Below are 72089 nucleotides of genomic sequence, written 5' to 3'. Positions count from 1 at the left end.
AGTGTAAAGTTACCTAGAGAAGTTACCTAGAGCAGAAGCTAGTATCCCAGTGGTGACAATTCTGGGAGGCAGGAAGTCCAAATCCATCTACCTCACCCTTCCCCCACAACTGCAGAAGTTACTGAGCCTAGGGCGGTTTGCAGCTGCTGGGGACAGAGTGGGCAGAATGCATAGGACCTGGGTGACAATTCCAAACTTTGCCAAAAAGAATGGGCTACAAAGGTACCCAGGGGCACAGGACTGTCAGAATACTGTCAGTCTGTGAATTTCTGTCCTTCTCCTCCTTTTGCCAGGTGGGGAAAGGTGATTTAAGTTTTCCCTACAGTTCTCCTGCATTCTCTTCTCCTAATCTGATCTGGGAGGAGAGAGGTTTGTTTTAGCTGCTCTAACTTTTACTGCAGCTCTGGCTCGGTCAGAGACAGGACAATGGTGAAAGATCTCAATGATTGTAACTCAAGTAACTTCACCTAAGTGATCAGCAAGAGTGAGCTCCTGGAGGGATTTTACAGTCTCAGGAGTTCTGTCCCAAAATCCAACTAACCAATTTCCAAACTTTTAATGAATAATCAATCCCAGAATATGCTAAAATGTTTCAGCTCTATTTTTTCTTCAAGTTCGGCTGGCCAGGCCAAACATTGAAAAAGGAAATAGAGTCTCTGTTTCCCTAACTGCAGCCTTAGAATTCTCTGGCTACCTGCGTTTCAGATTTTACACGGTATAGACATTTCACAGCACACGCTCTCACACAGACAGTTAACAGACAATTAACAAAACAAATACAGAACAAATACAGACTGAGCTCAGAGTTCAAACAACAGAGAATTAGAAGCTTTCATGAGTTAGCTATTAGCACCCCTATGGTCTTTGGGGAAGCCTTGGCGTTCCTGATTTTTCTGACTCTCCATATCCTATCCCTTAGGAAGGGGGAAAGGGGAGATGGAGGAGGACTAGGACAGGTAAAGGAAGGCGAGGAGTAAGGATAAAATGCATTTATCCTCCCCATAATCAGAGCCTTCAAGGGAAGGAAGCAGGAATAGGGCAGAAGGCAAAAACAGAGCCCTTAAGGGAAAGAGGGAAAGGGGCGTGGGGGGGAGGAAGAGAGAGAGGCAACGGTAGCAGAACAGAGTTACCTCTCTCAGGATCAGAGCCCTTCCTGGGAGGCAGAAGGGGAGGGAAAAAGCAAAGTGCAGTTTTTCTCCCCAGGACCAGAGCCTCCAAGCGAAGGAAGAAAGGGAGTGGAGGAACGGTTGGACTTCTAATTCTAGTTTTTGACTGATCCATAGTTAATTTTCTAGATCAATCAGTGTTTCCAGGGGATCTATGTGCGTTTGACCGCAGATCTGTGTTTTACCACAGATTTGATCCCTGCCCCCAGAGCTAGCTTAAAGGGAATTTCCAGACTTCAACCAATTTTGTGGGAGTTCTTTTTGGAAGCTGGGAAGAGAGACAACTTACCCCACCTTGTCAAGGCCAAAATTCCAGGAAAAATTAATCCTATGGCGCCCAAAAGCGTTGGCAAGGTTGGGCTGCGTTGTCCCGTTTCCATCATTTCCATCCGAAAGTCACGGCACCATAACTGTTAAACCTGAAAATTTGGTTGAAGGAAACAACAGAGCTAGGTGATAGAAAAATCCATGTTGTTTATTATTTTCCCTTAAAGCATAGCGGAGCTAGCTTACTTGTACGTACAAGGAGTCAGAGTATAACTCTGGCTGCCTGAACAAAGCAATGAGAAAACTTATATACGTTATTTTAGCAGAGCTAGCAAGCCTGTATGACCTCATTTTTATGACCCCCATGTATGTTTAACCATGATACAAGAAGAGTATTTTCCTTAATGGAATAGATTGTAAATACAACAAATTAGATAGTTGTCAAAGTATCAATTGGATTTACAACCCCAGGATCTCTGTGTTTAATTGGCCATTAACATTCCACAACATAGTATATGCCCATAAAATATTAGGATAAGGAAAAGTCACATAATTCAAGATAGTGTCTGGGCTCAAGGTTTTCACCCTTAATGGCCATGGACAGAGCAAGAAATGCTCCATCTGGATTTGTTGATACAAGAGAACAAAGAGACTGTTAGGATCAGGCTTTTCTTCTGGTTAAGTAGTTCAGGCCCTGAGTCTTATTGAAATTACAAAAATGATATAAAATAGTATAATATTTTCCACACCTGTAATCAGAGCTTAAAACAATATTAAATTATAGTCCCATAAAATCTTAAATAGCAAATAAATATCCTTCACATGAGACTGCCCAAACTTCATTGAGCTAATAATTAACAAATCAAGCTACATAACATTTCCAGCTTCTAAATACTTCCTCACACTCTTTCCCAACTTGCTAAAACCATCTGAAACTGTGATACCTGAGTAGCCAGCTATTGCTAGAAAAACCCTGCCCCCAGCCCCTAACTGCAAACCCCAGTCTGCATAAGAAAAAAACAGACTGAGGTCCGAGTGTCCTGGGCCCCTAAGATATTTCCATGGAATGTAAGCTAATTACCAGGAAAGCCTAATGATCTTCCTTTATCTAACTGAGTTGGCTGGGAGACAACTTTATCTCTCCTCTCAACAAAACCCAGCTGGACCATCACTCAGTCTGCCTGTGGCCTTGAAGGATGAAAGCCTCAGCTCCAGATATTCTTTTGCATTATGTGACTGTTCCTAGCTCTTATCTCATGAGTCATGTTGTGGGATGTATGGCAAACTGGGCACAGAGATCCTGAGTTGTAATTCCAATTGACACTTTGTCAACTATCTGATATGTTGTATTTACAATCTATTAAGGAGTTTCCTTTGATCATGGTCATAAAAGGTACAGGCGTGCTGAGTCTGCAAAATGACATTTCAAGAGATAATTATGCACTGAATCCTGTATTCTCTATAAAAACTACCCTTGTCCTTTAAACGTGGTCATTTGTCCTGGGAATTTTCCCCGAATGACCGCCGGCTAATAAACTTCTCCATTCAAAACTTATACTCTGTGGCGTGTCTCACTCGCTTCTAGTACAACAAAACTATCATTCTCAGGACAGGGGAGGCTTAGCTAACTCCCATTTGTCCCCTAACTTTCTCATCTGCCTTTCGTATCCCCTCAAGCTTTTATTTACCTTTCCCAATCTTTCAAACCTATTACTCAGTGTCCCTTTATATTTCAACCATAACACAAAACAACTCATAAGTTAATACTTTTTAATGACATAACTGTATATACTGGAATCCCATTCCAGTTTGCTTAAACAAACAAAAGAGGTTAATGACTGACCTCACAAGTTGATGGATTTGTCCCTGTTAATTCCTTCTGGAGGAAAAAAGGAACGCTTCAGGAATTGAGTCTTATACACATTGTTAAGCTCTAACTCTCACTTAAAATCACAAAAACATTTTCCAAAATACTTCTAGAATTGTTTACCTAAACTGAAGAGGTCTCTGATTTAGTCACAGTAATTAATTACACTATTTGTGTCAATACCCAATTGTTCTTATATCACTTCACAACATCCAAGAACTCTATTTCACATAAATACAATATAACTTTAAAATCCCAGCCTTAGTCTATGGGATAATGATTCAATCCTACATCATAAAACTTCTCTTCCCTTTCTAATTATTCTCATTAACACTTTAGAAACCATATTTTCTTTCATTTGGCTATACGAGAGTACCAGTCATTTGATTAAAACAACAAGATTTCACATATTTGCATTTATACAATTTTCCATTTTTTTTTTCATAAAGCCAACTTCTTTCACAATGGTAACAGATTCTGGCAGATAACTTCCCTTTTGTCACTACCTGCTTATTTCTGATTAAAGAGATCTGCCACATCATCTCCCCCTGAGGGTGGGTTCTTTCCCATCAGATGGCAAGCTTCACTAATAAGAACTGCATCCTTAAGACCCACATCCTCCTCGAAACCCAGTCTTATCCTAAAAACATCACCTTTGCTGACTTTAAAAAACCAGGTTTGAGACCCCTACTGTTCTTTCTTTCAGTAAAAACTCAAATCCCAGTAATTGTTGCCCCTCCCCCTTCCTTCTTAAAGCAAAATAACCTTTAAACATTTGGATTCATTCAGATTCCCAAAGTGCCATCACCAATTAATCCATAAACCTCCTGATTAACATACATAAATATGTATCTTTAGATGATACAGGCTTGAAAATTACACTCCTATATTTTCAAAGTATCATAACAACTGAATTCTTTGTTATTATAGAATTTCTAGATATCACAAAATCCTTTAGTCAAAAAGATGTTGTAATGGGGATAACACTTAGTTTCTATACCCAATCAAGTTAGCTTTTATTACAATAACAAAGTTTACCAGGACCTTTAAAAACTTTGTCCATAGGAATCCCTCTACCCTGAAAACTTTCACAAGATTGAATATCTAAACGTCCTCAGTTCAGTTAACAACTTCAATTTCTTAATTAAGTACAATTCTTAATCTAACCTCTAGATTACAAGAGGAATTTTAATCACTAGTGGTAACGTTCTTAATTTCTAAGGCCCAATACTCTTAGCATTGTAAAAGAAAACATTACTCTTTATAAAACCATACTTTAACAGTTCACAAGAGAACCCGAAAGGCCTCTGCACAAATTCCTGACTTATAGCAAAAATAATTTCAATTGAACTTCCTTTTAAATAAAGACAAAACTTGGAAGTTTATAATTTCTTAGGTTACAGCAATTGTCTAATTTCTTGACCTAATACAACTTTAAGCCCTAAACATTATTATGTGTAAAGTTTGAACTACTCATTTCTGTGCAGGTAAGTACATTCTAAACCAAATATGACAGTTTAAAATTACCAAATTTTCATCACATCCTCTAAGAGCCCTCAATTCACATATATCAAACTCAGATTAAAATCGCATAACAGTCTTTTCAAATTACAAAATCTAAGAATTTTAGAAATATAATTTTAGAAGTACAAAAACAATAAATTTCAGATTGCAATTCCAGACTATCACATATAGGAATCATTGATCCTATTACTTCTGGTATTTCTATATTAATATATTAATATACATGCATAACATATATCAATACATTAATATCTTAAATACATTTTATTTATTTAACTGTATATTCTCAATCAGGTAACAAGTTTCTTTTAGCTTCAGCTTCCACAGTCTTTCAATGTGGAGGGTGGGGGGAGGGATGTGGCCAGGAGCAACATCCCCCCCACCTAAATTTCCCCATACAAGTTTTCTCTTTCTTTCCTAATTCTTGACCCAAAGTACCTCAGACATTTCAAGTGAATAATCAATTACATACTCTCCCAGCTTTATTATTTTAGAATCTAACCACCCCTTAATTCAGAGCCCATTTACCAATTTAGGTGAGCAAATTTCTAAACCTCTATGCACAGAGAATCTTCCATCTCGTCTTTAAACCACCAGATATATGCTCATAAAAACTTTCTCTCATGGAAAGTGCGTTCTCATGTTAATATCAGTATTATTAATTATTCACTTGTGACAACCACATATAACAGTTCCAAATTTTATCACATATAGAAATGATTCAACTTATTATTTTGGTATCCAAAAAACTACTTCAAAGGTTAACAATCACATGAAATCAGAGAGATAATAATGTTGTGTCTAAAATATAAACAACCATCATTATTATTTCCCTTTACAAATCAGGAAACAGGTCAAACAGAGATTAAAATACAGTTTGCAATTGGAACAAAAATGTGAAGTTACCTAGAGCAGAAGCTGGTATCCCAATGGTGACAATTCTGGGAGGCAGAAAGTCCAAATCCATCTACCTCGCCCTTCCCGCACGACCGCAGAAGTTACTGAGCCTAGGGCAGTTTGCAGCTGCTGAGGACAGAGTGGGCAAGATGCAAAGGACCTGGATGGCATTTCCAAGCTTTGCCAAAAAGGATGGGCTACGAAGGTACCCAGGGGCACAGGACTGACTGTTAGTCTGTGAATTTCTGTCCTTCTCCTCCTTTTTACCGGGTGGGGAAGGGTGATTTAAGTTTTCCCTACAGCTCTCCTGCCTTCTTCTAATCTGACCTGAGAGGAGAGGAGTTTGTTTTATCTGCTCTAACTTTTACTGCAGCCCTGAGACAGGACAACAATGGTGAAAAATCTCAATGAAGTAAACTTCACTCCTTGCTTACTCCTAAAAAACCTTTTGTACTAGAATCTAAGGGAAAAGATTCCCTCCTAACTGTGATCAGGGACAAAGACAAATGGCGAGAGTCCCATAGAAAACTTTAACAGAGGTTTTAGCCAGAAGGCATTCATTGGGAGGAGGTCTTTCAGCAAGAGGAGCTCCTGGAATGAATTTACAATTTCTGGAGTTCCCTCTCCCGGAATTCAACCAACCAATTTCCAAACTTTTTAACAATTAAAACCCAGAATCTGCCAAAATTTTAACCCTTTTTCCTTCCGTTGTAGCTCCAATTCGACCACAAATAGAACCACAAGGGGAGAAAAAATCTTTGTTTCCCTAGCTGCAGCCTGGAATCTCTGGCTGCCTGTGTTACAAGTTTTTTTTTCTTTTTTTTAAAACAAAACATAGACATTTTCACAATTTTGACACACAGACACAGACAAATCCAAAACGTACAGAACGTAGGACAAAATTTAAAACATAGAAGACACAGAACAGAACCAGATTGGGTGGATCAGATTGAAAGCTAAACCAGGTCCCCTTAGAGGAAAGAAAAAAATAAACCAGATTTTCCCTTCAGGGATATACAGAACAGATGCTTTCAATTTTCACACACCCCCCGCACTCTGAACACGCGTATTCCTGCGTCCAGGTAGCGTGACAACAGAGACCAGATGGCTAGCCCCAGAACAGAACAGAATCTTACCTCTAGAGGGTTTGAAACCAGATCTTCTCCGAAGGCCAAAAAGGGATGAGTCAGCAAAGAGCCCATTCTCCGAGACCATCTCCCCACATCAGAGTCCTAGGAAAAGAAATTCCCAGGAGCCGGCCCTCTGAAGTGAGAGAAGGTGGATCGGGGGCAGAGACTCCCTGTTGAGGTCCGGAATTCTGTGTGTCTCCAGGGCGGTGTTAAACCTGAAAATTTGGTTGAAGGAAACAACAGAGCTAGGTGATAGAAAAATCCATGTTGTTTATTATTTTCCCTTAAAGCATAGCGGAGCTAGCTTACTTGTACGTACAAGGAGTCAGAGCACAGGCTCTGGCTGCCTGAACAAAGCAATGAGAAAACTTATATACGTTATTTTAGCAGAGCTGGCAAGCCTGTATGACCTCATTTTTATGACCCCCATGTATGTTTAACCATGATACAAGAAGAGGATTTTCCTTAATGAAATAGATTGTAAATACAACAAATTAGATAGTTGTCAAAGTGTCAATTGGATTTGTAGCCCCAGGATCTCTGTGTTTAATTGGCCATTAACATTCCACCACATAGTATATGCCCATAAAATATTAAGATAAGCAAAAGTCACATAATTCAAGATAGTGTCTGGGCTCAAGGTTTTCACCCTTAATGACCATGGACAGAGCAAGAAATGCTCCATCTGGATTTGTTGATACAAGAGAACAAAGAGACTGTTAGGATCAGGCTTTTCTTCTGGTTAAGTAGTTCAGGCCCTGAGTCTTATTGAAATTACAAAAATGATATAAAATAGTATAATATTTTCCACAGCGGTAACACGGAATACCGCCTCATCTCGCTGGGGCCTCCAAAATGTTATACCAGAAGCGAGTGAGACACACCACAGTGTATAAGTTTTGAATGGAGAAGTTTATTAGCCGGCGGTCATTCGGGGAAATTCCCAAATCAAATGATCACGTTTGAAGCGAGAAGGTAGTTTATATAGACAATACAGGATTCAGTGCTTAATTATCTCTTGAAGTTTACATATGTTACTTTGCAGACTCAGCAAGCCTGTGTTATTTCACTTTTTATGACCATGATACAATAGAGGAACCTCCTGAATAGATTGTAAATACAACATATCAGATAGCTGACAAGGTGTCAATTGGAATTTTACAACCCAGGATCTCTGTCTCCAACTTTTGCCATAACTCTTGAAGCTAGGAAGGCTCAAGATATGGTAAAAGTCATATAATTCAAGATAATGTCTAGGGCCAAGGCTTCCATCCTTAATGGCCATGGACAGACCAAGAGATATTTTAGCTGTTGACATAAGATAGAGACATCTCTGAGCCCACTCTGCCAGACGAAGGTCGTTAGGCATTAGACTTTTTCCTGGTAATTAGCTCATATTCCTTAGAAGAGTTTTAGGGGCCCAGGCCCCTTGCTGAATGGCAGGAACTCAGTCTGTTTTTTATATGCAGTCTGGATTTTGCAATTAGGGGCTGGGGGCAGGGTTTTTTTTTAGCAATAGCTGGCTACTCAGGTATCACAGCCTGAGGCTATAAAACCTTCCATTATTGCTATGCCCAAATCTCTGTTACCCTTAACCTAGCCTTGCCCTCCATCTTCTGTTACCTCCAGGTAGCCTTCAGCTACTTCCCAACCTTAATCCCATTCTTTTCGTTCCTGGAGTCTGACCTCTAGTCACCCCAGTCCCATCAAGCTCCTCCTTAGACTCCTCCTCAAGATCCTCCCTAAATCTCTCCTCCCATCCCCCCAGAACCACCCCGAGCTCCCTCCCACCATCTTTCTGTATATAAGATCCATCTTGCCTCCATGAAGATGCTCAGATTCAATCTGGCCGGCTTGTCAACACAAGTGTCACAAATGCTCAGGTTCCTTAAGAGTCTACCCAATATGGCAAATCTTTAATAAATTTTGTTTTTCTTTGGCTGAAAGAAGGCTTGGGTCAAATTCATTCTGGCAGGACCCAATCTGTTGTGTCGGTACTTTGGGGTCCGAAGCATCCCTAAACCTCAAGAAGACAGGACTGAACACCAGAGGAACTACACTGAGCCAGGCACTATGCTAAGCACTTGAGATAGAAAAAGTGGCAAACAACAGTCCCTGCCCTCGGGGTGCTTAGAACATAAGGGGAGCCAACTTATAGATCTGTACAAAGTAAGTTATACACAGGATAAATAAGACATAATTAGTAGTTGAGACACTAGGATTAAGAGGGCTTGGAGAAGGTTTCTTCCGTAAGAGGGGATTTTTATCTCAGACTTAAGGAAAGCCAGGAAGATCAGTGGTCAGAGCAGAGGGTGGAGAGTGTTTCAAGGATGGGGAACAGCCAGAGAAAATGCTGGGAGCTGAGAGACAGAAGGTCTTGTCAGTGAAACGTCCAGGGGACCAGCGTAACTGGAGGAAGAAGAAATGTGGGGGAAAAGAAGGCTGGAAAGGTGGGGAAGGGTCAAGTTATGAAAGACTTTGAATGCCAAACAGAGCATGTTGTATTTGCTCCTGGAAACAATAGGGAGTCACTGGAGTTTATTGAGTGAAGGAGGGAGGTGACATGGTTAGATCTGCACTTTAGGAAAATGATTTTGGGGCTGGACTAGAAAATGGGGAGAGACTTGAGACAGGCAGAGTCTCCTTCCCCCAGGATCTATTGTAATAGCCCAGATGTCAGGTCATAGTGTTTTGTTGAAACTTTATTGAGAAACCTTAATGCGGAGTATAAAGGTTGAGGATCATTTAATACCATTTTATATCATTTTTGTAGCTTTCAGTAAGGGCCACTAGTGATTAACAATCCAGATTTGATTTGCTCATCCAAATAAGTTATGATCACTTGATTAGTAATTAATTAGTTCTGTTTCAAGTTTTAAATATATGATAATTGCTTGTGGTGTACTTATATTTCTAAATTTGTTATGTTATGCAACTTGGTTAACATTGCATTACCTATGCTTGTAGAAAAACAATTCCTTTCATAATCTAGATGTGTTATATTAGAATTGTACTTAATTAAGAAATTGAGGTTGTTAACTGAAACAAGGACTTTTGGAACCATCTAGTCATGGATTCTTATCAATCTTGTGTTTTCTGTGTAGAGAAATTTCTGTGGAGGAAGTTTTAAAGTCCTGGTAAACTTTGTTATTGTGATAAGGTTAATTTAATTGGGTAAACGAATAGAAACTAAGTGTCCTCTACATTACAACAGCTTTTAGACTAAGGAACTTTGTAATATCTAGGAATTCTGTATAAATACTTTGAGAATGAGGACATTTTCCACCAACTTAGTTAATGAATTCCAGTGTTTAAAGGTCTATTTTGCTTTAATGAGAAAGAAAGCGATTTCTATCATTTTAAAACCTTCCAAATAATTTTCTTCAGAAAAGTTTAGTGAGTATTCCTTTTAACATCAGGATAGATTTTAAACTGTTTTTAAAGAAGGGGAAATAATTCTAAGAAGGTTTTGAAAAATCTCTTGTGGAATTTTCAGGCCTACTCTGAATTTGTAGTCATTCCATGGCCTAAGCAAGAGTTAGAGCTTATTATATGTGTAAAAGATTTAATTCCTGAAGTCCCTTATTCTTCTAGAATGAGTATAATTAGGGAAGAATAAACAAACTTGTGAAACAAGGACAAATTCATCAACCTGTGAGGTTAGTCATTAACCTCTTTGCTTTGTTTAAGCTGGAATGGGATTCCAGTACAGACAGTTATGTCAGTAAAAATTACTAACTTATGAGCTACCCTGTCTTATGGTTGAAACATAAAGGAAGGCTGAATAATGGGTTTGAGAGATTTGGAAAGAAAAATAAAGGTTTGATTGGAAATATGAAAGGCAAATAAGAAGGTTTGGGGACAAACGGATGTTAGCTCTCCTGTCTCTGGAAAGTTGTTGGGATCTGCTTGCAGATGGTTTAAGTAAGTTGAGAGAGTACGATAAGAAAGTGTTTTAGAAGACAGAAAAGTAATGTAGCTTGATTTGATAATTATTAGCTCAATGAAATTTGGGACAGTCCTATCTGAAGGATATTTATTTGCTATTTAAGACTTTATGGGACTACAATTTAATATTGTTTTAAGCTCTGATTACAGGAATAGATCTCATGAAGCCAGTAGTAGAATGGCAGGCATTACTGGCTGAGAACTTCTAAAGAAATGTCTGTGCCTGGGAAAAGGTTTTGAAGATGACCTTGGACACAGCCTAGGTAGGATCCTCCTAATTCTATTTTCCAATTTCGCTATTTCCTTTCTGAAAAGGAAAAATCCCCCACCTCCTTACTCCTAAGCCCTGCTGTCAGCATCTAGTGACTATGTGATTGGCTGTCAGATATGACTCATGCCTGGAATCAAACAGAGCTAAGGAAGTTCTTTTCTTCTGTTAGGATATATGACATTGTCCCTCTTTTCTTTCATAGCAAATTTATATTATCAAGACGTTTTGTAAGCACAATGCTAAATCTATTAGGTAATAGATAGATATTGGAACATCTCTGAGTTACTATGATTTGGTGCATGGATATTGGAATATCTCTGAATTACTATGATTTGATGCAGGAATGAATAGCTTACAATTTTAAACAATTTTAACGTATGTTCATGGCCAAATAAAAATTAAAATAATATAGAGATAACATCCTCCAAAAGGAGGAAATGATTAGGCCAAGTAATAAGACAAAGATGTAATGTGATATATGTGTAATTTAAAAAAGGGGATAGCAAATTCTGAGAAAGGCAATAGGATCAGATTGATTCCTCTAAGAATTATATACAATGTGTGTGATTGGCTCCAAATTTATCTATCATGGAAATTCAAGTGATAAGTGTGTTTTGGTAATAAGATCTTAAATTTGGATTTTTGCACAAAAATTGCATAAGGTAGTGAAATTATATTTCCTTTATTAACTATTTGTCTGATAATTTCAAAAAAGGAGGATGAGCTAATTTTACAGTTGGACCTTCACATTTTAAAGGATTCTTATACCAGGTACAAGATTTAGGTAAGGATATAAACAACAAATAATAGACAAACTGAAATACTCTGAAGTCTCAAAAATGGAGAAATCAAATTTAAGTGATTGTACTAAGTTATATTAAGTAAGAATTACTTGGGAACTTCTAGATCTGAACTAGAGAGCAGAACTCTCTTTTACTGTCTAGGGACCAGATAACTACAATCAGGCAACTGGAATTCAAAAAAAGTGCTGCTTAAATGGACATTGGGAATAGGTAACTGGGATACAAGGAATTTAATGTTAGTTAACCTTGGTAATAATGATTGCATTACTTTGTATGGTTCATGTTTAAGTTTTCTTGGTTATCTAATGTGTAAATGTAAAACATGTGACATATAAATTTCCCCCTCTCAATACCAGTCTATTGTGAACATCTAAGTGGTTTGGTCTGTACCTGACTTAATGTAATTGTGCAATTTTGTGAATTGTGAGAAAAACTTTATTGTATTTGTTTAAACTCAGCCCTGTGTGGCTGGGACCTATGTTGTGCTGTTTTTCTCTCAGTTATCAAATCATATGTGTTCTGGGAGCTCCTGTCAGGTCTGACTACTCCCATAGCTGCCAACTTGTGGATATGGACTCCTTGATATTTCTGTCACATCTGAGGACTGCCCCTGCTTCCAAGTGGACATCTGAGCCCATGGGAGACCTTGCCCTGTTCCAGTTCCAAGGGGGCCTGAAGGGGACAGCATCAGACACAGATAGCTTTTTCCCAAGAGTCTGCATCAGACCTGCATGAAGAACAGCTCCCTTTCTGAGTCCTCTGCATTCCCAAGAATGGTTACCTGTATCTTTGATATCTTTAGCTTATGTTACTTAGTTGCTCTATTTTTCCCATTATGCTCCCTACCCTGACCCCCCTTGTTTACAATTAGTTTACAATTACTGCCCATCTCTGGGGATGTCCAACCACAGGAAGAAAAATAAACTTGAATAAGGATTTCTAGAACTTCACCTGTAAGGAACATAGAGGTTTTTCCATACCTTATCTGGTGTACAGGTGAAGCCTTCAGCTTGCCTTTGACCAAAAGGAGGAAATGAGGATCATTTAATACCATTTTATGTCATTTTTGTAACTTTCAGTAAGGGCCAGAGCCTTTCATTAATGATCAGCTAGAAGAAGAGCTGAACCCAAGCTTCTTTGTTCTCTGAAGTTTGCTCAGGGAATACCTTTTCCACTGTCAACAAGGCCAGACCCGGCTGACCTAAGAACATTCTTTCCCATGTTAACCATTAAGGGATGAGACCCTAATCCTGAGAAACTACCTCGCTTAATATTTTATAGGCATATGCTATGTTATGGAATGTTAATGGTAAATTAAACACAGAAACGCTGGGTTGTAGTTTCAACTGACACTTGTCAACACTCTTATCTTATTGTATTTACAACCTATTCCATTAAGGAAAATCCTTATCTTGTATCATGGTTAAACATACATGGGGATCATAAAATTGAGTAACTCAGATATGTTGAGTTGTGACTGTTCTAAAAATGTAAATAAGCTTTCTCATTCTTTTGTTGAGCAGTCAGACTTGTTCTGGCTCCATACATGTATGTCTGCTAAGCTTAAGGGAATAAATGAATAAATAATATAAATTTTTGTATCAACAAATTCTGTTTGCCTCCTTTAGCCAAACTCTCAGGTTAACAAGATGAATGATTATAATTCCTTATTTTAATTTCATTATTTTGTTAGGCAAGGGTAAGTGTCTCCTCCCCTCAGGCATAGAAGAATAATCTAGATCTCTCTGGGAAGTTCTAAATCTGATTCATTCTGGGGTGGGGGAGGGTCTGGGATCAGATCCCCCAGCTCAAAGGAAGGAGGGGTCTTTGCTTGGAGGCACCTTTGACTCCAAGTTTTGAATGCCGTGGATAATGAGGTTGACACGTGCTTTGCCAGAGCTAGCTCAGTGTTTAGGAGGCTCTGAAGGAAAGTAAGGCAGAGAAGAGAGGCATTAGACTGACCAACAAACTGAAGGTCTACAGAGTCATTGTGCTGACCTTATTGTTGTATGGCTGTGAGACCTGGACAGTCTACCAGTGCCATGCCAGGAAACTGAATCGATTCCATTTGCAAGATAAGGTACCAAACACTGAGGTCCTTACCTGAATTAAACTGCCAAGTATTCAAACTCTGCTTCAGAGAGCACAACTCTGATGGGCTGGCCATGTTGTTCGAATGCAAAACATCTGCTTGCCAAAAAGACTATTTTATGGAGAACTCACACAGCACAAGAATTCACATGATGTTCAGAAGAAGAGATACAAGGACACTCTCAAGGTCTCTCTGCAGAACTTTGAAATTGATTGTGTTACATGGGAGACACTGGCACAGAATTGCCCCCCCATGGCAAGCCCACATCAGAAAAGGTGCTGTACTCATAGAAAGGTGCTTTCCTCATAGAAAGCAGAATTGAAACAGCTCAAAGGAAATTCAGGAGGTGCAAAGTTGGAGAATCCACCCCAAATGTTCACACAGACTGTACCCAAACTGTGGTAGAGCCTTCCAAGCTTGTATTGATTTGATCAGCCACAGTTGGACACACTGAATCTTGACTCTAGCATAGTGATATCATTTTTGTCCTCTTTGAGAACAAAGGACAACAGCCAATCATCTCTGCATTATTGGGGCAGGGGTAGCAGCACTGACCACAAGTCACCTAACTCAGGCTGGGTGAAGGGAACTTTGGGCATGTGGCCTTCCCAACCCTCCCCACCCCCCTTAGTTCAACCAAGTGCCCTCAAAGAGTTTGGCCTTTATTTCCTTGATTAAATTAGGAGTCCTTGATGACCTCCTTGCCTCAAGGGAAAGCCTAGTTTACATGGGTTTGAGTGACATGTTTGTGACATCAGAGGCTTTTAGACCACCTGGGTTTAAGTCGCCTCTTTGTGACAATTTTAGGTCATGTGGGTGAGTTGTATGTGTGACTCACCCTTGACCCTGAAAAAGATATAAAACCAGGGGTTGGCTTTCTCTTTTTCAGAGCTCTGACCCACAGCTGTGGTGGTGTGTGTGACTCTGGGCCAGTGCTTGTTATGAGCTCTCGGTCTGAACTCAGATGTTGGTAACTCTGAATTTCATTTGGCCTGTCTGTTGATGTTTGTAATTTGTTTGTATTTGCTCTGAAGTTCAGGGTGCTGGCTTTTCCCCCTGAACTAAGTGAATGGTATTTGTATGCTGAATTAAAGTACACTTGTTAACCCCTTAACATTGCTTTCCTTAGTAAAGCAGATCAAAAGAACATGGACTTTTGCAGCATTCTGTGAGCTGGTTGCTGTTGATTTTACACCCCCCACAGCAGCTGCTAGCCAGATTGTTGAAACAGGGATGGAGGGAGAAGAGATATAAATAGTGGGAGTTATGGAAGCTTGGAGGACAGATTCCAGGGAGCTGTCAGTTCTTTACCCAGACAGTGAAGACATCAAAGAACCCTGGAGTCTTTGGCCAGAGAGAGTAAGTCTGGGTCTCAGGTGCCCCTCCCCCACCCTTCCTCCCAAAAGCTGATCTGGGCAGCCCAGCAGCTATCTTCCTTTCCCCTACCTCCTTTGGTAGATAAACCTCCTCAGGACTAGGAAATGAAGCATTTTTCAGTCTTATGTTACTCCTCCCCAAGAATCCTTTTCCCTTCTGACCTAGAGGGAACTCTGCAGCAGCTTGCCCCCTCCCCCGAATAGCTCTGCATTTAGAATTGGCACTTGAGTTCGAATCCAACTGCCCCAGGTCTCACCACTAGAAAGTGCTTTACATGTGAGATCTCATTTGAGCCTCACAACAGCCTGGCCAAGTAGGGGCTGTTATTCCCATTTCACAGGAGAGGAAGTTGAAACTGAGAGATACAGTGACTTTCCCAGAGACTTATCCAGGATGTGTCAGAGGGAGGATTCTCTCAGGTCTGTGAGAGATTGGGACAAGTTTGGGAAAATTAGGTTTCCACAGAAGAGTTAATTGAGTTTCACAGAATAATTGTCAGCTTGAACAAAGAAGTAGTAAAAATTAACCAGGATGAGGGTCCCCAGCCAATCAGAATAAAATTTGCAGTTTTACAGAAACCACAGATTCAGGATGTTATTCAGGATGTTAGGAAAACTGGTCTAAACTGGCCAGATAATGGTCAGGGTTGAAGAGAAAACTGGGTCAAATGACTGCCACACATGCTTCATTGCCTATTTGAATATTACCTTACATACCCACAGTGGGGAGTTTTCTACTGCTTTTGAACATGGGACGTGTATTGAGGAGGGGGGAATATACCAAGGAGGGAGCTGCATGTGGGGTGTGTGTGGGGAAGACTGTAAACCAGAAGGGAGCGGGCCAATCCCTCCTCTGAAGAGAGGTACTGAGCTGATGGTGCATGAGTCTATGTCAGTCTAACAGAATAAAGCTGTTCTCACGCCTGTATTCCCCACTCCCCTTCCTTAAGAAGGGTGGAGTCTGCTCCTGGCCAGGTACTTTTACCAATTCCTTTGGATTCCTCAATAATAATCAATTGCCCTTGATACCTGAATTTCAGTGTCAAGTATATTTCTAACAGGTCTGACTCCAGGCTCTCTCCACTTACCCTTGACTGCTAAGTCACTGATCCTCAATGTTCTCCTCTGTAAAATGAGGGGGTTGGACTTGGTGACCTCAAACTAATCCCCTTTCAGGTTTCAAACATAGGTGCTTTCCTGTGATCTGGAAATTGGCTCAGAGGAAAAACTCAGGGACACTGAGAGTTGGAAGGAGGTCAGGAAATGATCTCAGAATTCCCTACTGGTGTAAATGTGTGACCCAGACTGGAATCCTGGCTATTCCTTAATGACCTTGTGACCCTGGACCAGTCATTGATGATTCTGAGCTTCGTTCTGCCAGGCAAAATGAGGGCCTGGAGCTCTAAGACCCTTCTGGCTCTAGCCCAGGGTCCTTTGAGAGCTGGCCACTTGAAAAGTGGACCCCAGCCTATGAAACCATCTCTGTCCCCACTCAGTTTCCTGGTTCCCTGCTACTCTCCTACCTTGGACAGCACCCCAGCTGGGAGAATCCTTCCAACACATTTTGGGGACCAGAATGAATTCTTATCCAAACACCAACTTTCTCCCCTGCTCCAATTTCCCCAGGCTAACTAGATTCCTATCAGGTTTTTTTATTCTGCACTCCTCTGTGCTCTGCCCTTCTCTCAGAGACAGGCTCTGGCCTCCTAGTCATTCTCTCCCTATATTTAAGGGAACAAACATAAAATACCCACCTCCCCTCCCCTCAGCGCTGGCCAATTTTCAAAAACTGTTCCAAGAGGCATTGTCGATCTTAAAGGAGAGCCTGGCACATACAAGATGCTGGAGTTTTGGGGGCTTTTTTTTTTTTCCATTTTAGGGGTTTTCAGTCATGTCTGATACTTTGCGACTTCTTTTGGGGACTTGGAAAAAATACTACAGTGGTTTGCCTTCTCCAACTCCTTTTCACAGATAAGGAACCCCAGGCAAATAGGGTCAAGTGACTTACCCAGGGTCACAAGCCTTGTGCCTGAGGCTAGAATATGAATTTAGGGCTTCCTGACTCCAGAATAGGCACATTGTCCTGTGCACCACCTAGTAGGTGCTTAATTAATATTTACTGATGGATTGACCTCTTCAGCCTTATTGGCTCATGTGGGCATGGAAATGAATGATCTCAGAGGTTCCTTCTTTATCTAAGAACCTAGGAGCCTTGGGGCTGTGACCCCTTTCTGCCCCAGCTCAACTTTAATTCTAAGTGCCCAGTGGGCAGAGGAGTCCTCAGAGCCAGAGAATCTGGGCTGCCTCTTAAATGACTGGGGACCTAGAACTTGATTCTCAATTCTGCTTATATCTCCTGATGAATGAATGAAAAGTCACTTATTCAGTTGCTAATTAATCCATTTGGGGATCTGCAGTAAGTACTATAGACTCTAGGACCAGAGCTCTGACCTGCCCCCATTAGCCCACCTGATTACAGGCTTTGGCCTTTGGAAACCCTTTCCTCAAAATGCAACTCCCTTGGATTGCTGAGCCCCAGACTGCAGATAGAATGGGAGTGTGGGAATTTGGTTATCTCCCCTCCTCCCACCTCTGACCCCTTCTCCACTGGATTGGATTAGCATTTGGTTTTGCTTCATTTCCTCCCCCTCCCCCACCCCCCTATCCTGAATTTCCCCTCCCTTATTTTTCTGGGCCTGCATTGCTCCACCCTCTTACTTGTCCTCCTTCCTTTCTTAAGTCAGTCCCATAAGAAGAGGTATTCTCTGTGTTTACTCAGAACAAATAAATTGTTAGGTCCAGGCTTTCCTTCTGGTTGAAGTTCAGGCTCTGCCTCTTATTCAAGTTACTAAGTTGATATTAAATGATTATCACTTTCTTGGGGAATATGATGGGATAATGACTTTCAAAAACTTTAGACATGCTAATGGTTCCCTGTGTTGGTAAGCAAAATGGGCTCTTAGCACTCAGTTCAACCAAGTTGAAGAGTTTGGCTTTTGTTTCCTTTGATTAATTCAGTGTATTTCATTGAGTCTTACTAGGTGCTAAGCCCCAGGCCCAAACCCCTATTAGGTGCTAAGCCTATGTGGGTGTGAAGCTCCCAGGGTTCTAAGGGGAGGTGCTAACTCAAGAGCCAATCATAGGAGCCTAAGTTCTGGTCATTCAGATGACGTTTGATGACGTCTGAAATGGCATAAGAAGAGAAGACAGAGCTATTTGCTCAGGGCTCTGACTCTTGGTGGTGCACTGATGCAGAGACTCCAGGCAGCTGTAGCTAAGAGCCCTCCAGATCATAACCCAGATGTTGGGACTTTGTTAAACTCTGGTAACTATGTATTGGGATTTGAATCAGACAAGGTCTGTCTGTTGATGTTTGTACTTTGTTTGTATTTTGCTCTGAAGTTCAAGGTGCTGGTTTTTTCCCCTGAACTAAGTGAATGGTATTTGTATGTTGAATTAAAGTAAGCTTGTCAACCCCTTAACGTTGCTTTCCTTAGTAAAGCAGATCAAAAGAACCTGGGCTTTTGCACCATGCTGGTAGTGTCCTTGTTCTTGGGCTTCTGTTGGTTTTTCACCCCCACAACAGCTGCTATCCAGATTGTTGAAACATTCCCCCCAGAATTTATCCCATCCCAGTCCCACTCCCTCCCTCCTCCCACTCCCAGCTCTGAGTTTTTCCTTTGGTCTGGGGTTAACAGCCCGGTGGATCCATTTCTCAGTGCATAGCCCCAGTCTCTGACTATTGCTGGACATACAAAAACACCCCTTGCCCCCTGGGATTTTACTCTCTAATAGACTGATGTGGGGGTTGCCATATAATTTGTGAATGTTAGGAGAACTCTGGGGGTGGAGTGCCCTGTCTCCTGGGAGATGATCCCAGATCCCTGAATGTCTGAGCTAGCCTGGATCTTGGAAGTATTCCAGGCTATTAATCTCTTATCGCTGATTTTCTAAAGGTGTCTCTGCCAGCCTGGTGTGAGGCAGGGCTGGGACCCAGGCCTTCCCAATTTGTCAGTCTGGCTCTCTATTCTTTACCTGTGAATGATTCCTTAGATCAAGTTTCTAGAGAGAGAGTAGACAGATAGAAGGAAATCTCAGAGAGAAAGGCACTAGCAGCTGGGGATGGAGGGAGAAAACTGGGACAGGCCTGCAGAAGGGGAAATCTGAGTGCCATCTTGAAGGACGCTAAGGCCCATGGGAGAAGGGAAGAGCCTTCCAGGCTGGAGGGAGCAGAGCTTAGGGGTTGTTGTCCATTTGTTGGAGGAGCAGAAAGGCCAGTGAGTGGAGCCTGTTCCTGGAAGGGGGCATAATCTAAGAAAAATTTCAAGGTCCATAGCCTTATTAGATCTTACCACCTCATTTTCTAATCTTTAGAATTAGGAGGTTGGAGTAGATGACATAATATCCCATTTATATTGGGCATAGGGGTTTTAAAAGCCTTGGTTTCTGTTAAAAAGGCCATATTATTACATAGGACTATCAAGTAACTTGCCCAGAATAAATGTAACAGTGTCTTAGTAGAATTTGAACTCAGGTCTTCTATTCAGGATCCCAGATAGGAGGTGTGAAAAATGATGATAAATAACCAATATCTTGTTGATTTAGAGTCCTCCATCTCCCCCCACTCCAATTCTTCCAAAGTCCTGACTGTAAGTTCAGTTTTTCTTCTGAAGTATGTTACTGATAAAGAGATTGCATCGACTCTCCTTGTCCTGGTTAGCCCCCACCAAAGCTTGCAAATAATTTAATCTAAGGTAGGGAAGCCCATTGTGTTCTACTCCTGCTTTGGTGGAGACAGATTCTTTTCTCTGGACTGTGGAAAACATGGAGTGCTCTGGTATAGACATTCTGTCCTGAGGTGAAATGATGATGGAGTGACATAAGACCCTGTTAAAAGGCTACATAAACTGCACCCAAACCCCAAAAGGAGCTCAGTTCCACTCAGGCTCCTATGAGTGAACACATGCATGCCACCTGCTTTCAGAGAAATAAACACAGATACAACCCAACTGTGAAGCTTTGTCTTTCCCAGACTCAACTGTGAAGGTTGATTGACAGTAGCAGGGTGGCTAGAGCACCAGGTCTAGAGACTGGAAGGCTCATTGTCCTGAGTTCAAATCTGACCTCAGACACTAGGTCTGTGAGTCACTTAATCTTGTTTGCCTGGGTCTCCTGAGCTGTCAAGCAGGAAGAGTGGGACCCAATTGAGAATAACTGAACTTCCTTTCAGCCCTCAATACACTAAACTGCTGACTCAGAACATGAAATGCCCAGATCTCCCCCACCTTTAAAAGAGCTTCACTGAACCTTCTCATGTTTAAGCTATCTTCTTTCCTCCTTTTCACAGGTAATTTCCTAGGAAAACTCCCTGTACTAGATGGTCTCTCCTTTTCCCACCTCCTGCTCCCTTCTCCACAATTGGCAAGTCATTCAGTCTGCTAAAAGCCATGGTCTCCCTATTTCTAGAGACCCTACAGTAGGGCCTAGTCCAGGGGTGGGGAATCTGTGACTTCTGGGCCTCAAGTTTTCTACCCCTGGCATAGCCTCTCCATTGGCTTTTCCCTGACTTCTCTGTAGATATTTTTATGGTCAACCATCCTTACTTGTTGGATAAACACTTGTGCTTGGAGAACCTCTCCTGTCCTGGTTCTCCTCCTGCCTGTTAGACTGAAAACCAAGGGATCCATAAGCCCTTATTAAGTCCCTCCTCTGATCTGCCCTGGTCTCCTTTGCTCCCTGCCCACCTCCTTTTCCACAGGGGTAACTCTTCCTCAGTCCTGGGCCTGCTAATTTGTAGCTCTCAGTCATCTCCATGAAGCAAAGTAGCTGGGTGGTACAGTGGGTACTGCTGGCCTTCAGTCAGCTAGACCTGAGTTTAAGCCCTGCCTTAGATACCCATCAGCTGTGTCAGGTCACTTCATCTCTTAGCCTCAGTTTCCTCATCTGTTTGTTCCAGACCCTGCACTGGGGTGGAAAGGAAAAGCAGTATCTAGTGTTGGGGAATTCCTCAGCCCAGAGGTCCTAAGAACCTCCTGGAGAGAAACAAAAATAGTAAGTTAGCATTTATATTTCTTTTGGCTTTATTTTTCATCCCCCACCTTTCCCTTTCCTCTCCCTCCAGTTGACCTGAAGGATGAGTGTTAATTTATGCCCTAAGGCCATTACCCAGCCTAGTAACATTTTCAATCATAGAGCCCCTCCCTGCCAACCCCTCCCCATTGCAAGATAAGGCCTCACAGAGGGTGAGGTCTATCTTTACTTTTGTTAAAAAAAAAATGTGCCAGTAGAGTCATTAAGGATTCTTTGCTCTGGTATTGTGTTCCCCCCACCCCCCACTGCTATGCCAGATCAGTTTTTGCTTGGCCTCCCTCCTAATTTCCTGCCATCCTTGTGCCCTAGGACCAACATGTCTTGCTTCCTGCACCTCTCCCCTGACCATGAGAACCCAGGTTTTGAGGGGTGAAGAAGGAATGGTCGGGCCTCCCCAGGGTGAGATTTCAGTTGTTTAATCAGGTAACAACCAAACCCCTAGACCTAGAGGCAGATGTGAAGTTTATATCAGTAGATAAAGTTTATAATGTCAGCTATGAATTGGTACCCAGGGTTCCTGATATCCTGGCCTCAGCTCTTCATTAGGGTCCAGCTGTCTTCCAGTGAGAAAAGATCTCTTGGGAAATAAAAAGAAGACAGAGCAAAATGCTCTTAGGATTGGGGAATGGAAGGTGCCAATCTGAAAGTTTGGTTAAAGGATGCAAACAAGCTAGGTGATATGTAAAAAATTCATATTGTTTATTCCCTTAAAGCTAGCAGAGTTAGCTTACTTGTAGTTATAAGGAGCCAGAGCATAAGTTCTGACTGTCTGAACAAAGGAATGAAAAGTTTTAAATATATTTTTAGTTCCAATTCAGCATGTCTGTGTTACTCAATTTTATGATCTCCATGTATGTTTAACCATGATACAAGAAAAGGACTTCTCTAAATTGAACAGGTTGTAAATATAATAAGATAAGAGAGTTGACAAAGTGTCAATTGAAATTACAACCCAAGATCTCTGTTTACCATTAACTTGCCACAACATAGCATATGTCCATAAAATATTAAGAAAAAGTCACATTATTCAAGATAGTGTCCAGGGCTAAGAGTCTCATTCTTAATGGCCATAGACAGAGGAAAGAATGCTCTTAAGTCATCCCCATCTGGGCTTGTTGACAAAGGAAGAGGTATTCTCTGAGTAAACTCAGAGAACAAAGAGGCTGTTAGGTCCAGGCTCTTTTTCTGGTTGATTAGTTCAGGCTCTGGCCCTTATTGAGGTTATAAAGTTGATATTAAATGATTATCAAAGGTCAAGAATGGAGATGGGCCAAGGTGGTAAATGTTCCCAGTTTGGAGGAGAGATCCATGAGGGTGGGCAGGTCTGGGCTATGCCTGCAGAGAAGAAAGTGGAGGCCTGAGGTGGGAGGGAATCAGGGGAGGGGAATGGCTGGGAGAACCAGGAGGGATGTTGGCTGGGCATATCCTTGTGAGGAAGAAGATGAGTATAGCAGAGGGAGAGCTGGAAGACCAGGAGATTCCACAGAGAAGAGTTGGAGTCTCAGAGCAGGCTAAGGGAGTGAGGGAGTGAGGTGGTAGACCAATGAGGGAAGGGAGCTTAGAGATGATGGGTGTGTTGATGGAAGGGGGAGCTCAGGCCCAGGAACCCCAAGGCTGGAGTTCCCAGACAGGGCCATCGAGAGGGAGTGCCCCTCAAGACCCAAGTACTGGAGAGGGTCAGGCCATCTGGAATGAATTCATGATCCCATTCTTCAAGTGAAGGTGGCAAAGATTTGTTATGCTTTACAGTGGGCAAGAGTTCTTAGGGAACCTGCAACCTTACATGGGTGCAGGAAAGTTTTTATAAGAGATTTAGAGGTGATACATATCAACTAGGTGTTTTGGGGTAGGATTAGGGAGTGGTTAAGGGGTGGTCAGTTCTTAAAGGAACATATACTTTTTGTATCTACTGCACAGGTATCTTACCCAGAGTTCACTGGGAAATAGCTCAATGTGGGGATAGGAGGAGGTGTGGTTTTGACTGTGAAAAGTCACTAAGTCATCCAGTGGTCATGGCTGCTTGGCAACATCCAGGTGGCCTCCATCAAATGTCTTGTTAGACAAGATGAATGTAAGGGAGAATACATTTGACTATGTCTAGGATACATATCAGGAAGGTCAGTAAGTAGTAAATACTGTTATGCCCCAGAGCACAGTCAACTAGCAATACACAGGAAGTCAGTCTATAGGTAGGCATATAGACTGCCTATTGTGAAAGGAGTAGAGATAAGTATTCTGCTAGGGCATGCTGACCTTGAACTAGAGAGAAACTGTCAGTGACAGTATTTTGAAGCTAGGGAGAGATGTGATTTTAGAACTGGGGTCCAGGCACAGGCACTCACGCAGAGACTAAGGAGAAATGTGACGTTAGAATTAGGGTCCAAGCACAAGCACCCTATCAGGTGGTGGCCCTGGTGTAATTCTCTCACTGGGGTAAAGTTTTGAAGCCTGGGAGGGCAGGGGAGAAGAGGGGTCAATCTACAGGATGGACAGCAGGGCTGGGAAGGTGTATTGGTAATTAAGGAGGGCTTTTAGCACTTAGTTCACCCAAGTGCCCTTGAGGAGTTTGGCCTTTGTTTCCTTGATTAAATTAGGAGTCCTTGATGACCTCCCTGCCCCAAGGGAAAGCCTGGTTTACATGGGTTTCAGTGACATGTTTGTGACATCAGAGGCTTTTAGACCATGTAGGTTTAGGTCGAATTTTTGTGATGCTTTTATGTCATGTGGGTGAGTCACATGTGTGACTCACCTTTGACCCTGAACAAGATATATAAACCCAGGGGTTGCTGTTCTCCCTTGGGGCTCTGAGCCACAGGAGGATTGGTGTGTGACTCTGGGCCAGCAGTTGTTATGAGCTCCCAGGCTCCTGAACTCAGATGTTGGTTTCTTGGTAACTACGAATTGTATTTGGTCTGTTTATAATGTATGCCTGTAATTTGTTCGTATTTGCTCTGAAGTTCCTTAGTAAAGCAGATCAAAAGAACCTGTGCTGGCAGCCACAGCAGCTGCTAGCCAAATTGTTAAAACAGCGGGACTCTTCCGATTAGGAAGACCCAGCCAGAGCAGGTTGGCTGGGAACAGAAGTGCTAGGAGCCGAGATCTCTCTGCCTTCTCTGGAGCTAAGGTCTCTCTGCCTTCTGGCAGCCAGCTCTGCATATGCAGGTACCAGATAGGTCCGAACAAGGGCCCCTCTGTGTGATGGGGTTTAGACTGTGGAAGTCCCCTTGAACTCTCCTTGAATCTTCCCACTAGATGAGGCATTTGTCTGAGGCCTTTCATTATTGGTAGGCCCAAATCCCTGGGTTACTCTTAACCTAGCCTAGCCCTTCATTGTCTGGCTACTTCCCACTCTTGATCCTGTCTATGCTCAGATCTGTTACCCTTAAACTAGCTTAGCTGTCCACTGCCTTCAGCTACTTCCCAACCTTAATCCCATTCTGGAGTCTGACCTCACACAAGTCCTATCAAGTTCCTCCTTAGACTCCTTCTGCAGACCCTCCCTAAACCCCTCCTCCCATCACCTCAGGACGACCCTAGATCCCTCCCACAATCTTTCTGTATATAAGATCCATCTTACCTCCAAGAAGGTGCTCTGCCTCAGATTGAATCTGGTCTGCTTGTGAAAATTAGTATCACAAATGGTGAGATTTCTTAAGACAACCGAATATAGCAAATCCGTAATAAACTTGGTCTTTCTTTGGCTGTGAGAAGTCTTGAGTCGAATTCATTCCAGTGAGTTGGCATTTTGGGGTCTTGAGCACTCCTATAGAAATATAGTTCCCTCACCTCAACACCTGCATCCTTGTTCTCACCTTTCCACTGGGCTTCATCTTCCCCCTCTGACTTCTTCCTGAGTGTCTTCCAGGCTTGCCTGGAGCAGGCCTCCCTCTAAGTCCTGGTTCTAAAGGTTGTTCCTTCTACTTGTCCAGGCTCCCTGTCACATCCCGAAGGTCCTAGGGTGCCATCCCAAGTTTTACCACTGGCTCACAGTTGCCTGACCCACATATCTCACCCATAGTATCAGGTGGAGGCAGAGCTCTGAGTCTGGAGCCACTGAGACTCTGATGACGATAAGGGAACCATAGGAGCAATGCACCGAGTCCTGCTGAATGAAATCTACCCAAACCTTCTCAGCCAAAGAAAGACAAAGTTTATTAAATATTCACCATAATAGTAGTCTCTTAGGGAGCCTGAGCATTTATGATGCTAATGCCAGCAGGCCAGAATGAATGTAAACTGAGGTAGATTGAATCTGAGCTCCTTCATGGAGACAAGATGAGAATTATATATAGAAAGATTGTGGGAGTTATCTAGGGGTGGTCAAGTAGTCTGGGGTGACTAGAGGAGGGTTTTAGGGAGCCTTGAGGAAGAGTCTAAGGAGGATCTTGAAACCAAGAGAATGGGAATTGATGGGATGAAGGGTGGGAAGTAGCCAGAGGCAATGCTGAGGTAACCAAGATGTGGAACTATTGATAATGGGAGACTTATGCCCTCAGGTGGAGGCTAGATCTAGTGGGAAGATTCAAGGGGGTTCCCAGAAGACTGTACCCCATCAACTGGTCTTATCTCATCTGGGATCCCAACTGCCTTCTGCTTCTTGGGTACTGAGGAACATTTAATACCATTTTATATCATTTTTATAATTTCAATAAGACCCAGAGCCTAAATTAATGATCCACTTGAAGAGCCTGGACCTGGCCTTCTTTGTTCTCTAAAGTTTCCTCAGGAAATACCCCTACCGCTGTCAACAAGATCAGAATGATCTAAGGACATTCTTTCCCTGTTAGCCATTAAAAGATGAGACCCTAATACCGAGAAGACTACCTCGCTTAATATTCTATGGGTATATACTTTAACTAACCTTTGTTAACACTCTTGTCTTTACAAACCTATTTCATTAGGGAAAATTTTTGTCTTGTGGTTAAACATACATGGGGATCATAAAATTGAGTAACATGCTGAATTATGATTGTTCTAAAAAACATAAAACCTGCTCATGTTTCTGTACAAGTCAGTGAGACTCTCTCTGGCTCAATCCATGATCATGTCTGTCCGCTATGCTTAAAGGGAATGAATAAATAAATAAATAATATGAATTTTTCTGTTACCTAGCTCTGTTTGCCTTCTTTAACCAACTTTCAGGTTTAACAGTACCTATAGGAGGATTGGGGGGTGGGGGGGGGCATGAGGCCAAAGACAAGGAGTTCTGGGGGGTGGCGAGTCCTCTTCCTGTTCATGCCAAGTTCACTTCCAAGCCTGACCCTCCCTGCTGCCCTCCTCCAGTGGTGGAGTCTCTCCCCTGAGGGCAGGGCAGGGCCTTTGTTACTGCTCTAAGAGCTCACCTTCTGTCACTCCAGCATCCACTCTAGGAAGAGAAGGCAAAGTCAGTGTCTCTCCCACCCAGAGGTTCTTCTCTCTCCCCAGGTCAGCCTGCTGAGGACCAAAGCCTATTCCTTAGAGACAGACCAAGGAGAATGGCCCCAGGGACCCAGAGACCCTCATCCCAGGTGAGTGCATTCTATCCACAGACCTGACCAGCATCAGCAAAGATGGAATCCAAGAGACTCAGAAGCTTCATCCCCTTTCTAAAAAGGGAAACTGAGGGCCAGAGATGAAGTGACTGGCCCAGGGTCACACAGCTAGCCAGTGTCTGAGGCCCTCAGGTCTTCCTGATTCCATCCACATTCCCCTTTCAGGAATTGAGATGAAGGCCCTGTGATCTTGAACCCAGTCCTGCTGGAGCCCCAGGGGCTGACCAACAATGAATGTCAATGAAGCCTTAGTGAATGAATTTTAAATTAGCAAAGCTAGTCACATGCTTGGAGTCCTAGAAGGGCCTTCCTGCCATTCTAGCTGAGGCCCAGGCAGTGGCAATGACTTGATTCCAGTGACAGCCATAATAAGTGGCAAGAACAGGATCTGAACTCAGGACTCAGCAGTCAAAGGCCAGTGGGCAGTGAGTTTGCTTCCCATTGCTCCATTCTGCCTCCCACTGCTCCATTCTGCCTCCCACACATACATATATGTGGCCCAGTGGATAGAGCACTGGGCTTGGAATCAGGAAGAGTCATGTGCATGAGTTCAAATCTGGCCTCAGACACTTACAAACTTTGTGATCCTGAGTCACTTAAGTCACTTAACTCTGTTTGCCTCACTTCATCATTTTTTAAATGAGCATGAACTGGAAATGGCAAACCACTCCTGTATCTTTGCTCAGAAAATCTCAAATGAGTTCTAGAAAAGTCAGACACAACTGGAACAACTGAATAATGCCACGCACCGTGTTAAGGCCTGGGGATTCAAACAGAAAAGAAGAAAGACTCTCCTGTCCCCATAGAGATTACACTTTCAATGGGAAGACAACACACCAAAGAAAGATTTTTGGCAAATGACACTAGCACGTGGTAGCAAAGTCAATGAGAAGTTCCAAAGTAGTGCAGCCAGGTGCAAATGTGCCAATGTGGAGAAGTGTGATGTGATCTGATCTTCTTCTTTTGTAGGTGTTTGGAGTACATGAGCTCACCCCATGGTGGAGAAGAGAAAATGTGGGAGGATGGGGAAGGAAAGGGATGTGCAAGAGCTTCTGATAAGAATGAGTTAGGGATTCCAGAGATGAATTATCAATGAATAAAAGCACAGCCTTCCTATATATTCACAATATGAATGAATAGAATGTAATGAAGAGTCATGACTCAGAACACCTAGTGAGAAAAAAATAATTATAACATCTTGGGAATCTAAAAAAAAAATTAGGAAAAGACTAAAAAATTCTTTAATTGCTCAGAAGTTCAATAATAGAAATAAAGGAGGCTATAAGTGAAATATGCAAATACAAGAAAAATCAAATTTTTCAGTGAAATTAAAATGATAAAAAGGTGAAGAGATTTTTATCTACAAGAAAGGGAATTGCTCCACAATAATACAACTTCTTAAACTGTGAATCATACCATTGTGCTAGAAATGAAAAGCATCAAATGCCAAGTGCCTTGGCTAAACACATGTTTTGCATGCAGCAGATTGGAAAAACAGATGAGCCCACCCAAACATCAAAGGATTTGAAGAAGTGGCCACTTTCTTATACAATCTCAATCAGTCTGCCTCAACTCATTCTTTTGACTCTCCAACCCTAATGCTAGTGCTCTAGAGTTGTACAAGCATGTTGAAATAATATATTTTTCGTAAATTGTCAATGTCTTTCTTATACATTAGCTCAATCTCTAACCCCAGTTGACAAAGAACCTCTCATTTCTCTACAATTAAATATTAAAATGAATGTATTCCTTGAACAATTGAAAGCAATTGTAAGGCAAAGACAGAAAATATTTTGACTATGACACATCATACCCAGGGTCAGCTCAACCCTTCAGTATAAGAAAAGAACTCTTCTTCACTTGGCTTGAAACAGTCTCATACCACTCAGTTGAGACCAGATTGTAAGTAATCACTCTTTAGAATTCTTTTCATACATTTCTCTACTTCTGACTTTTAGCAAATTTACATGATAATTTATTTGTTCTCGGCTCTGGGATCACTATTAAGTTGGTTTTTTCTCCTAGAATGCACAGTACTTACCAACTTCTCACAAACTCTTCATAGAATATTCTTAATGTGTCACTTAGGATACAGAAGGAATTACCCATGACTTCACTTTCTCCTCCACAGATTCTTGTGCATCACTAATGGAGCACATATCTTGGCCCTAATTCCATCAGGAGAAGCATTATATAGTAAGATACCTTTCTAGCTTTTATTATTCCATCACAATTCTCACTTCACATGTAAAATGCTTTTCTCCATATTCTGCTGGGTTGTTAACGACTGATTTCAAGTGTTGGCAGTGACACTCATAAAGGTTATGTGAGTTTTAGGCAAATCCCTTCTCTTGGCTTAATCTTTCTCTTCTAAGTTGACGAGGGTTGGACTAGATGAATTCTGGAGTCTCTCTCAGCTCTAAATCATGTGACTTTTGATGGTTTAGGAGTTGGTGACATTCAAGGATGTGGTTGTGGACTTCACTAGGGAGGAGTGGGGCCTCTTGGACCATTCTCAGAAACAGCCGTACAAGGTCATGTTGGAGAATGTCTAGAACCTGCTATCCCTGGGTAGGGACCATTTCCTCTCTTTTCTTGATGTTAATTGTCAGGCCAAAATTTTCTTAAGTGGCAGAGATTGGATCCATATTCTGGTGCATCTAAGTCTCAGGAGCTTTATTGAGTGCCCAGCGTTCTGCATGCACCAACTCTCCAACTACTTTGGTCTTGGCTACTCACCTTTTCAGGTTAAATAATTTACCATCAATCAGGTGTCTGATGTTGATGCCATATTCCTCCCCCATGAAGTGTCTAAAAAATTCATTGAAAATGTCATGCTAAAAAGAATGGCAGGGGATTCTGGCAAGATGCCAGAATAGGACAGGAAATACTTGGCTCTCAAAGAATCTCCTTAAAGGAAGAAAACCATTTGCCTCAAACTCTAGATAGTATAAAATACCTGGGAGTCCAACTGCCAAAACAAAAGCAGGAATTATATAAAGGAAAATATAAAAACTTTTATATACAAATAAAATCAGATTTAAATAACTGAAAAACTATTAATTGTACATGGGTAGGCAGGGCCAACATAATAAAAATGACAATTTTATCTAAACTGATTTATATATTCAATACCACTCAAATGAAATTACCAAACTTTTTTTTCTCAATTAGCAAAAGTAATAAGAAAATTCATTTGGGAAACAAAGTCAAAAGTATATCAAAGTAAATAATGAAAAAAATGTCAAGGAAGGAGGTTTAGCAGCACATCTTTTGCTCTGTTGTAAGGCAGTAAGTCTCAAACTCTCTGGTACTAGGTAAGAAATAGTATAAAGACTTAATATTTTGGGATAAGCATTCATTATTTGGTAAAAAATTGTTGGTAAAACTGGAAGAAAGAAATCACTGTAAGCTCACATGAAGAGGTTATGAGGACAGAATGCAGGCAGTTATTCACTCTACACTTATTAAGTGCCTACTATGGCACTGTGCTTAGTAGGGGATGTTCAAAAAGAGGCTAATGGCAATGTCTGCTCTCAAAGAGCTTACTGTCTAGTGGGAGGGGAGGGGACAGTGACATACAACGTAAAAACAATGTTGCTTGTAGCTGCTGTGGAGGTGTAAGGCCAGTAATACCAGCGCACAGGAGGGCTGCTAGCACAGGTTCTTTGATCTACTTTTCTAAGGTTAACAATCTTGCTTTAATTAAATTAATTAATTACATAAATAAATAAATGAAAAAAATTATGAAATAAAGAAAAAAAATCTTACTTTAATTAAACATACATATATCATTTACTTAGTGCAGGGGTAAAAGTCAGCACCCTGAACTTCAGAGCAGAAATTATATAAACAGAGAAAATACCACTAATCAACAAACAGGCTTCTGTCTGACCAAAGCTATATACACAAAGGTACCAGAGAGAGAAGCACCAACATCTGGGTTTTCAGAGCCAGGGCTCTTTAACAGTTACCCAGAGTCTCCACACCACCAGTCTTCCAACCAGTGAGCCCCAAACAAAATGCTAACCTCAGAATATATATACACTTTTTCAGGGTTAGAGTGCTTCACACCTCTCCTGACCTAATGAGCAAAAGGGTGTGGGCCTTCCTACAAAGGCAAGACTCAATCAAAGACACTTGATTGCCTTGGTGCTGAGAAACACTCCAAAAGAAAAAATAGTAAAAAGTCCCACTTTGCTTGCCCTTACAACAACAACGGCAGAATTACATACAAACAAGCTACAGATAGGTCAATTGGATATAATTAAGAATATAAAGGCCCAGAATGAAGAGGCTCTGGGAAAAATAGAAGGTGGCATTTTGGTTGAGACTTGAAGGACCCCAGGATTCCTAAATGAGGAGGCAGAGAATTCCATTTTGAAGAGCCTGAGAAAATGCCCAGAGCCTAGAGATGGAGTGTCTTCTTCCTGGCATATAAAGGAGGCCAGGGTCATTGGATCAGAGAAGGTAGCAGGAAATGTAAGAAGACTGCACAATTAAGTGATGGGCTTTTAAAGCAAAATACTCAAAGGAAAGTGTTTGGATAGTCAGTAGTCAATAAGCATTTATGAGGGACCTTCTCTCTGCCATGAACTCTGTTAAAGTCTGGGGAAATAAATAAAACAGAAAAGAGGACTGTCCTGTCCCCACAGAGTTTAGACTTTTAAGGGGAAGACAATATACCAAAGGAAGAGATTTTGGGCTAAAGATACCAGACCCTGGGGCAGGGTGGTAAAACCAGTGAGAAGTCCAAAGTAGGGCAGCCAGGTGCAAAATATGGAGATATGTGAGCTGACCCACTCCTTATATGGAGCTTAGAGTCTATGAACTCACCCCATGGTGGAGAAGAGAGAATGTGGAAGGATGGAGAAGGAAAGAGATATGGAAGTGCTCTATTCAGAACTAGTTAGTTAATACATTAATTATCAATGAATAAAAGCATGGCCTTCCTATAGTGATTGTTCATACTATGAATAAATATAATGCAATGAAGAATTATGACTCAGAGCACCAAGTGAAAAGGAACATTTTATACATTTGTGGGAATCTAAAGAATCAGGAAAGTCTAATAAATTCTTTATTTGCTCAGAATTTCAGTAACAGAAATAAAGGAAGCTAAAAGTGAAATATAGATTATAAATAGAAGATAAATAAGACATTTTAAATAGAATCAAAATGACAAAAATGGAGATTTTTATCTACATGAAAGAGAATTGCTTTAAATAATAGAAAAATTGAAAAAGTGATTCATCCTTCTGCTAGAAATGAAAGAAAATGAAATGGAAGAGCATCAAATGCCAAGTGCATTGGCTGAACATGTGTTCCACATGTAGCAGGTTGGATAAATAGATGAAGCCTCCCAAGTATCAAAGGCTTTACAGATGTCCCCACTCTCTTATATGATATCCATCACTCTGCCTCCTGCCTTCTGATCATCAATAGTCTTGAGTTCTAGCTGCATGTTGAAATAATTTATTTTTCATAGAGTCAGTATCTCCCTCATGCAATTGCTTAATCTTCAACCCTACCTCATAAAATACTGCCTTATTACTGAATCAAGGAACCCCCTTTTCCCCACATAGATACTTTTGTTTCTCTATAATTAAATAATAAAATGCATGAATATATTCCATCAACAATTGAAAGCAATCAGAGAGCAATGACAGCAGATGTTTTTTGACCATGACACATCATACCCGGTGTCATCTCAACCCCTCAATATAAGAATAGAAAACTCTTCTTCACTGGGCTGGAAATAGTCTCATTCTAATCTGTTGAGGCCAGCTTGTGAGCAATCTCTCTTTAGAATCCTTTGCATACCTAATTAAGACTTTATTTCCAACTCTAAGGAATTTACTAGATCATTCCTTTTTCTTTGTTCTTTCCTCAGTATCACTGTTCAATTCCTCCCCCCACCTCAAGAATACACAGTACTTACCAGGTTTTCACAATGTCTTAGAATTTTCTTAATATGTTACTGATGACACTTCTTGTGGGGAGGGATTTCAGATGACCTTATCTCTTTCTCCACAGATTCTTATACTTCATTGACAGAAAACATACCTTCTCCCTAACTGCACTGGGAGAAGCATTGTACAGAAAGACACTTTTCTAGCTTTTATTACTCCAACATGATTCTCATTTCAAACAGAAAATGCTTTTCTCAATATTCCACTGGGCTCTTAATGACTGGTCTCTAGTGCTGACACTCATAAGGGTTATATGACTTTGAGGCTAATCCCTTCTCTGGGTTTCAGTCGTGTATGTAATGGTAGCCAACTCTGAGGGGTGGGAGAAAGAAAAATAAGTGTACAAGATAATTTTTTCTTAAATTTGAAAGGAAGAAAAATTGTTCATAGTAGATCTGCAGTTTCATGTACAATCATCTTTTTTATTGTACTATATTACAGAAATGTCTTATGTTAGTATTGGAAATACTAACAGTAACAGAAGAAGTAGAAGTAATCAGAATAGGGAATGAGGTAATAAAAGTAACTTTTTTTGGAAGATGATATGAGGATATACTTGGAAAATCCCACAGACTCAATCGAAAAGTTTATTAAAACAATTAATAATTTTAGCAAAGTAGCAGGGTATAATTTAAACCCACATAAATCATCAGCATTCCTAACTAAACATAACCAACAAAACCATGCAGGAAGAGATAGTAAGAGATACCCAATTTGAAATAACTCTAGACAGCATAAAATTCCTGGGAATGACAATTTCACCTAAACTAATTAATATCGTCAATGCCAACCCAATTAAATTACCAAAAACTTGTTTTATTGAGTTAGAAAAAAATAATAAGAAATTCATCTGGAAGAACAAACAGACAAGAATATAAAAGGAACTAATGAGAAATAATAAAAAGGTAAGAGTTTAGCAGAAGCAGATCTTAAACTCTATTATAAGGTCCTCATTTTCAAAACTATGTAGTACTGGCTAAGAAATAAAAGGAGATCAGCGGAACAGAGAAGACATGCAACTTACAGCAGCAAATAAATATACAAACTTTCTATTTGACAATTGGAAAGACTTAAGATTTGGGGGCAGGAATTCATTTGGCAAAGCCCAATATCTTAGACCATTTATCAAGATCAGGTCAAAATGGATACATGAGTTAGACCTCAAGGGAGATACTACAAAACAACTGAAGAACATGGAACTTAACGATAGGTGAACAATTTCTGAAAAAACAAGAGATAGAGAGCAGAGTGAGGTGCAAAATGAACAATTTTGATGACAACAAATTAAAAAGGGGTTATGCAAATAAAACCAACACAGCCAGGATCAGACAGCAAAAAGTTGGAGGAAAATTTATATGTGTTCTCAGATAAAGGTCTCATAGATCAAATATACAAAAATCTTCACAAAATCTATAAGAAAATGAGTCATTCCCCAACTGATAAATGTTCACTAATTTTAATAACTGATCATTTTTTTCACTAATTTTGCTAAATGACAATTGATAAATGAACACTAGTTTTTAGTCAAGAAATCCAAATAGGGAACTGAAATAGAAAAATTCAAATTCAAGCAACCTTGGGATATTATTTTACACCCATCAGATTGGCTAAAGTAATTGAAAGGGGAAATGACAAATGTTAAAGGGGATGTGGAAAAATCCAGACACTAATTCATTGTTGGTTGAATCTTGAACTGATCCAACTATTTTGGAAAGCAATCTGGAATTATGCCCACATTGTGACCCAGTAATACCACTACTAGGTTTATTTCCCGAAGACGACTAGGGGAAAAGGAAATGAACTTGCATGTTTTAAAATTTGCTAGCCTCTTTGTTTTTGGTGACAAAGAACTGGAAACTGCAGGGATGCCCATCAATGGGGGATGGTTAGAGAGGGATTGAGTACAGCCAGAGGTAAATGGTCAGTGGCTTCAGCAGCAGTTGAAGATAGTCATGACTTCAAGGAATGACTGTTTCCAGTAAATATAGGAAATGATTTATCACATAAGTAGGGCTTATTCAGTTCCATGAGAAGCCAAGTGAAATGCAAATTTATGAGTTAGCCAATGGAAAAGGTCCTCAACTTCACTTCAGCTCTCATTGGATATCAGAAAAGCTATACTTGCAAAAAGACTTACTTTTGTAAGAAAGCCCTTCAGCAGGAACTCTATGATTATTAGCCATCAGAAAATTTGCTCTTAAAAGAAACCTTATGAATGTAATGAAGGTGCAACTACATTATCATCTCTTCCTTCCTATCCTAGATTTCAATTCTGGGATGAAAAGATATACATGCAGTCAGTGTGGAAAAGCCTTTTGTGGGAACTCAGATCTTGTTAGACATAAGAAGATTCGTACTGGAGAGAAGCTATGTGGGAAGGATTTCTGATCAATCCTTATTGGCCATCAGAGAATTAACACTAGAAAGAAACCTTCTGAAATAATGAGCGTACAAAGGCCTTCAGGTGAAACTCCTTTCTTTTTTCAAATTTGCTTGGCATCAAATAATCCAAAGGAGAAAATCTCATCAGTGTCAGAAATTTGGTAAAGCATATGGTGAACACTTTTACCTTATTCTATATCAGAGAAGCCACACTGGAGAGAAACCTTGTGAATGTAATTAACATGGAAAAACTGCAACAGAATAATTAGAGAATTCATAGTGGAATGAAACCTTACGAATGTAATGAGTATGGAAAGGCTTTCCAATCTTGTTGTCCATTGATAAGAGAATCCACGCTAGAGAGAAAACTTATGAACATGATCAGTGTTAAGTTTTCTGATTTAATTCCAATCTTGCTGCACACCAAAGAATCCAGTGTAGAGAAGCCTTATGAATGTAATCAATGTGGAAAGTCATTCACACAGAGTTCCCATCTTGCTGAACATCAAAAAATCTACAACACAGACAAACTTTATGAATGTAGCAGTTTTTATTTACCACTGAAACCTTAGGTATGTAATCAAAGTTGTAAAGCCTTCAGGCAGGTCATCCATTATTTCCCATCAGAGAAGTCATTCTAGATAGAAATCTTATCACTGTCATGAAAAAAAAAAAGGCTTTCAAATGGATTATAGAACTAGTTTAGCAGTAGAAAAATAATTCTGAGAATCTCCACATGGACTCATTGTTGGAAGGACTTCAGCCAGAGTTCATCTCTTACTTTACATCAGAGGACTCATATTGCAGAGAAGACTGATCAGTGTTCTCAAAGGGAACATGCTTTTGCTGGAAGAGCAAGGTCACTAAACAACAAAATATTCCTATTGGAATAAAGGCTTATAAAAGCAATAATTGTGGAAAGGGCTTCTTTCACCTAGAGTTAGAGACAAAACTTTTGGATCTGATGGACAAGGGAACACCTCTTGATGTAGGACAGACTTCATTAGATCTCCCAATATGATCCCTCTTTAGACATTCCAGATTTTATACTGTGCATAAAGTCCTATAAATGAAATGAATTTTTCTCAAAAATCATGTTGTTTGACATTACTCCTCAGTACTTCATGGCATTCATATACTGTACCGTCTTCAGCAATTCCCCAAATAATTGGTACTCACTTTGTTTCCTGTCGGTTACTGGCAAAAAATTCCTCATGTAAACATTTGGTATCTGTTGAGCATCTGTTTCTGTAATACTTTAAGCAGCTAGGTAACACAGGGGATAGAGTGCTGTCTTTGCAGCCACAAGTCTTAAGTTCAGATTCAGTCTCTGAAACTTAGTACGTGAATGACACTCAGCCAGTCAACCTTTTCCTGCCTGAGTTTCCCCATCTGTAGAATGGGGATAATAATAGCACCTACCTCCCAGTTCGTCAAACACTGTGCAAGACTTTAAATCACTATGGAAATGCTAACTTTTCCAATGATTATCTTTTCTTGGGTCCTAAGTCTTATAGTAAAGTCAGTATGCTTACACCTCAGGACAGTTGAGACACTTTTCTGTTCATTTAAATTGACACTCTGAACACTGTAGATGAAAACAATAGTTCTAAACCATTAGAGCTCTGGATTTGGAATTGGGAAGATTTGGGTTCAAATTCTGACTCAAGTACTCTCTAGCTCTGTCACTCTGGACAAGGAGCAACCTCTCTGCACCTCACCTTACTCATCTCTAAAATGAGGAGATTGGCCCAAGTGGCTTCCATAATCCTTTCCAACTCTAAATATATGTTCTAATCATAAGTACATTCATTTGTTTCTTTCCACAGCCTCTTCCAATATTCTAGGAAGGAGGCCTAGCAGGAGCATATCTGAAACTTTCAGAAAGCTGGAGTCATCCAAACTTGTTTTGTCGTACCTAAGAATAATGATCTTGAGAATTTGAGGAGTTCAGGTTGTAGTAAACAAAAGAAGATGAATAGAATAACCATGTGTTGTTCAATGTACAGATCTCCACTATGGAGCCAGGATTTACTAACCTCAACAAAGGGCTGGAGACACTGGAAAGTAGTCTGGCAGAAAATAGACAAAGGCCAGCCTCTCACACCATAGACCAACATCTGCTTCTAATTCATACATTGCTTAGATATGGAAGGTCACCTCAAAAACCATTTCTCTGTCCTAAAGGCATTAGTCACTCTTCTACCTTGTATTTGTTTCTTCTAATTTATTTCTGTGTATGTAGGCACCAAATTAGACACATATACAGGTGGTCAGAAGAGTTGCCATTGCTGTAATGTTTAAAGATTCTCAAAGCATCTTGACCACATAATCTCCTTTGGGGATCACAACAGACTTGAGAAGGAAGCACTATGGGGTCTGTTGGCCCCATTTTACAGAAGAGGAAACTGAGGTTCACTGAGACGATGGTCACACATTTAGGAAGTTTGGGAGGAAGAAGTTAAACTCCGCTCTTTCTGAGGCCAGCTGCAGTATTTTTTTCCTCTCAGATGGTCTTTGGAGTTTAAAAAAGCAGCTTCGTACAGGACCCCACAGCTTTAGGCCTAGAGTAAGAAGGCCTGAGTTCCACTCCTGATCCTTGGCAAATAAAAAGCTCTCCGAGTCCCAATTTCCTCATCCGTAAAATAGGATTAGTGAAATGTGCAGCCTTGACCTCAGAGGGTTTCTGTGAAGAAAGTATGAGAAACTATCAAGTTAGGACTGGAAATGCCAGACCCCTCCCCTTCTCCAGCTCCCTCTTGTTTATTGTCTTCACCTTTTGAACGGAAGCTCTTGGAGATCAGAGACTGGCTTTTCCCTTGTGTTGGTATCCTGACACCTTGTCCACCCAGTGCTTGGCACACAGGTAGCACCTAATGCTTTTCACTTAAATGACATAGGAATTATCAAGTGTGACTAGAAACTGCTCCTTCGCTCCTCTCCTTCCCATATCTATCTTTTCCTAGCATATCCTCCTCACTTAGGTTCATGGCTCAGTGTCCCTTTCTGGTGATGGGTAGGGTAGGGAGCTAAGAGTGGAGGCCTTTCTTGTTTTGCTAGGATACTTAGCTCCCAGATGCTGTCCCATTTTCCATGTTCCATGTTCCTCTTCCTGAGCTGGAAGGGAAAACAAAAAATGAAGCGAGGGGACATTTATCCCTTGCTCTGCCTCCTTTCTCTGTCAGCCTCATAGCACCTCACATTTTTCTGGCTACAGCCACATCATTCCCACAAGACCCTCCTATCAGACTTTCCCACCCCGACCACTTGCACATCCAGCGGCCTCCTTTCCCCTCAAGCCTCCTAAAGCCTTCCCTCTGCCTTCAGGGGGAAGGGCCTCCAGCACCCACTTGGAAGCTGACAGAGTGCCTCCAGCTAGAGCTCTTGTTACTGTCACCTCCATTTGGAACTCACTGAATTTTCCCAGAAAAAAAAAAGACAGATGGGAGGCACAGGGGGGCAGGGTGATGAGTCTGGACTCAGGAAGATCCAGGTTCAAATCCTGCCTGAGACATTTATTAGTGGGGTGAACCAGGCAAGGCACTGAACCTCTTTCTGCCTCAATTTTCTCATCTGTAAAATGAGGACCATAACAGCCCCTGCCTTCCAGGGTTGGTCTGATGATCAGATGGGATCATATTTGCCAATCACTTTATACACTTTAAGGTGCCATATAAATGCTGGCTATGGTATTATGTTTCAGCAATGTCATGGGTTAAGTAGGTTTTTTTGACTGGCCTGTATAACATCATGGGCCCAACATAGTGTCATACTTTGAAGCCAAGAGGACTTGGGTTTCTAATCCTTCTCTGGACACTAGCTGTGTGACTAGGCAAATAACTGCCCTGAGCCTCAGTTTACCCAATTGCAGAATAATAGCCCCTCCCTTGCAGGGTGGTCACGAGGATCCCAAGAATGTATCTAGAGCTCTTTGCCAGCCTTCAGGTCCCATGAATGGGAGTGATTATTTTTGTTCTATGTAATGGTGGTTTTTTGTCATTGCATGACACGAATTTTAACCTACATCCTTTAGCAAGCAAGCGAGAGAGCCTTGTCTTGTAACAAATACATTAAAAGGAAAAGGAAACAGAGGTTCTGCCAAACCAGTAGACACAGTGCCTTTGCAGAATCACCCTGGTGAAGGGAGGCAAGTGTCTCCATCCAGGTCCTTTTGAGCAGGGTTCAAGTGTCTCTAATCTTCCAATGTAATATTCAAAGCCACAGCCATGAATGTCAATGAATCCTGAAACATCAAACACAGTCTTGCTCAGCCAAGACCCATGACTCACTTTGTTGGGTGCATAGAGAGAGCTTCTCAAACCATCACGACTGTGGAGTAGTCCATGTTGAATATTTGTGGACAGTGACTCCTGTCGGAGACCATTGTGGGAGGAGGAGGAGGAGGAGGACAAAAGAATGACTTGATCAGAACAAGAAGGAAATGTGGGTCATTTGGAGGTAAGGACTTTGAGAAGAGGGACTCCAAGAAGAAAAGACATCTGGTATGGTCAGAGAAACATAAAACTGAAAATTAAACAAATGTTAGGGTTAAAAAAGTTATAAAATTCTTAAGATCAGGGGTCAATGACTCTTCCTAAATCTGAAATCAATTACCTTCTCACAGGATAGGCTAGGGAGCAGTTAGGTTGAATGAAATAAATTTGCTTCTGCAAAAGCTTTTTAACTGTTGATGATCCAAACTGATTTTTTATGGTTTTTGTGATTTTTATGACTTTTCTATGATTTCCCTTATTACACAATTTGTTAAAAATTATCCCCCATCAAACTACTTAACACTGATGAGAAAAAGTAGAATGGTGGAACAGACAAGAGGAGGATAGATGAGAAAGAGCTGAATTCAACAGTGTCCCATAAACCCAAGAGCTTGAAGAACAACTTTTTATTTGACTAACATTGCTGCAAAACCTGGAAAGAGGCTTAGCAGAAATGAGGTGCAGACCAATACCACACACCACAATGAGGTCAAAATGGGCACAGGAGAAAACAAGAAGATAGATGACCTGAATGTTAGAGAACCCAATAGGAAATGTTGAAAAGGACAGGATGAGGTCACTTTCACAATGGTGGCTGTGAAAACATTTGCAACAAAAGCTAACAACTGGAGAAAAACCATTGTATCCAATATCCTCTAATAAGGCTCTATTCTCTAATACACAAAGGGAACCTACCAGCAGGATTTATTCCAAGAATCATTACTCAATGGATAGTCAAAAGGATATGTCTAATATCCCAATAGTCCTGCCATTTGGATGACCAGATAATGGGCTGCTTACAATGAATCCTATGAACTTCCTTGTCAATCCCTCACCTATACAGGTACCTATTAGGACTTTGGTCTCTGGCATCCATGGCACCCCTTTCCAACTGGGAGATGACATCTAACTTAGGAACTGAAAACCCTGCTCACAGAGAGAGGAAAGGGAATGCATTCTGAAAGAAATCTGGCTCAAGTTCAATCCCATCCTCTAATCCATGAGGGAAAAGACATTAAGGTGTAGAGAATGGTACAAAGGACCTTTGAAGGATATTGTCTTGTATTCTGCATAAGTCTGAGACCAGTCGGACACTTGATTTGCATCCACAAAAAGAAAATTCATTCATCTGACCAAACACCTACTCCTTAAGATATGTGCTTTGGAAATTTAACAAGAATTTTTTGAGGGGTTTCCACTTGTCCAAAGCAAAGACTTTCCCCCCAGAACAAGAAGTAACCAATCTAAAGGTTCCAATGAATTTTTGATTCTTTCCACAAAATGAGAAGGAAAGAATACCCCAGAGACAAATTGTGAGTCCCTAAGGAAAGATATTCCCAATCACAGAGATAACATTCTCATGGTTACCCAGTATTAAATCAGAGGTCCCTCTGAGAAGGACTCAGGAGTTTCCAGTCCTCCCAGGTGAAGTCATATCCTGAAAAACATCACTGCATTTTGAAATGTCAGACATTCCTGCACAGGAAGGGACCTGTCTCTCAAAGTTCCAAAGAGGCCCATGGTGCTTCCAGGTTATACACATATGGTGGCTGGGGATGGGGAGGGAGTGATTCTCAAAGAGCTGCAGATTTGGAATACTCCATGTTCAATATTTGTTGACTAGTGACATTTGTGAAAATAGATCATGAATGAATTATTTTTCCTAGCTCTATAAAACAATGTTTTGGTAGTTTGGTATGGCACTGAATAATTAAATTAAGTAGGATTGTCATTTTTATTGTATTAGCTTGGCCTACCCATGAGCAAGTGACATTTTTCCAATTATTTATATCTATTTGTGTAAAAAGTGTTTTATAATTCTGCTCGTATAGCTCCTGGGCTTGTCTTGACAGGTACACTACCAAATATTTTATATTGTTAAAATTATTTTAAATGGAATTTCTCTATCTCTTGTTGCTGAGCTTTATTGGTAATATATAGAAATACTGATGACTTATGTGGCTTTATTTTATATCCTGCAACTTTGCTTATGTCAGTTTTCACTTGATTCTCCAAGTATATCAGCAAAGGGTGATAGTTTTGTTTCCTCACTGCCTGTTCTAATTCCTTCCTTCAATTTCTTTTCTTCTCTTATTGCTAAGGTTAACATTTCTAGTACAATACTGAATAACATTGGTGATAATGGGCATCCTTTTTTCATCCCTGATCTTATTGGGAATATTTCTACTGTATCCCCATTCCATATAATGCTTGCTGATGGTTCTAGACCCTGCTTTTCATTTTAAGGAAAAATTAATTCCTATGTGCTCTAGTGTTTTTAATAGGAACGGGTGCAGAATTTTGTCAAAAGCTTTTTCTACATCTATTGCATTAATCATGATTTCTGTTAATTTTGTTATTGATATGGCCAATTAAGCTGATAGTTTTCCTAATGTGGAGCCAACTCTATATTCCTGGTATAAATTGCTGTAATCTCTTTGTTAATATTTAAACTTTGCATTGATATTCATTAGGGAATTTGGTCTACAACTTTCTGTTTTAGCTCTTCCCAGTTCAGGCAACTGTACTGTATTTGTGTCATAAAAGGAATTTGGTAGCACTCCTTTTGTGCCTATTTTCCCAAATACTTTGCATAGCACTGTAATTAATTGTCCTTTAAATGTTTGGTAGAATTAACTTGTAAATCCATCTGGCCTTGGAGATTTTTTTCTTAGGGAGTTCATTAATGGCCTGTTTGATTTCCTTTACTAAAATGGCGTTAATTATTTTATTCTCTCTTCTGTTAATCTGGGCAGTTTATATTTTTGTAAGTATTCATACATTTCACTTAGGTTGTCAGACTTATTTCCACAGAGTTGGGCAAAACAGCTACTGGCTTTAATTTCCTCTTCACTGGTGGCATTTTCACTCTTTTTATTTCTGATACTGATAATTTGGTTTTCTTCCTTCTTTTTTGCAATAAATTTACCAAAGGTTTATCTGGTTTTTTCCCCCTAAAAGCTGCTCTTAATTCCATTTACTGGTATACGGTGTGTTCAGGGAAGACACCTCTGGTTTGAAGGCTACCACGCCCTTCTCAGGACTGATTTCCACCTTTGGAATTCCCCTGTTCCACCTAACCCTCACTTGTGCCTTCAAGGAGTAGCAAACACAGCTGCTACACCCTGGTAAATCACTGGGGCAGATGGGCTAAACCAGGTGTGTATGTGTGTGGGGAAAGCGGTAAACAAGGGGTCTCAAACCCATTGATTAAATAGGGAGGTGTCTACCACAAACATGTGAAGACCCCCTGGTGGAATGGGTGGATGAGAACAAGTTGTTTCAACAGCCATAAAGACAGCTGAAGGAGGTGCTGTGGACCACTTAAAGCTTGGTTAAACATCAAAGAGACCAAGGTCATCCCCTGCATCTCAAGCCACCACCAGTCATCTTGATTCTGTCTGGCCACTGTGCTGTGATGACTCTGGAGGAGTGAGGTTGATAACTCCGTGCAACTCGGCCTCACTTAAATCTAATTTATGCACAAATCAAAAGACATCACCCATGCCCTTTTACCAATCTCAAAGTCCTGCGGTGACAGGCAAGTGACTAAGCAGCAGGTGGGGATACACTGGGAGCTGTAGTCACAATTCTGCACACAGGTGGGCCACAACATAGGGTCATTTCTCACTGGAAGCAGCAGTAGTATTTGGCAGCCCCCTGGGTGTCTGAACAGCCTTTTAAGGATCCCACTGCTCACCTCCTAGTGTGAGGAAGGGGCTAGAAAAAGTGCCCTAAAGTCAGTGCAACCAAGATTAGGAGGGAAGCAGAAAACTGGGAAAGAATTTTTAAAACCAGTATCTCTGACCCATATGTACAAAAATATATATACCAGCTCTTTTTGTGGTGGCAAAGAATTGGAAATCAAGGAGATACCAATCAATTGGGGAAGGGCTAAACAAACTGTGGTATATGAATGTAATGGAATACTACTGTGCTATAAGAAATGAGGAGCAGACAGACTTCATTATAACCTGGAATGACTTATATGAAGTGATGCTGAGTGAGGGGAGCAAAACCAGGAGATCATTATACATAATTATAGACACATGGTATCTGTAAGGAATATTTGACAGACTTGACTCCTCTCATCAATGCAAGGTTCAAAGACAGCTCCAAAAGACCCATGATGGAAAAAGCTATGCACATCCAGAAAAACAATTATGGAATCTGAATATAGATTGAGGGAAACTTTTTGCTCTCTTTTCTTTTGTCCTTTTTTTGGTTTTGTTAGTTCTTTCTCAAGATTCACTGCATCCAATATAATTCTTGTTTACAACTGCACTATTATGCAAATAAGTTAAATATGAAGGTATATGTAAAACCTACAATGTCACATGCTGTCTTAGGGGGGAGGGAAGAGGAAAGGGAGGGAGAGAAAAATTGGAACCCAAAAACTTGTGGAAAAAAAAATGTTAAAAAAAAAAAAAGAAAATAAACTGGTGTCTCTAATAAAGGCCTCGTTTCATAGAGAACTGAGTCAAATTTATAAGAATATAAATCATACCCCAAATGATAAATGGTCAAAGGATATGAACAGGCAACTTTCAGACGAAAAAATTTAAGCTATCTATAGTCATATGAAAAATGTTCTAAATCACTATTAATTAGAGAAATGCAAATCAAAACAACTCTGAGGTACCTATCAGACTGGCTAACATGACAAAACAGGAAAATGATAAATGTTGGAGAAGATGTGGGAAAATTGGAACAGTAATGCATTGTTGGTGGAGTTGTGAACTGATCTGGAGAACAAACTGGAACTATACCAAAAGGGCTATAAAAATGTGCATACCCTTTGACCTAGCAGTACCACTTCTAGGGCTGTATCCCAAAGAGAATGGAAAAACCCAAACGTAAAAATATTGAGGAGTTCCTGAACAAATTGTGGTATATGAATATAATGGAATACTATTGTGCTATATGAGAAATGAGGAGCATGTGGACCTCAGAAAAACTTGAAAAGACTTAGATGAATGGATGCTGAGTGAAGTGAACAGATCCTGAACAGTGTGCACATTAAAAGCCATATTGTGTGATGACTGACTTTCATAGACGTGCTCTTTTCAGCAATGCAAGGATGGAAGGCAACTCCAAATGAAAAATGCTATCAAAATAGTTCTTTCTCTGGAATCTGAATGCAGATGGAAGCATACTATTTGTACTTTTTTGTTTGTTTTGTTTCTTTCCCGTGGTTCCTCCAATTGGTTCTAATTCTAGTAATAATGGAAAGCACTTTCTGATGCCCTGAAGCCTATTTATGGGCCAAAGACCTGTGGTGCATCTCAGCTACTCAGTGCTGATACAGCTGCATTGACTAGTAATAAGGACATGATCCTAGAGAGATGGGCTGAACACTTCCATAGAGTTCTCAACAGACCACCATCAATCAATACTGAGGCCACCGACCTTTTACCTCAGGTTGAAGTCAATCTCTCCCTAGCTGAAGTTCCAACTGAAGAAGAGGTTTTGAATGCCATTAGGCTTCTTTTTTTGTGGCAAAGAACCTGGTGCTGTTTCTATTCCAGGTGAGATTTTCAAGGTAGGGGTCCACTGCTCATACAAAAGCTGACTGAAATTTTCCAGGTTATATGGGAAGAGGAGGTTATCCCTCAGGAGTTCAAGGATGCCTACACTGTCCATCTCTATAAAAGAAAAGGAAATAGATTGTGCTGTGACCATCATGGCGGGGAGGGGAGAGAGGAGAGGAGCTCAGTCTCTTAGGGCAGACAAAATTCTTGCCAGAGTCCTCCTTAATGGGCTGATCCTTCATCCGAAAGATGATCATCCACCTGAGAGCTATTGTGGCTTCAGAAAGGGTGAGAAATACCCAATATGGTGTTTGTTGCCTGACAACTCCAGAAGTAATGGCAGCAGCAGAACAGAGGTCTGCACACAACATTTGTAGATCTGATCAAGGCCTTTGATACTGTCAGCTATGACGGTTTATGGAAAATTGTATTAAAATTTCCTTGCCCTGAGAAGTACATCAGAATTGTGTGTCCATTTCATCACTGCATGCTTGCCTGGTTTCTGGATAATGGACAATGCTCCCAAGTTTTCCCAGGCATAAATGGAGGGAAACAAGGCTGTGTGCTGGCTCCCATGCTCTGTGGTATGTTTTCAGCCATGTCATCAAATGTCTTCCTTGAGGACCAACACTGCATCGAGGAAAGCTACTGCACTGATGATAAATTCTTCAACTTGAAAGCCAAGATCAAAGGGGAAGGAGTGTTGGTACATGATTTTCTGTTTGCATATGACTGTGCAGTCAATGCAACCTCTGAAACTGAGATGCAACAAAGATTGATTTTTTTGCTGCTTGTCCAAATTTTGGCCTAACAATTAACATCAAGAAAACACAGGTGCTCCTTCAGGCACCACACCATCCATAAGTGGAACCATGGGTTACAGCAAATGGAGAAGTTTTGAATGCTGTGGATAAATTCACTTACTTTAGCAGTGTACTTTCCAGTGATATATACACTGATAATGAGGTTGAGGCATGCTTTGCCAGAGCTAGCTCAGTCTTTGGGAGGTGCTGAAGGAAAGTAGGAACAGAAGAGTAATAGACTGACTACCAAACTGAAGGTCTACAGAACCATTGTGCTGACCTCATTGTTGTATGGCTGTGAAACCTGGACAGTCTACCAGTGCCATGCCAGGAAACAACTGCTTCCCTCTGAACTGCCTTAGGAAGATTCTGAATCTCACCTGGCAGGATAAGATATCAGACACTGAGGTCCTTTCTGGAACTAAGCTACCAAGCATTCAAACTCTGCTTCAGAGAGTGCAACTCAGATGGGCTGGTCATGTTGTTCAAATGCAAAACATATGCTTCCCAAAAAGACTATTTTATGGAGAACTCACAAAGGCAAGCATTAACATGGTGATCAGAAGAAGCAATACCAGGACATTCTTTAGGTCTCTCTTATGAACTGTGGTATTAATTGTATGACATGGGAGATCCACTCAGCATGGCATGCCCACATCTGAGAAGGTGCTGTGCTCTATCAGCAAAGCAGAATTCAAACAGCTCAAAAGAAACACAGGATGCGCAAATTTAGAGAATCAGGACCACATGTTCACATGAACTACTTGTTTCCGACTTTTGGTAGGGCATTCTGGGCTCATATTGCTCTGATCAGTCACAGTCAGGCATACTGAAACTGGACTCTAGGAAAATGACGTCACTTTGGTCCTCCTTGAGAAAAGACAACAACCAACCAACCACAATACACAGACACACTATAAGGAAACATAATACAAATACACAAAATTAAAGTATACAATATTTCACACTGCTAGCAATTCACTTGACTTATGGAAGTAAACTTTTCTAACCAAGTACAAAATAAAAAAGGTAATTTCAACTAGTTAAACTGCACACAAAACCAAGTGTGCAAGCAACTCTCACACAAAAAATTTTTTCACCTGCGAGCTGAAAGAAAACCCTGCTCAGACAGCATTTATAAAAGATAGAAGAGAAAAACCACAGGACATAACTGGACCTGCATTATAAGTGAAACGACACATGCAAAACCAAATCTGTGTGCCAAAAAACCAACCACCAACCAACCAACCAAAAAAACCCCACAGGCCTTACCAAAGTGATCTAGCTCAATAAAAGGGGCTGTGGAGCATTCCTCACAAGAAAAAGCTGGGCTTGATCAGAGGCTGGGGCCTGTAATGAAGCTACAGCTGGGAGCACTGAACTTGTCAGTCAAGTGAGAGGAGACTTCTAGGAAGGAAAATGCCAGTGGCACCTGTCCCTTCTGCCTGTACTTTAGAGTTCAAGGCTTCAACCTACCTCCAACCCTTACAAACTGCTGACACCAGTGTCAGTACTTTTACTGAGTCAGTCTCTAAACTGAGAGTGCTCTGAGCCCCACAAAGCAGGCCTAGAGACTGGAGTACCAGTAAACAAGTAGTTGAATTGATCAGTTTCAGAACGAGGACTGTTCTCTTAGCTCAAGTAAAACCTCAGGTTATATACTGAAGTCACATCTGGGGAAGGATGTGGATTAGGAACAATTATTTAGTGGTTTCCCATGACAAATCAGGAAGTCCCACAATAGAACAATTCTGGAGTCAAGTCTCTGGGGGCTAAAGTACAGAACCAGAGTTCTGTGACAGGGACAGGTTCTACAGTCTTTCATTCCCTTCACTAAAGATCGAGTGATTGTGAGGAGTCAGAGCTTTGATTAATCAGTACAACCTCCACTGTAAGCTCTGACTCACAAACCAGAGACGCAGCTCTTGGGAAAACAAAATTATTAGTATAGTGATTACATATATAATAACAATTAATATGAAAATTATCATTTCCTTACAGAGGTTGTTGTATTCTGTCAACCAGGTGAAGCCTATCCCTCAAAATGCAGAGAAGTCCAAGCTAGGTTGAAAATAGAAAAGTTTTATTAGGAAGAAAATCAGGTATTAGTGCCACACAAAAACCCAATGGCCCAGCAGGGACAGAGGAGATTTATGCATGGAAACCACAAAGCGGAAGTTCAGAGAGGTGTTGGGGAAGAGGATGGATGATCTTTCCCAGGATCAGGTGGACACAGTAGGAGGATGTTTAGCAAGAACAGTGGACTGCAAGGCTGGTTTGGCCTACTTTGGAGAAAGGGGGAGGGGGGAGTACAACAGCAAGGTCAGCCAGTGAACACCAACAAAGGCATCTGGGAGTGGGCAACACTGTGGCTCACTGCAGGCTCCTTCCATCAAACATGCTTATTAGTGTGTCCAGTGCATGTGCCTAGTAAGGTAACTCATGCAAAATGGACATATTAATCTCAGGGGATATTATCAGCAGACAAGTAAAAACTTTATTCCACCCTGCTTGGATGGCTTCCACAAAGTCTAGGTGTGGGAGAAGTAAGTGGGAGGCAGGACTAAAAGTGAAAGGTCACTTCACCCAGCCTAAGTCAGTTAGGAGTACCGTGTTGAGTGCTGCCACCCATGCCCCAATAATGCAGAGATGTCTCCAAGCACACACTCCTTCCTTTGAGATTGGGGATCTGATACCCCATATACCCTGATGCCAGAATGAATCAGATTTAGGACTCCCCAGGGAGATCTCAATTATTCTTCTGTGGCTGGGAGGAAACAAAGACCTGTAACCTGCTCCCCTCCCCATTTACCCAGGCCCTGTTCTTCTGTACAAAATAATAATGAACTAGAATCATTCACCTATATATTCCATATTAAAGATTCTCAATCAGTTTTTAATAAAACACCATCACCTCACATCATACCATCACTCTTATAATAGCTGCTGGGGGAGGGGCCTTCCTGCCTCAAGTCTCTCCCCATTCCAGTCCAGCTCCAGACATTTTCCTAAAATGCAGGTCTGACCGTGTCCCGCCCCTCTCCCACTCAATAAACTCCAGTATCTTCCTACTGTTTCCAGGAGCAAATACAAAATGCAGTTTGGCATTCAAAACCCTGTATAATAACCCTCTCCCACCTTTCCACTCTTCTGATAACATTTGCCTCCATATTTCCTCTTCCATTCATTCACACTGGCCTTTTGCAGCAATACTCTGCCTCCTTTTGAAAGTCTTTCCACATTGATTTCATTCATAGGATTTCTCATCAGTGTGCCTTCTCTAATGTGCATCAAGATGGGAGGTCTTTCTGAAAGTCTTTCCAGACTGATTACATTCAAAAGGTTTCTCTCCACTGTGGATTCTCTGATGTGCAGCAAGACTCTGCCTGGTTGTGAAAGCCTTTTCACATTCATAAGGTTACTCTGAAGTATGGATTCTGTGATGGGCCAAAAGACTGACCCTGTATTTGAAAGCCTTTGCACAGTGATTGCATTCAAAAGGTTTCTCTCCAGTGTGGATTCTCTCATGGGCCAAAAGATTGCTCCTTACTGTGAAAGCCTTTCCACAGTGAATACATTCATAAGGTTTCTCTCCACTGTGGATTCTCTGATGGACCAAAAGACTGCCCCTACGTGTAAAAGCCTTTCCACAGTGATTGCATTCAAAAGGTTTCTCGCCACTGTGGATTCTCTGATGGGCAAAAAGACTGACCCTTTGTGTGAAAGCCTTTCCACAGTGATTGCATTCAAAAGGTTTCTCTCCAGTATGGATTCTCTGATGGGCAGCAAGATTGGCCCTGTCTCTGAAAGCCTTTCCACAGTAATTACATTCATAAGGTTTCTTTCCAGTGTGGATTCTCTGATGTCCAGCAAGATTGGGCCTGTCTTTGAAAGCCTTTCCACATTGATTACATTCAAAAGGTTTCTCTTCACTGTGGATTCTCTGATGGCAAACAAGATAGGCATGCTTTCTGAAAGTCTTTCCACAATGATTACATTCAAAAGGTTTCTCTCCTCTGTGAAGCTTCTGATGTACATCAAGATTGTGCCTGTCTTTGAAAGCCTTTCCACACTGATTACAATCAAAAGGTTTCTTTTCACTGTGGATTTTCTGATGGGTCAAAAGACTGCCCTTGCATGTAAAAGCCTTTCCACATCGATTGCATTCAAAAGGTCTCTCTCCAGTGTGGATTCTCTGATGCACATCAAGAGTCGCCTTCTGTGTGAAACCCTTTCCACATACATTACATTCATAAGGTTTCTCTCCAGTGTGGATTCTCTGATGTGCAGTAAGATTGCCCCTCTGTGTGAAAGTTTTTCCACAGTAACTGCACACAAAAGGTTTCTCTCCAGTGTGAATTCTGAGATGGACAGCAAGATTGCCACTGTCTGTGAAAACCCTTCCACAGTGATTACAGTCATAAGGTTTCCCTCCAGTGTGGTTTCTCTGATGTGCAGCAAGATAGTACCTATTAATGAACACCTTTCCACACAGGTTACATTCAACACGTCTCTCTACAGTGTGGTCTCTCTGATGTGCAGCAAGCGTTCTTTGTTCCATGAAACCCTTTCCACATAGATTATATTCATAAGGTTTCTCTCCAGTGTGGATTCTCTGAAGGCGAATGATGAGTGATTTGTGGCAAAAAGCCTTCCCAGATTCATTACATTGACAAAACTTCCCCCCAGTAAGAATCTTATGAGATCTATCAGGACTGGAGTCCCAGCCAAAGGCCTTCCCACACTGAGCACATGCATAACTTTTCATTCCAGGGTGAAATCTAAGCTGGCAAGGAAGAGATGAATGATGGGATAAGGCTGCTTCACATTCATTATATTCATCAGGCTCCTTTGCAATGGGAATTTGCTGATGAGTAATGAGCTTAGAGTTTTGACTCAAGCCCTCATCTTTGTTACTTATACAAAGCATTTCTCCAGTATCACTTTTCTGATGTCTCATGAGGTCTGAACTCCAGTTCCAGGCCATTTCCCATTGATTACCTGGATATACTGGCATTTCAGGAGCCTTCTTCTGGGGCTGAAAAAACTCTACATGTTCAATAAAGCATTTGCTATATTCACTATCCTGAACAGAGTCATTCCCTGAGGTCATTTTCTTACACTGATTCAGGATGCAAGATTGACTGAAGCTCTTTCCAATTTCATCAAATTCATATTCACTCTTTGGATTTTTATCTAAGTTGAGATCAGAATCACAGATTTCTCTCCATTTGAAGTCCCAGGGACCATCACTCATGAATCTACGCAGGTCATATTTTTCCAGAAAAATTCCAAGACTTCTAGTCACCTCATGTACTTCACACCTGGTCTCTAAATCTGAAGAAGACAAACAAACATATATACACCAAAAGATACACAAATATAAGTATATGCAAAAGCAATGGGTAGTGGAGACTTATGTGGCTCATGACCTTCTGTAACAGTAATGTAAATTTGAAGATCTTTCCCACTCATTAATAGGCGCATGTGACCTGCTCATGTCACAGGAAACCTAAGTCACATCTGGTTGGAGGAGCTCGCTGAATGAGAGGTACAGGAAAGGGTGCCGCAGGAAATGCTCAGAACAAGTTAGAGCTGCTGTGTTTTAAGTTCTTTGCTGTTATGATGAAGTGGACTTACTGGTTTGGGGATTTGCTTGCTGCTTGGATGGGTTGAACTTACTGGTTTTAGGATCTGGTTCTCTAGTGTCCAGATAGAGAGTTTCTTTTATTTTGTGACACAGAACTACATAAGCGTATTCACAATTATTGTCAAGATTGTGATTATTGCCTTGCTGATACACCTCATCACCAATCCAAATGCAACAAAACTTTGTGTACTCTTGGAACAAATACTGGCATTAAAAATGCTATCACTGGAAGGAAAAGGGACAGAAAGGCTCTGAGTGACAAAGAAGGTGTACACCCCAGACTGCTGGACCTATCAGAGACTTATTCACTCCAAGCAAAACATTCACATTGAACAAAAGCAGCAGCCAGAAGGCAAGATGGCTACCAGACACTGTCAACAGATTACAGTGATTCTCAATGGGAGAACAGTTTGTTACTGACTTGGAGAAAAAACTGAGCCAACACAGGGTTTGCAGCATTCCAGCTGAAAAGAAGTGAGAAGCTTTCAGAGATGGATTGTACAGCATCACATTTACTCACTTGGTCAGAACACTTGTAAACATCCAAACTAGTTTGATGGAAATGATGGGGAAATGCCAAACCTAACAAAGTAATAATGAAAACTTTACAGGATCTACCAGTCCCTGGGTTTGTTTTCACAACTGTACTCCCAGGAATTATATACTGCCTAGAGTTATTTTCAATGGGGTAATGCTTACTATCTCTCCCTGCAGAGTTTTGTTGGCAAGATATAGGAATGGTGATGATTTACATGGGTTTAAATTGTACCCTGCCACTTTGCTAAAATTAACTGCTTTAATAAACTTTTTGATTGAGTCTTTGGGATTTTCCAAGTATATCATCCTATCCTCTACCAAAAAAAGTGAGTTGTATTACCTCATTCCCTATTCTCATTACTTCTATTTCTTCTCTTATTGTTATGCATAGTATCTCCAATACAATATTGAATAGTATAGGTGATGGTGGGCATCCTTTTTTCACACCAGATCTTACTGGGAAGGCTTCCACATTATGCCCAACACAAATAATGCTTGTTGATGTCTTTAGGTAAATGTTTTTTTTTAATCAATTGAAGGAAAAATCTTCACCCATACTTTCAAGCATTTTTAACAGAAATGAAAAATGTTGTATCTGATCAAAGCTTATTCTTCAGCTATTGATAAAGCCATATGATTTTTTTTGCTACTTACTATTTTCGTTTATATGGTTTCTGTTTTTGCTTTGGCAGTTGGACTCCCAGGTATTTTACAGTGTGTACAGTTTGAGGTAATTTGTTTTCTTCCTTTAAGGAGATTCTTGGAGAACCAAGTAATTCCTGTCCTATTCTGACATCTCGCCAGAACCCCTCCCATTCCTTTCAGCATAGCATTTTCAGTGGATGTAGAATGGGTGCACCCAGAAGACTGCACTCAGTGAAGTTTCTGAGGTTGAGATGTGTCAGAATATGGATCCATTCGCTGCAACTTGTGAAAATTTTGGCCTGACAAGTAACATTAAGAGAAGAAATGGTCCTTACCCAGGGACAGCATGTTCTGGATATTCTCCTTCATGACCTCCTTGTACAGCTCTTTCTGAGAATGGTCCAAGAGGCCCCACTCCTCCTTAGTGAACTCCACAAACACATCCTTGAATGTCACCAACTCCTAAACCATCAAAAGTCACAAGATTTAGAGCTAAGAGACTCCAGAATTCACCTAGTCCAACCCTCTTCAACTTAGAAGATGAAACTGAAGCTCAGAGAAGGATTTTCCTAAAACTCACATAACCTTTATGAGCCAACACTTGAAATCAGTTATTAAGAATCTAATGGAATATGGAGAAAAGCAGTTTACATTTGAAGTGAGAGTCATGATGGAATAATAAAAGCTAGAAAAATGTCTTACTATACATTGCTTCTCCTGATGGACTTAGGGACAAGATGTGTGCTCTATCAGTGATGCCCAAAAATCTGTGGAGGAGATAACGAGGTCATGTGTCCTCCTGTGTTCTTAGGGACATATTAAGAATATTCCATGAACACTTTGTGAGAAGTTGGTAAGTACTGTGCATTCTGGGAGAAAAAACCAACTTAACAGTAATCCCTGAGGACAGAAGGAAGACATGATCAAGTTTGCTAAAAGTCTGTAATAAAGTCTGAAGTAGAGAAGAGTATGAAAAGGATTCTAAAGGGAGATCACTCACAATCTGGCCTCGGCTGAGTGGAATGAGACTGTTTCCACCCAAGTGAAGAAGAGGTCTCTATTCTCAAAAGGAAATGTTACCACGACCCTAGGTATGATGAATCACAATCAAACATCTTCTATGTTTCCTGTATGATTGCTTTCAGTTGTTCATGAAATACATTCTTTCATCTTAATAATTATAGAGAAATAAAAGTAACTATGTGGAAAAAAGAGGGTTCCTTCCTTCACTAAAAATGTAAAATGTTATCAACTGAGGTTAGAGATTGAGCTAATGTATGAGAAAGACATTGACAATCCAAGAAAAATAAAATTATTTCAACATGCTACTGCAACTCTAGAACACTGGGGTTAGGTTTAGGGAGTGAAAAGAATGAATCAAAAGGCAGACTGATAGAGGATCATACCAGAATGTGGCCACTTCTTCAAATCCTTTGATGTATGGGAGGGCTCATCTATTTTTCCAATCTGCTACATGCAAAACATATGTTTAGCCAAGGCACTTGGCATTTGATGCTGTTTATTTCTAGCAGAATGGTATGATTCACTGTTTAAGAAGTTGTATTATTGTGGAACATTTCTCTTTCTTGTACATCTCTTCACCTTTTTATCATTTTATATTTCATTGAAAACATCTGATTTATCTTGTATTGGTGCATTTCACTTACAGCTTCCTTTATGTCTATTATTGAACTTCTGAGCAATAAAAGTTTTAGTCTTTTCCTGATTCCCAAGAATTTACAATTCTTTTCTTTTCACTAGGTGTTCTGAGTCATGATTCTTCATTGGAGTCTATTTATTCGTAATATGAACAATCACAAAAGGAAGGCCATGCTTGTCTTCAGTGATAACACATCCACTGAATCTGTAACTTGTTCTTCTCAGAAGCTCTTGCCCATCTCTTTCCTTCCCCATTCTCCCACATTCTCTCTCCCCCACCATGGGGAGAGCTCATATACTCCAAAGACCTACGTAAGAAGAGGGTCAGCTCACACGTCTCCTCGCTGGATCATCTGCACTTTAGTGCACTATTTTAGAACTTCTCATTGACTTTGCCACCATGCCCAAGTGTCTTTTGTCCAAAATCTCTTCCTTTGGTGTGTTGTCTTCCCACTGAATGTATAATCTTGTGGCAGCTAAATGGCTAGGTGAGTAGAGCAATGGCCCTAGGGTCAGAATGACCTGAGTTCAAATCTAACCTCAGACACTTAAGTCACTTAACCCCAATTGCCTTGCCTCCCCCCCTCCAAAAAAAGGGTGTAATCTTTATGGGGACAGGAGACGTTTTCTTCTTTTCTGTTTAAATCCCCAGGCCTTAACACAGTGCATATAGCATTATTCAGTTCTGTCTGACTTTTCTAGACTGCATTTGAGGTTTTCTGAGGAAAGCTACAGGAGTGGTTTCCCATTTCCTGTTCATGCTCATTTTAAAAATGATGAACTGAGGCAAAGAGAGTTAAGTGACTTAAGTGGCTCAGGGTCACACAGCTTTTAAGTGCCTGAGGCCAGATCTGAACTCACGCACATGATTCATCCTCATTCCTAGCCCAATGCTCTATCCACAGAGCCTACATGCCCTCTACTCACTCCTTAACCCTTTTCACAACTTAGCTTTCATCCTTCCTTTCCTGAAATGGCTCTCTGCAAACTTAGCATTCATGCTTTAATTGCCAAATCTCACAAACTTGTTCTACAAATTTGGATTTAGTCAAAAGGCCGCGCTTATGGACCCAGAAGGGCACAGGTTCCCCACCCCTGCTCTAGACTGACTGGATTCAGATACTAGGAAAGAGTCATTTGGATCCAATGATGTTCTTTATTTTTATCTTTATAATTTCTCAACATATGGCCTTAATACCAAATTTTCATGAAGGTATGACCCACTGATAGAGGGTAAAACATCACAAGTATCCATGTGACTTCAGAGGAGACCACATTATAATTTTGTTTAGGACACAGTCAGTTACATTTGCTGCCAGGACCTCAAAATATATGACTCACTCCATTGGATTACTCTATTGCAAGAGTTTTGTTGTGCCAGTCTTCCTACTCAGAAGGGAATCAGTTCCAAAATAGGATTAAGTAGGGAAAATGGGAGTTGATGGACAGATGAGTGAAGAGGAGCTCCCAGGGGGAACCAGGGTCTTACATTTTGGCTGAGGTACAATGTGTACCTTGGAATGGAAGTTGGTGGACTAGAAGGTCAAGGCAGAAGAGGGGTCGTTCCCCTGGCCATGGCATTGCAGCTGATGGAGACCAGAAACAGGAATAGAGAAGAAGGCAGGGGTCTGAGTTTCTAGTCATGAGTGTAAATGGAAGATGATGATCCTGGGGCCTCAGGACTAAGGCAGAAAGAAACTGGTGGACCCTCTCAGAAAGGCCTTGGACCATGGAGGCCCGTAAGGCCTTCTTCTGCTTTCCACAGGGCCTGCATTTCCAGGCAACTTCTTTCTTGGACTCCTCCAGTTAGCAGACTGCCTGGCTAGAAGAAGCAGCCCTTTCCTTTGAGATAAAGATGTCTCCTAAAAATCTAGTGCTAGGCTTGGAGTTCCTAGGAGATCAGAAATGTCAGACCACTGAGGCTTTCACACAGTAAGTGGGTGGGGGTTTATAACAATAAATTTTTGAGAATATAGGACTGATTCCATTTGATGCTATACTGGATGTCCTGAGGTCAATGTCCTCAGTGTCCCCTTCAGTACCTCCCTTCCCCCACTCTCTTTGAGAAACCTCATGGGACTCACTTCCTGTCCTCTTATTATGTCTAAGAAGGCACAGAGGGCTTGGCAAATGCTGATTAACTACCTGACCAATCAAGCTGCTACTCTTTTCTTTGGACTGGAATAAGTAGCTGTGCTGAGGACCTTTGTAACAGACCTTTCTAACTCTAACTCTGAATTCATATTTCATTTCTTTTTCTGAAAATGTCCCTTTCCCTCTGTCTCCCAACTTGATCTTACCCTAAATTTCTCTGTAAGCCTGCCTATAGGACCTCAGGGATCCCACCCAAAGGATGGGTCGTGTAGGTCAGGAGGAGAGCCTGTCTCTATGTCCTCAGTGGAACTGTGAGACACACATGTCCATCAGAAAGTATGTCACACTCTTGGGTGGATAAACCACAGTACACTGTATATAACCTGTGCTCCCTTATTCTGCCTGTCTCTAGCAATGACTCTGACAACTCTCACAACAGGATCAAAGGAGATAATATTTATATGGTTCCTGGCACATAGCAGACACCATGTAACCAGCCCCACAACCCTTTCCAGTCTTCTTACACCTTAGCCTTCTTCTCTCCTCTGACCCAGGGGCATTGGCCTCCTGGCTGACCCTTGGCCAAGATCCTCCATCTCCTGACCCTGTGTCTTCCCAATGGCTGTCTCTCATGCTTGGAATGTTCTCCCCCCTCACCTGGGCTTCCTGACTTCCTTGACATCTCAGGTAAAATCTCACCTGAAAACAAGCTGTTCCTGGTCCCTTCCCTGTCATAGAGCCTCCCATCCAAACAGTACAGAGCTTGTTTGCACACAGATGCTGACATGTTTTCTCCCAATTAGACTGCACACTCATGGAGAGCACGTACTGTTATTTATTTAAACTTTCTTTGCACAACTAATATGTTAGCACAGTGCTAGGCACAGAGGAGCCAATTTCTAAATGCTTATTGACTTGACCTAAGAAATAAATGGGAAATGAGAGGGATTCAGAGAGAGCAGGGAAGGCTTGTGAGGCAGGAGGAAATGAGCAGAACCAGGAGGACAATTTCTGCTCTGCTGACAGCCCTGTAAAGGACAACCTAAGTCTAACAGGATGAAGCTTCCTTGGCTCTCTTGGATTCCACCTTTGCTGATGGTGCTCAGGTCTGTGGATGGACTGCACTCACCTGGTATGAGGGTTTCTGGCTCCCAGGGGCCATTCTCCTTGGTCTTTCTCCTAGGAAAAGACTTTGGTCCTCAGCAAGCTGACCTGAGGAGAGAGAAGAACCTCAGGGTGGGAGAGACACTGACTTTGCCTTCTCTTCCTAGGGTGGATGCTGGAGTGATAGAAGGTGAGCTCTCAGAGCAGTTACAAAGGCCCTGCCCTGCCCTCAAGGGAGAGACTCCACCACAGGAGGAGGGCAGCAGGAAGGGTCAGGCTTGGAAGTGAACTTGGTCTGAACAGGAAGAGAACTTGCCAGTCTTTTGAACTCCCTGGTTGAAATCCATTCCTGACCTTCCTTACCCCAATCCTAACATTGAGGAGGGGCCTTTCCCTGTGTCTGTTTTTATTTCCCAAGAGATCTTCTCTCACTGGAAAACAGCTGGATCCTAATGAGGAGCTGAGACCAGGACATCAAACCTCTTTGTCCCATGTCATGTTACAGCTCACATTATAAACTTTATTTAATGATATAAACATTCACATCTGCCTCTAAGTCTAGGGCTTTGGCTGTTACCTGATTAAGCAACTAAAATCTATCCCCTGGGAGGCCCCACTATTTCTCTCTTTCACCCCTCAAAACCTGGGTTCTAATGGGAATGGGAGAGGTTCAGGAAGCAGGATATGTTGGTTCTGGGGCACAAGGATGGCAAGAAATCAGGAAGGAGGTCAGAGAAGGACTGATCTGGGATAGCTATTGGGGGTAGGGGGAGCACAATACTGCATCACAAAATCCATAATGATCCTTCTGGTATCATCATCATTATTATCATTTTAAAAAAGTGAAGATGCACCTCAGCCTCCTAAGCCTTATATGACAATGGGGAGTGTTGGGCAGGGAGGGCCTCCAAGGTGGAAAATGTTACTGGACTGGGCAGTCAGGCCTCAGGACATAGACTAATACTCATCCCCTAGGTACAGGAGCAGAGGGGGATATCACCTCCATTCTCATATCCTCAAGTGGAGAGGAAAAGGAAAGTTTGGAGATGAAAATTAAAGCCAAAAGGAATACACACACATACATATATATCTACATACAGATTTATATATTCACATATATATCTGTATACCTGCTTGGCTTGGTGGTAAAACTAACTGCCCAGTCAAGAATTAGAAGCTTTTTTAGAGCTTTTCAAGGGAACTCAGGGATTTTAAGAGCATCCTAACAATGGCATTCTAACCATGGGAATCACTAGGATAAATACAAAGCCAGGGAAGGAGCATCACTGTAGTATTAATTAAGTTGGGACTTTTTTTTTACTGTTTTAGAATGCTAAACTAATTTAGTGTCTTTGATTGAGCCTTATTAGGTGCAAACCCCCAGGCCCAAACCCCTAATTACTAGGTGCTAAGCAGATGTGGGCATGAAGCCCCCAGGACCCTAAGGGGAGTTGCTAAGACCAGAGACAATAGTATATGCCTAAGTTCTTGTCACTCAGATGAAGTCCGATGACTTCTAAAGACTGTATAAAAGGAGAGAACAACATTGTTTGCTTGAGGCTCTCACTCCTGGAGGAGTGTTGTCATGGGACTCTGGACAGCCTCTCTAAGAGCCTCCCGGCTCGTCAACCCAGATGTTTGTTTCTTGGTAACTATGAATTATGATCTGGTCTGTTTATTTTGTGTATGTTTGTATTTGCTCTGAAGTTCAGCTTGCTGGCTTTTCCTCTTGAACTAAGTGACTTTATATGTATATGTTGGATTAAAGAAAGATTGTTAACTCCTTAACGTTACTTTCCTTAGTAAAGCAGAACAAAGGAATCTGTGCTGGCAGCGTTCTTGTTGTTGGGCTTGTGTTGGTCTTTCACCCCCACGGGAGCTGCTAGCCAAAATGTTGTAACAATCACAAAGAAAGAGAAGCCAAAAGGCCAGTTTGGCAGCTCAATGCTGTGTGAAGAGAACTGTGTGTAACCAACTTGGAGATGTAGCTGGGGCCAGGTTCTGAGAACTCTGAAACAGCAGAGGCATTTATAATTGCACAGATACATTATGGGAGCCACTGCAATTTACTGAGTGGAAATGATGTGGGGAGGACTGAAGTTTAGGGCCATAGAGATCTGTCATCTTCAGTGCAGATTCCTTCCTTCCTCCCTCCCCCCCCCCTGCTCTGCCCCCAATGCCTATGAAGTTAGCAAAGTCAATCCACTTAAGTTCCTAGACAGATCCTTTGAGTGGACATGGCTCATATGGGCAGTTTTGTTTACTTGGTCCCATAAAAGAGAATTCTTTCTATAGCCAGTATTCCAGCAAATCAGTGGAAGAGAGAAGGACAGATGGTTCTTGAAAGAAAAACAAAAATGAAAGGCAAAAATAAACAGTGAAACTGTAATTCTTGGAGATAACAATATACCACTTTCAGCCTTAGACAAATTAAAACTTTAAACAAGAAGCTGTAGCACCTAATATGCTACTGGGAAAGGGAGTCAAGACAGAGTAGAGTCAGTGATGGCTTCTAGATTGCTAATGTGGAAGAAGTAAACTTAATTTGGGGAAAATAGCTTCTCTCCAGAAACAGTTACCAGAGAAGTTCCAGCAACAATGTTGATACTTGTAGCTGCTGTAGAGTTTGTATGAAGCCAATGATACCAGCACACAGGAGGGCTGCTAGTACAGGATCTTTGATCTGCTTTTCTAAAGGAAAGTAACTCAAAAGGGGTTAACAATCTTACTTTGATTAAACACACATATATCATTCACTTAGTTCAGGGGAAAACTTCAGCACCCTGAAACTTCAGACAAAATACAAGCAAAAATTAAAAGCAAAGAAAATAACACAGATCAACTGACCAAAAGCAATACATACATAGTCACCAGAGAGAGAGAAGCACCAACATCTGGGTTTTTCAAAGGGGTGGGGATGGGGGGGGCACTCAAGGGATGCCAGAGTCTCATCTGGCTACAAACAGTAACACTGTTCCCATGAGTGAGCCCCAAAGGAAAATTCTAACCTCAGAGTATATATATACACTTCTTCAGGGTCAGAGGGCATAACAACCCTCCAGCTCTTTCTGCTCCACCCCTTCCTGTTCCACTCATTCAGCAACCTCTTTCCACCATAGGCTTCATGTGAATTAAAAAAAAAATTAATAATGACTGGACCCCAAGATCTTTGGTATCCAATACAGAGGCATTAACATTTCTTAAGTACAACAAAATCCCCACAAAATAAACATATCACATTTGCAAAATACCTAACAACTCATTACCAGAGTGGCGTGGCCTTAAACAGACACGAAATACATATTATAATCCCCTGAATCCAAAATAAAAATGTCCAAATAAAGTCTTTCTTGGGGTTCTGTTGTCCCCACATTGCTCCAGCCCCTGACTCCAACTGGTGAGGAGGGGCTGGCAACAAAACCAAAAGGGTGCGGTCCTTGGGGGTCCACTTCCCCTCATCCACCACAGACGACTCCACCCTCTGGTGTACTTTTCTTCATACCATATGCCCACTGATTCTATCTTGATGGAGGCTTCCACTAACTGGCCAGTCCCCATCAAGATATTTTGAAGGAATTAATTACAGACCTACTCCCCTGACCCCACCAGACATTCTGGGAAAGGGAAAACATCCCCACTGAAACAAACTCTGCAACTCCTGAGACCAAAGTTAACATTCTCCCCAAACCCAAATCACCTGACATCCTGTCTCTATTACCCAATCAGCCCAATGAGAAAAGTGGCTGCCCAGCCTCCCCAGATGGACTGAGGCTGGGCCAAACCCTACATATGTCTCTATTTCCCCTTGTCCCCTTGAGGTGCTACCCACAGGGCAACTGCCAGGGAGCTGATGCTACTTTATCTTCTAGGAGGAATTCCAACTTGGTGGAACAGGGGAGAGGGGCCTGGGCCTGGAGTCAGGAAGAACTGAGTTCACATTTGACCTCAGACACTTCCTAGCTGTGTGATTCTGGGCAAGTCACCGGACCTGTTTGTCTCACTTTCCTCAATTATAAAGTGGGGAGAATAATGACACCTCCCCCCAAAGGCTGCTCTGAGGATTCCATTGGTGAAGTGCTTGACACTGCCAGGGATATGGGTGAGATTTAAGCGCCACCAGTTATTGTATTGATTTTTCTCTAGGAAGTTGTTAGGAACTCTGGGCTGAGGAATTCCCAACACTCACTTCAATTTGCTTAAGGCAAGACACTGTTTCTTTGCAATCCAGTGCAGTGTCTGGAACATAGAGGTGAAGAAACTGAAGCTAAGAGAACAAGTGACCTGACAGCCAATAGATATCTGAGGCAGGGTTTGAACTCAGGTGTAACTGAGATCCAGCACCACCCACCGAACCATCCAGATAGTGGGAAACACTTGGAAGGAATTTTGTTTCCACAGGATTGAAAGCACTGTGCCCCCCCCCCACGCCCCCCCCCGGCCCCCACCCCTCCTCACCCTCCTCCAACTTTAGCAGAATGTAAGTCAGGTGACTGGTTCTAATCAGAGCTGTGATCTAGCATAAACCAGATTTCTGATGGGGTAAAAGGGTAGAGGCTTGTGCACATGCTTAATGAGTTGTTTAAGGGGAACATGAGGTGGACAGTTCAGGGAGTTGAATCTGGCCAATGAAGAGCCAGGCAGGAGATTCCAACTGGGAGTCAATAAATGGACTGCCATTTATCTGAGTCCTTGTACTCTCCCGTACTCTGTTCAGGGAACGAAACCCATTCATTCAAAAAGAATAAATGTTAAATATAATTAAAACTTTCCTGGCCTTCCACCCACTATTGCTTTATTCCAAGACTAAGTCTGTTTCTAACAGTGATTGCAGGCAATAACAACTGCTACAGAGAAGAAAGGAAAAAGCCAATGAATGGGCTATGCCAGGGGTGGGGAACCTTTTTAAGTTATTAATTTAGCTATCACCAAATAAGGCTGCATTCAAGAAACTTCAATGAGATACACAAAAATGTAGTCTTTGGTAAAAATCTAACTACTATGAAGAGTTTTAAAAAACGAAAACTACTTGTCAATTTTTAAGTAACAAAGGCCACAGGTTCCCATCCCCGGGCCAGGGTTTTTACAAAGGAGAGACCATCCAATACAGGGAGATTTTTCCTAGGAAATTACCTGTGAAAATTAGGAAAGAGGATAGCTTAAGGATGAGCAGGTTAAGTGAAGGTCTTTTAAAGGTGGGGGAGATCTGGGCATTTCCTGTTTTTTGTTAGCACTTCCACGGATTCAGTGCTGAAAGAAGTTGTAGTCAGTCATTTTCAGTATGTTGTGATGTGGTGCTTGGACCCCAATTCCAAAATCACATCTCTCCCTAGCCTCCGAACACTGCCTCAGGCAGTTCTCCAGGCTGAGGGCAGCAAAAAAAACCCTTTACCTGTCTTCCTGACACAGTGGCCAGCTGCCCCTATAGAAAGTCTTAGTTTGAACCAGCTGTTCCCTAGCTGACCTGGCCTTGTCCTGAGTCATAGAGACACTACGTATATCCTAGACCTAGACGTGAGCATCCTCTCTTATGCTGACCTCGTATAACTGGACACTGCTGGGGCAGCCTGGGTATTTCCAGGTCAGCCTGACCTTGAGTTCCCTTAGTGACCTTTCAGGCCTAAAGCCCCGCCCCCAGGGCTATTTCCCAGTGAACTCTGGGTAAAACCCCTCCGCAGTAGATACTCAAGGTGCATGTTCCTTTAAGAGCTAACTTCGCCCTGATCGGGCACATATATTCCCATGGCGTAACCTACATAATCTTCACCTAGGTCCCCTCCTAGACCGCAGGTTCCCTAAAAACTGTTGCCCCTGTAAGAGAGCCTAACAAGGAACTTTCGCCACCTTGACTTAAAGCGTGCTAGGGTGGGAGAATCCAACCCAGGCCCTGGCCTGGGAACTTGCTTTCGGTGTTCCCTATCCCTGGTACCTCCCTCCACATTTCCAGCACCAACATGGGCGCAGTGAGAGGTCTCCAACCTTCTCAGAGACAAGGGATGTCCCTCCCCCACCCTGCACTCGGATTTTTTCCTTCCCTCCCAAGGCCTGCATTGACTTGGGGCTGAGCCCGCCACAACCTCGAGCATAATCCTCCTTCCTGGCGGGCCGCCATGTATGGGAACACACGGCCTCTCTCAGCCTCCTCCAGGAGGCTGCTCGGCCCAGGTGGACTCTAGCAGCTCCCTGGGCTTGCAGGCCAACGGGCCAAGCCGGTCTCTGCCCTCACCAAGTCTCTCACGCAACCGGAAAACCTCAGTCTTCCAGTCTTACACGGAAGCGCTTCGTGACCTCTGGCGACAATGCCCACTCCGGACCCTCGGGAGGACCGGGACAAATGGCCTGCGGCGGAGCTCTGAATTCCGGCGCCATTTTACGGCTCCATCGGTTTGCCGCCAGGAAGCGAGAGGGACGCAGGTTCCCTCCGACCCGCTTTGATGTCCTTTCCCCATGACCCAAAGCTGAGGGAGATATGTAGGGAGCTCCCAGTTAAACTTACTGCAGAAAAGGGAAACAAGATATACCTCACTTATCTCATGACCCCCTTCTCTCAGGCCCATGAGCTTCGGCTCCCTGAGCAGGACGCTACAGCCTCGTGTCTCTCCTGCTCCTCTGTCAGCCCCTTCCACCTCAGTGCACCTTACCAGGACGCGTGTGGGCTTCTGCAGGATGTCCCGCCCTCTAACCTGCCGAGGTGGCCTGCCCATTGGTCCCCTAAACCCCGACTTCCGGCGCTAACCGGCTGCGGCACTTCCGGACTCTTTCCCAGCAGCCCTTGAACCTGTCCCATCCGCCTGCTCGTTGGTCTCCTACACATGTACATCTGGACTCGGTTTCCCAGAATCCCTCACACCCTATTTTTCCCATACAGAGGGCGGAACTTCATACCTCCACTTGCCCAAGCTGGTGACTGGCACATTCTGTCCAAACTATCCATTTACAGGTAGTAGCAGATTCCAGTGGAGGAACATCATGTTGCACGGTTCCGTTTTCAATCACTGATCTCAGCCACTTAAAGGAAAACCTCGACCATTACTCTGTGAACACTACTGAGTTTGTCCAGGGTTTCAGAGGGATCCCTCTCCAGCTTGATTTGTCCCCAGAGACACGGACATCCTTCTCTCCCCTTGTTGTATTGATGAGGTGCTTCTGCTTGAATACCTGTGCCAGAATCCCAATTCCAAAACATATCTAGTTCTCAAAACATGTTCTCTCCCAGGCTCCCTCTCTCTCTAGATAAAGGGCAGCGTGCCACAACTAACTTATCTCTGCTTCTTACTTCCTAAGCAGCTAGGCACAACTATAGCTTGATTTCCAGATGCTGATAACTGACTGTACACTGAGTCATAACCATGTTTACTGTTTACTGACCTTTCTAACATGTATCCCAGACATAGTAGTTTATCTAACAAAACACTAGATGAGAAACTATTCCCCTTTAGCCCCTACCAAAAGTGAACTTCCTGACCTTTCACAGTAAAGACCACAACCCTGGTAACCCCTACTGTGGGCTATTTCCTAGAGAACTCTGGGTTATAGGCCTGCACAGTAGGTACTAAATGTGCATGTTCCTTTATGCCTCCTTGACTTAAAGAAAGCTTGGGTCCTTGAATTCATTCCAGGCAGCCTTTCCTTGGGACCTTTGGTTTGGGATTTCTACATCCCTGGATTCATTTCTCCCTCAACAGTACCGATCACTGAGGAGGAGAAGAGGATCTGGGATCGAGCCCTGAAGTCTGTGGAGGATCTGGCTGGGCCCTCGCCCCCCAGACCCCTCTGGGGGCCACAGCTGTTAGGATCCCAGAGCCTGGGTGGAACGATCACAGATCACAGGGACTCGGAGGGAAAGAGGGATCCTGTGCCAAACTGCCTAGCACTTCAGTGGATTCAGGGCTGAAAGGAAGTTGTGGTCCAGTTATTTTCAGTCTGGTCCCACTCTTTCTGACCCCATTTGGGGTTTTCTTGGCAACGGTGCTGGAGTGGTTTTTCCGCTTTGTTTTATGGGTGAGGAAACCAAGGGAAACAGGTTTAAGTGACTAATCATAGAGCTACTAAGTGTCTGAGTTCAGGTTTGACCTCAGGAAAATGAGTCTTCCTGTCTCTAGTGTTGTACCAGAAGCGAGTGAGACACTCCACAGAGTATAAGTTTTAAATGGAGAATTTATTAGCCAGTGGCCATTCGGGGCAATTGACAGCCCAAATCAAAATGGCCCCGCGTTGAAGTGAAAGAGTAGTTTATATAGGAAATTTACATGCCAGGTCACAGGGTGGTCTTGGGGTACAGGAACAAAGGTCCTGACAGATCACAGATTCTGACTGGTTATCCCTTAAGTGGGATAACCTTATCTATTGACATTCCTTGGAGGAGTCAGGGAGCCCCAGGGACCAGGGACTCCAAAAGGTCTGAGTCCACTCTTTATTATGCAAACTGAGGTTTTAGTTAGGGGCTGGGGGCAGGGCTTTTCTAGCCATAGCTGGCTACTCAGGTATCACACTAGGCCTGGTGCTTTATCCACCCTGACACCTACCTGCCCTTAACCTCCACCAAGACACTGTTATGTTCACTCTCAGCAAGTTACTTGACACTCCTCTGTAATAATATGGCCTTTGTCATAGAAACAAAGATTTTAAAAACTCTATGCCCTGTATAACTGGCATGTTATGTCATCTAATCCAATCCCCTAATTCCACTGATTGGAAAATGAGGCCATAAGATGGAATACAAGTGTGCTAAAGACCTCTCCATCCTTCTTCGATTATTCCCCCTTCCAGGCCCAGGCTCCACTTATGGGCCTTTCTGCCCCTTGCCCACCCTCCAACAAACAGACAACAATCCCCAAGCTCTGCTCCCTCCAGCCTGGAAGGCCCTTCCCTCCTCCCCTCAGCTTCGGCATCCTTCAAGATGGTGCTCAAATTCTACCTTCTTCAGGCCTGCCCTGGTTTTCTTCCTTCATCCCCAGCTGCTAGTTCCTGCCTCTCAGACATTACCCTCCATGTGTCTCCTCTTTCTAGAAGTTTGATCTAAGAAATTATTTACAGGTTATGAATAGGAACCAGACTGAAAAATCGAAAAGACTAGGGCTGGAGCCTGGCCTCAAACCCACACTGGCACAGACACCTTCAGCATGTCACTGAGAAGAGATTAATCACCTGGCATACTTCCAAGACCCAGGCTAGTTCTGATGTTCAGGTATAAGGGATCATCTCCCAGAAGACAGGGCTCTCCACCCCAAGACAGCCCCTAAAATTCATAAATTACATGGCAACCCCCAGGCCAATCTGTTAGAGTGTTATCTTCCTGAGAGCAAGGAGTGTTTTTGTCTCCAGCAATTTCAGTGACTGGAACTTTATGGAAGAACAGTGAGTGGGGCCATTTATGGAGGAGATACAAAAGGAAAAACTCAACTGCGAGTGGGAGGAAAGGAGGGAGTGGGGGGGGGGGCGGGACAACAGGGGCACCAGGGCAACAGGGACTTTGCAGGAGCATCATTAGCATTTCTAAAATTTTTGAAAGTCATTATCCCATCAGATTTCCCGCCCCCCCCCCCCAAGGCTCCTTTGTATTTTGGGAGGAAGGGGAGGGGTAACTTGAGTAGATTTGGGCTTTCAGGAAGAATTTCAGTGAGTGCTGGGGGGTAGCCAAAGGAATACCTGGGGAGAGTCTGCAAGAGCCTGCATTAGTCTGAAGCCCCTCCTAGTCTATCCACCAATAACAGAAAGGGTGGGGTGGGAGACGAAGGGAGGTGATGAGAAGGTGGAGGAATGAAGGCCCAGAAAGAGGGAGGGGAAAACAATTCCAGAATCTAGGAGTTGGAGGTAGGGGTGAGGGAATAATAAATGCTAATCCTATGGAGTGGAGGAAAGGTCAGAGATGGGAGGAGAGGAAATAACCCAACCCCCACACTCCTAATGATAATCATTTAATATCAATTTAGTAACTTCAATAAGAACCAGAGCCTGAACTAATCAATCAGAAGCAAAGGCTGCACCCTAACAGCTTCTTTGTCCTCTTCTTATGTCAACAAGCCCAGGTGGGACTGACTTAAGAACTTTCTTCCCTCTGTCTATGGCCATTAAGGATGAGACCCTTAACCCAAAACACTATCTTGAATAATGGGACTTTTTCTTATCTTAATATTTTATGGACATATACTGTGTTATGACATGTTAATGATAAATTAAACACAGACCTCCTGGATCATAATTTCAATGGACATTTTGTCGACTCTCATTGTATTTGCAGCCTATGCAATTAAATTTCTTTCTTATACTATGATTAAACATACATGGGGATCATAAAGTTTGAGTGACACAGACATGCTGAGTTGGGGCTATCCTGAAATGCATTTAAGCTTCTCGTTCTTTTGTTCAAAGAGTCAGAACTTATGCTCTGGCTCCTTGTAAGCTAGCTCCCCTAGCTTTAAGGGAATAAACAATATGAATTTACATATTACCTAGCTTGTTTCCCTCCTTTAACCAAACTTTCAGGTCAACACCATTCTGTCTGCAGTGTGGGGCTCAGTAATCAAAATTACTTGCATTTTCAGGAAAGCATTACAGGAAAGCAAAGACCAGCAACGCCTGTAATTAGGTGGGCTAATGTGGGGCGGGCAGACCTGTACTCTGTGTCTATAGTCTATAGCACTTAGGGCAAAGCCTAGCATGGATTAATGAAGAGCTGAATAAATGATTTTTCTTTCATTCATTCATTCACTGGGAGGGGTAAAAGGAATTGAGAATCAAGTTCTAGGTCCCCAGTCATTGAAGAGGTAGCCACAGATTCCCTGGCTCTGAGGACCCCAGTCCCTGCCCACTGGGCACTAAGAAGTAACGCTGAGCAGAGGCAGGAAGGGGTCACAGCACCAAGGCTACTAGGTTCTTAGATAGAGGAGGAACCTCAGAGTTCACCAACTTCCGTGCCCCCCTCAGCCAATAAGCCTGAGCAGGCCAATCAATAGATAAACAATAATTAAGCACCTAATAGGTGGTACAGAGGACCTAGTGCCTCAACTGGAGTCCAAAAGACCTAAGTTCAAATTCCAAACTGAGACACTAGCTGTGTGACCTGGGTAAGTTACTTAACCCAATTGGCCTCACTTTCCTCATCTGTAAAAAGGAGATGGCAAACCATTCTAGGATTTTTTCCATGAAAACCCCAAAGGGGTTTTCCATGAAAACCTCTAAGACTGCAACAAAAAAGTTTCTACAAAGTGCCAGGCACTGTGCTAATGTCAACACAGCTTCTTGGAACAAATTTTGAAAATGGTCCAGTGCTGGGGGGCCGGGGGTGGGGGCAGGGGGGTTGGGGGGGAGGATATTTTAGGTTTGTTCCTTTAAATATGGGAAGAGAGAATGACTAGGAGGCCAGTGACTGACCCTGAAAAGGACAGACCACAGAGGAGTGGAGAATAAAAAGACCCCACAGGAATCTAGTTAGCCTGGGAAAATTGGAGCAGGGGAAAAAGTCAGTGTTTGGATGATGATTCATTCAGGTACCCACAATATGTTGGAAGGATCCTCCCAATCGAGCCTGGGCCCCAGCATGGGCTGGGGTCCTGTCCAAGGTCACAGAGAAGCAGGTGTGGAAAATATTATACTATTTTGTATCATTTTTATAATTTCAATAAGACTCAGGGCCTGAACTACTTAACCAGAAGAAAAGCCTGATCCTAACAGTCTCTTTGTTCTCTTGTATCAACAAATCCAGATGGAGCATTTCTTGCTCTGTCCATGGCCATTAAGGGTGAAAACCTTGAGCCCAGACACTATCTTGAATTATGTGACTTTTCCTTATCCTAATATTTTATGGGCATATACTATGTTGTGGAATGTTAATGGCCAATTAAACACAGAGATCCTGGGGCTACAAATCCAATTGACACTTTGACAACTATCTAATTTGTTGTATTTACAATCTATTCCATTAAGGAAAATACTCTTCTTGTATCATGGTTAAACATACATGGGGGTCATAAAAATGAGGTCATACAGGCTTGCTAGCTCTGCTAAAATAACGTATATAAGTTTTCTCATTGCTTTGTTCAGGCAGCCAGAGTTCATACTCTGACTCCTTGTACGTACAAGTAAGCTAGCTTAGCTATGCTTTAAGGGAAAATAATAAACAACATGGATTTTTCTATCACCTAGCTCTGTTGTTTCCTTCAACCAAATTTTCAGGTTTAACACAGGGAACCAGGAAACTGAGTGGGGACAGAGATAGTTTCACAGGCTGGAGTCCAATATTCAAAGGGCCAGCTCTCAAAGGATCCTGGGCTAGAGCCAGGAGGGGCCTCAGAGCTCCAGGCCCTCATTTTGCCTGGAGGCGCAAGGTTCAGAGGGGTCAATGACTTAAGCAGGGTCACAGGAGCATTAAGGAACAGCCAGGATTCCAGCTTGCACCACAGACTTACAACCGTGGGGAATTCCAGGATCATTTTCTGACCTCCTTCCGACTCTAAACATCCCTGATTTTTTTTCCTGAGGTAATCTCCAGATCACAGGTATGCACATATATTTGAAACCTGAAATGGGCTAAGTTCAAGGTCACCAAGTCCAGCACCTCATTTTATAGAGGAGAACACAGAGGCTCAGGGACTTAGCAGCCAAGGCTAAGTGGGGAGAGCCTGGAGTCAGACTCAAGAGAATCCTCCCTCTGACCTGTCCTGGCTAAGACTCTGGGAAAGTCACTGCCCCTCTCAGCCTCAGTTTCCTCATCTGTGAAATGGGGATGACAGCCCCTACCTGGCAAGGCTGTTCTGAGGATCAAGGAGATCACACGTGTCTGGTAGTGGGACCTGGGAAGGTGGATTCTCACCCAGGTCCAGATTCCAAATGCAGAGCTCTTCCCCTAACTCTACCAGGCAGCCTCCCAGCATGGGGGAGGGGGCAGGGTGAACATGGGACTGCAAAGATTCTGAAAAATGCTTCATTTCCTGGTCCTGAGCTGGTCTATCTACAAGGAGGTGGGAGGAGAGCAGATACCTGTGGGCTGTGGGGACCAGCATTTGGGAGGGGTGGGGTGGGGCACCTGACACAGACTTACTTTCTCTGGCCAAAGATTCCAGGTCTTCTGATGTCTTCTACCTCTGCCTAGAGGGTTAAATGAAGACAGTAAACAGACAGCTCCCTGGAATCTGTCTCCCAACCTTCCATGACTCCCACTATTTATATCTCTTCTCCTTCCACCCTTTTACCTTCCTAGCCAGGCAAGGTTAAACTTGGCTCCACCCTGCCCCACCTCCTGGCAGCCCACCTCCTAGCAGCCAGGTGAGTGGGGGTGAGGTGGAGGGAGGGCCAAGTGTCCAAAGTTCCCTTTACCCAGCCTGGGTTAATTAGGTGGCCTGGGGTCAGTGCTGCCAACCCTGCTCCAGTAATGCAGAGATGCCTCCAAGCAAAGACCTCTCCTTCCTTTGAGCTGGGGGATCTGATCCCAGACCTGTCTCCTCCCTACACTGAATCAGATTTAGTACTCCCTAGAGATCTTAGCTGTTCTCCGCTTGAGAGGAGAGAAATACCTATAGCCTGCCTCAAGTCTCTCCCCATGCCTGTCCAGCCCCAAAGTCATTTTGCTAAAGTGCAGGTCTGACCATGTCACACTCCTCCCCCACTCAATGAACTCCAGTGGCTCCCTATTGCTTCCAGGGGCAAACACAAAATGCTCTGCTTGGCATCCAAAGCCCTGCCTAATTTAGCACTCTGTTACCTTTCCAGCCTTCTTATATCTTTCTCCCCCATTGGTCCTCCTCCATCCAGTGACACTGGCCTCCTGGAGCTTTCACTCACAAGACCCTCCAGCTGTCAGCTCTCAGCATTATCTCTAGCCTTCCCCCATGCCTGGGACACTCTCCGTCCTCTGCTCTGACCACTCACCTTCCTGGCTCCCTTTAAGTGCCAGCTAAAATCCCCACCTTCTACAGGAAGCTTCTCCAACCCCTCTTCATAGGAGTGTTAGTTATTTCCCATTTATCCTCCATATAGCTTGCTTTGAACTTATTTGTGTTGTCTCCCCCATTGGGGCTGTGAACTCCCTGAGGGCAGGGAATGGCTTTTGCCTCTTTTTGTATCCCTGGTGCTTAGCGCTGTGCCTAGGACATTGTTTTAGGTCAGTCTTGTTTGACTCCCCCTTACCCTGTGGAGCCCAGCACACCAATATTGTCCACTGGGTTTTCTTGACAACTGTTCTGGAGAGGATTGCAATTTCCTTCTGCAATGGATTAAGGCCAACCGGGTTAAGTGACTTGCCCAGGGTTAAACAGCTAGTAAG

The 72089-nt window shown here is 42.2% G+C and overlaps 1 protein-coding gene across 2 annotated transcripts; it reads right to left on the bottom strand.

The window, feature by feature from the left end:
- Positions 1-33819: 33819 nt before the first annotated feature.
- LOC118837575 (zinc finger protein 215-like) lies at positions 33820-64434 on the bottom strand. 2 transcript variants are annotated; one of them, XM_036744536.1, is made up of 4 exons: positions 64351-64434; positions 57858-57940; positions 53311-53437; positions 33820-34155 (listed from the first exon to the last, which is right to left on the bottom strand). In XM_036744536.1, the coding sequence occupies exons 2-4, from the start codon at positions 57888-57890 to the stop codon at positions 33929-33931; spliced, it is 387 nt and encodes a 128-aa protein (XP_036600431.1). In that variant the 5' UTR covers positions 57891-57940; positions 64351-64434; the 3' UTR covers positions 33820-33928. The 2 variants fall into 2 exon arrangements, 1 of the variants encoding a protein (XP_036600431.1); XR_005009570.1 differs by lacking the exon at positions 33820-34155 and adding an exon at positions 35848-38002.
- Between the last annotated feature and the right edge of the window lie 7655 nt (positions 64435-72089).

The sequence above is a fragment of the Trichosurus vulpecula genome, chromosome 2, assembly GCF_011100635.1.
Source record: "Trichosurus vulpecula isolate mTriVul1 chromosome 2, mTriVul1.pri, whole genome shotgun sequence".
Lineage (NCBI taxonomy): Eukaryota > Metazoa > Chordata > Mammalia > Diprotodontia > Phalangeridae > Trichosurus > Trichosurus vulpecula.
Note: the sequence above shows the minus strand (reverse complement) of the source record. Positions and strands in the feature narration are given on the sequence as shown.

What these genes read in the sequence shown, in the direction of transcription:
- LOC118837575 (XM_036744536.1), bottom strand. Translation starts at nt 57,890, where the DNA reads ATGGCCCCTGGGAGCCAGAAACCCTCATACCAG. An exon ending in GCCAGAAACCCTCATACCAG is followed by an intron (nt 53,438 to 57,857) that starts GTGAGTGCAGTC and finishes TTGATGGTTTAG; the next exon opens with GAGTTGGTGACATTCAAGGA. An exon ending in CCAGAACATGCTGTCCCTGG is followed by an intron (nt 34,156 to 53,310) that starts GTAAGGACCATT and finishes TTGTTTTTTCAG; the next exon opens with AAATTGTTCACCTATCGTTA.